Below are 60176 nucleotides of genomic sequence, written 5' to 3' on the forward strand. Positions count from 1 at the left end.
ATAGTCTTATCATGATAGAAATGAACAGGAAAGTAATTGTGAGGAATAACTTTATGAGTCAGCGTGACTGTCCACTTGTTGCCTAGATTAAACATTATTTCTGAGTATGTCTGTGAGGGTGTTGTTTCCAGAGGAGATTAGTATTTGGATCTTTGGTCACAATAAATTAAAATAAAGGTCTAAGCAGAACGACGAGGCAGAGGAAGAGAGAAGGTGTTCCTTTTGCTTCCTGCCTACCTGCTTGTGTAGGGTATAGGTTTTCTCCTGCCCTTAGACCAGTAGGACTTACACCATTGATTACCCTGGTTCTCAAGCTGTAGAACTGGGACTAAACTGCACCACCAGCTTTCCTCCTCCAGTTTATAAAACGCAGGGCATGAACTAGTCAAACACTGTAATCACGTGAGCTAATTACTGGTAATCAGTCACTTTCACATATATGAGGGATATATCTATAATATTGGTTCTGTTTCTCAGGAGAACCCTGACTAATAGAGTATGAAGCATTTCTAAAACATGTAAATGGCATAGGTGAAATGTGATCATGGTAATGGTAATATCTCTTGTGAAAGTGCAATTTCAAAACATGTGTGCCTAAATATAGCTTAGGGCATTTAAGGGTTCAAGAAGAATGTTGTAGAGGTAAAAATGCCCAAAGTCATCCTCAATTCAGTACAAGCAAGTAAGAAAAGGAGAAGCCAGAGAAGAGACAGAGAGATTTGACTGAGTCAGTCAGTCTGAGCGCAGCTGTCTTTAACAGGAGAGATAGTTAAATAAATGAATGAAGAGACGCCCATAGTTTAACTCACTTTTTCATTGGTCTTAAGATGTTGTTGTCATGACACTGCTGGTATTTTTTTAGATTATTAACACCAATCAAGCCTCTCATTATGCTGTATGAAATGTTGTAAACATGTCCCTTATGGAAATACTTCCCATGTGCTCCTCCTGCTCCTGATCTCTCAGCTTTGTTTCTGGGTGACAGTGATGGCCCAAGAATAAGATAAGCAAGGTTAGTGATTTTTTTCAGGAATTATGATAGAGCTGTGAGTGTAAACTTGGAAATCTTGTGGGACTAGTGAATATAACAGAAGCTACAGAGCAGGGCAGCGTGCTAGGATTTATGTGAATAGCCTGCCCAAATCCTACATCATTACACTTACAGGAGTTAGACAATGAAGCTTCAAAGAACTCTGTGACTTCCTGTTTTCTTTCCCAAAGTACCTCTCTCATCCCTGAGCAGTGCTGGGCTTAGCTCTTTTCTCTACAGGTCTCTGCAAACTGGTCTAAAAGCCTGGGCTTGTGGTCCATGGACACTCCATAAGTTCCTTCTCTAGGGCTTTCTTTGCTAGGATTTTTCAGGAAGTCATTTCTGGAACAAGGATTGTGCCTAAAGGTCAGAACTCATTTAGTATATCCTGATTAGAAAATGAAAATGCATAAGTGCAAGGCAATAGGGACACTGCAGTGGTAGCCTAGACTTATACTTTCATTAGTACTCTTATGCACACCCCAGCTTTCATCCACAACTGTGAGTTTCATGAAATCAGGTAGGTACTTTTTTATTTTGTTACTTATTTCCTCAGATCTATTGGAAAGTATTGCATATGAAGAGGGATATATATATATAATTTTAACTGAATTGAGCTTTGTATGATAAATTATGCTTCTATTATACCGTTCTTACTGCAAACATTATTACTGTGTCACGTAATGAAATTCAGCTAGTCTCCTGCATTATTAACATACTAGCGGACAGGTGCATGAAATTCGTGCATGTGTGTGTGTGTTTGTGTGTCTGCATGTGTGCGTGTGTGTGTGTGTGTGTGTGTGTGTGTGTGTCCCTCAGCCCAGCCTGCACCCTCTCTAATCTGGGACATCCCTCTCACAATCCAGGACTGCTGGCTCCCAACTGCTCCCTGGCCTGCCTGCCTTATTGCCCCTAACCACTCTCCTGCCAGCCTGATCAATGCCTAACTGCTCCCCTGCTGGCCTGATTGTCCCCAACTGCCCTCCCCTGCTAGCTTGGTTGCCCCCCAATGCTTTCCCCTGCATGCCTGGTCACCCCTAACTTCCCTCCTTTGCCAGCCTGGTCACCCCTAACTGCCCTCCCCTGCAGGCCTGGTCTCCCCCAACTGCCCTCTGCCAGTCTGGTCACCCCTAACTTCCCTCCCCTGCAGGCCTGATCATCCACAACTGCCCTCCCCTGCAGGCCATCTTTGACCACATGGGGGCGGCCATTTTGTGTCTTGGAATGATGGTCAATTTGCATATTACTATTTTATTACATAGGATTTATGATTCTCCTTTAACAATTTATTTTTTAAAAAAAGAATTTAATACTTATTTGAACTAAGAAATAAGTAAAAACATTAATATTACATTTCCCTGACTTCACATAAGAGGATAACAGATACATAGTACATTCTCCCATTCCTCCTACATGACCTCACCTTCCAAAATATATAAAATATATGCTATATATTATATTTAACATATTATATTACATGTATAAACACATACACACATAATAAAAAGTGATTTCTTTTTTTTAATATATTTTATTAATTTTTTACAGAGAGGAAGGGAGAGAGATAGTTAGAAACATCGATGAGAGAGAAACATCGATCAGCTGCCTCCTGCACATCTCCTACTGGGGATGTGCCCACAACCCAGGTACATGCCGTTGACCGGAATCGAACCTGGGACCTTTCAGTCCGCAGGCCAGCGCTCTATCCACTGAGCCAAACCGGTTCCGGCTGCTGCAGGTTTTTATTTTACTTAATTTTTTAAATTTTTATTTATTTATTTTTTTTATTGCTTAAAGTATTACAAAGAGTATTATATATGTCTCCTTTTTTCCCCCCCGCCCTTGACAATCCCCTGGCCTCCCCTACCCCCCAGTGTCTTATGTCCATTGGTTATGCTTATATGCATGCATACAAGTCCTTTGGTTGATCTCTTACCTAACCCCCTCCTGCCCTCTCATCCTCCCCGGCCTTCCTCCTGTAGTTTGACAGTCTGTTTGAGGCAGCTCTGCCTCTGTATCTATTTTTGTTCATAAGTTTATAATGGTCTTTATTATCCAGAAATGAGTGACATCATGTGGTATTTTTCCTTCATTGACTGGCTTATTTCACTTAGCATAATGCTCTCTAGTTCCATCTATTTTTTATGTGAGAAAGAAAGAGAGGGAGAGAGAGAGAGAGAGAGAGAGAGAGAGAGAGAGAGAGAGAGAATAACATGAAAGCACAGAGTGAAAAAGGCAGTCACAATCTACAGTATACTAGACACTTGGAAGAAGAGAAGAGTATTGGAGTGTTTTGCTATTTTTATGATCCTTTTTTGAAGGTAGATCTCAATTGACAGCAACATACAGTCTCATGGTTGGAAGACCAAGAACAATTTGAGGTTTTTGTAGCAGCTAGAAAGTGTCAGAAGAACATCTTCAAAAGAGAGATCCAGAGGGAGAAATCCCAAGTTGCACATAAGAACTCTGGTCAAATCTCTGAACTAGACATACTGGAGATAGATGACAAGCAGCCCAATTAGGGTTAATTGCAGTGGAGGATTTAGAATCTGAGTTCAATCAAGTTAACATACTGAAACTCAATAAACAAACAAACAAACAAACATATTCTTTAGAAAATGAAACAGAATCCTGAGTCTCTTCACTTCTTTCACAATTTCCCTGAGGGAGTTTTAGATGCAATCTAAAATTATTCAACATACAAAAAAGTAAAGGACATGATCCATATTCAATAGAAAAGGCGATCAATGGAGTCCAACTCTGAAATAAGCCAGATGTTGTATTTAGTAAACAAGGACTTCATAGCAGCTATTATTTCTGGGGTGAAAGATGTAGAAGAAAATATACTTATAATCATCACCAAATTGTCAGAAATCAAATAGAAATAGTTTTTGTTTTTAATTCAAATACTAAAACTACAATCAGTCAGAAAACAAATCCAGGTTTGGCTTATAAAATATTTGGAATCACAACACAAAGACTAACTAAAATTAAAAGTAGGTTGATAGAAATGATCCAATTTGAAAATTATGGACATGTCCTCAATAATCTGTAAGAAATATCAAAGTAATAACAAAGACTTAAGCCATAGCACAACTAGCAAAATACAGCAATAATAAAACATAAAGGTTGCATGGAGAGGAATTTAGACCCGCTAACACTGTCTACTAATGCCATGTTCATCATACATGAAGGGAGACTGATAAGGAATGAGATTGAAGGAGGACACAAGTGTATTCCAGCTAGTGGTCCAGATACTGAAAACAGCCCAGAGGCCACATGCAGTTAGAACTGGCCACAGAGACTGTGGTCCAGATCAGGTTCTGATGAACAGCAAGATCAGAGATAGATATTGTATCAGCGTAGATCTCATTTAATATCTACCCCTGTTTTATGTCTCCAGCATGATCCAACCAGGGGTAGGATCATTTTCTATTTTCTATTCCTCTGAAGGGCACACATCCATTGCATAGGACACTAACACAGCTTATACATTTCTGTGATCAGGAGAGAAATATTTATTATATCGTGCAGGACCCTTAAAAAGGTACTTTACATTGAATGACAGTTTCACACAACAATCTTAAGAGTTGGGTACAGTTTAAAAATTACAATTTGTGTTTTATAAAAAGAAACAAAAATGTATTCATTATTACACACCATGTAAGAGAAGATATTTAAAATCAAACACTCTAAACATAAATTTTTTACTCTGGGTACATATATAACATTTGTTGTTTTTTTCCTCAACTGTCTGATGACACTGCTGTATGCTGTGCAACAAACAGGCATGCACTCAAATACTCCTTAGTTTTTGGTGGGTGGGGTGATTATGGATTATCCTAAGGTCATGCGTGGTTTCAGACAGGTTTTGCCATACCTCTCAAAATCAGTGATAAAGGAAAATATGGAGAAATATCAGGGCAGAGATGTTACACCAATATTGCTCTGTCTTTAAGAGGGATTCGATGTCTGTCACTGAGAATACAGAAAAGGGTAACTGGGTAAATAAGATTCTCTTCTAACTTAATCCAGAAAGAGTTGCAAATCCCAAGAACAGGTAAATGTCTAAAGAAGAGAGACAACAAGGAAGAGAAGGTTTGAATGTAGAGATCAGCCCAGGTGAAGGAGAGGAGCCCCAGGACAAGGGTCACTACACAGAAGTGAGTGAGGGAGGGAGAATGTTCAGGAGCTCGGTGGGCACAGAGTCATGGGAGCTGGGCAGTTCCAAGGATTGAAATAGGGATAAACAGTCTGAAAAAAGTGACATTTAGAGAACTTGTAGATGAGTGACCCATGGTTTGTGACATTAAAAAATGAGACAGTGCTTGCTTCATAGTCTAGGAAAATGCCAACTCGGCGGGGAGGAACAGCCATGGAAAGAGTCAAGACCTTGGGGTCAGAGGTGGAAGAGTCCTCAAAGGCATTGTACTCACATTCATTCTGTAACCTTACAACCCAGTAGCCATTTTCAGGTCTGAATCTGGAGTAAGCATTTGGATAATTTGTGCCTCGTCTAACACCAAACTTTTTATTACAGGAACGTTTTCTACAGTATACCCCCAGGATCCAGGCAGTCTTCTTGGACACATCTATTTCCCAGTAGTGTTTTCCTGATGAGAAATATCGGGAGCCTAAGACACCATAATTATAATACTTTATAGGCCAAATTGGCACAGATGCCAACTGTCTGTGATCCTCTGAAAGGTTGAGATTCAAATTTAAGTTGAATGGGTTAAATGTCATGTCCACTGCAGAGAAAAAAAAAAAAGATGATGATTAGCTACAGATACAGGTGTTGGTTTATCTGATGACTTGTAGAGGGAACTTGGAAGCTGATTAGGAAGAACTTGTATTGATGATTGGACAAGTGGGGTAAAGCTTTGGAGTAATCCTAATATATAATAACCCTGGGTCGTAACGACCAGTAATGACTGAGGCTCGACCAACCGGAAGTCAGTCCTGCAAGTCTGCTGCAGGCATGGTGCCCCAGTACTGCCTGCTGAGGGGGCTGTGAATCAGGGACAGAGAGAGGCCTGAAGAGTGAAGCAGGGACTGATCCATTAACTATGTGGCAGCTTATGATCAGCACTTGCCTCTCTTTCTCTCCTAGTCTGTCCAGCAGCCTTGCCTCCATTTCTCTCCAAGCCTCCACCAGGGCTGCTGATCAGCCCCACCTTTCTGATCAGGCCCCATTGATAGGTTCGGAGACGCTGACTGGCATAGAAACTGACCAATCAGAACCAAATCTGGACGAAGTATGAGGAACCAATGGCTACCTAGGAGGTGGAGCTTTTGACACTGACTGGCATAGAAACTGACCAATCAGAACCAAATTGGCCAGCAGGGGAGGGCAGTTGGGGGCAAGATCGGGCTGACCAGGTAGGACTGTTGGATGAGATCAGGCTGGCAGGGGAGGGCAGTTGGGGGCGATATCAGGCAGAGAGAGGCAGTTAAAGGTGATCAGGCAGGCAGGCAGGTGAACGGTTAGAAGCCAGTGGTCCCAGATTGTGAGAGTGATCGAGCCTAAACTGGCAGTCGGACATCCCCCAAAGGATACCCCATTGGAGAGGGTGCAGGCTGGGCTGAGGGAACCCCCCCCCCATGCACGAATTTCATGCACCAGGCCACTAGTGTATTATACATACATATTGGGAAGTGAGGGAAACACCTAGGGCTAAGATCATCAGATCTCATTGAAACCACAAACTTCTGAAAGGGGATCAGAACACAGTGATTTGAAGACCTAGTAACTTCTTACCCCAGTAGCGCTGGACATGTGTTAGCTCTGAAAAGATAAAAGATTTAATAATGTTGATTAGAAGCAAATGATTAAACACTGATAGCTTGTCTCTAGAGTAGGGGAAGGGGAGAAGACTGTGAGGCTAAGAGAATGAACCAGAATCTAGCCATTCTCCCTTAACCACATCTCCATCAGCAACATCCCTTCTCTGAACACCCTCCTTTTTATCCTCATGTGAGACTATACCAGCCCCCGACCCACACCCCAGTTTAGTCCCTGACACCATAAACATCCTACATCCACACTCCTGCCTGGCTCTCCTCACCTTTAAACATGTGCAGCATTCCACTCAGATCTGGAGCATGGAATCCATGCTTCAGTTTTTTGGAAATAGTTTTTGGCTTCTTCAATGTCCACACCTCGCTCCTAGGTATGACAAAAAAAAAATGTTGATCCTACATCTTATACCTTTTTGTCCTTCTAATACCACTTTTTTCCTCTCCTTTCATGCCATTAATGCACTTGAACCTGCTTCTCTGAGAAGCCTGAGGAGAGGAGAAGGAAGTCTCCTACTTCTAGAGCCAGAAAAAATGTGCTCATGTCTACTTTCCCAGTTACCCTCTGTTTGACCTTGGGAAGGTCTTCACCTTAAAGCAGTGGTTCTCAACCTTCTGGCCCTTTAAATACAGTTCCTCATGTTGTGACCCAACCATAAGATTATTTTCGTTGCTACTTCATAACTGTAATGTTGTTACTGTTATGAATCGTAATGTAAATATCTGATATACAGGATGGTCTTAGGCGACCCCTGTGAAAGGGTTGTTCGACCTCCAAAGAGGTCGCAATCCACAGGTTGAGAACCGCTGCCTTAAAGTAAGAGTTTCTTCTTCTAAAAAATATAATACATATATTATATGCCCTTGATACCTCATGGGAAGAATAGGAATTAGATGAAATAATGTATAAGAAAAGCCTTTGCTACCTCTAAAATGGTATATAATATTTGTCATTTTCCACATCACAATGAGTCTCCCATAAAAGGGCCCCAGATGTGGGTTCCAGGCAGATCAGGGGTGAGGCTGCAGATCCTGAATGGGATACAGGTCTCCTTTTGGAAAGCCTTGGAGCCTGTGCCCTAGTCTAAAGCCTGAACTCCAGTGGTGTGGCCCACAAATAACACTGAGATTGCAGGTATTCTGGGAAAAGTTAAAAACACTTGGCAAAGGAAAAGTTGTCTACTGGGCAAAAATGGTTAGACTCTCATGTGTTTGTAAAGAACTTGAAGCTGCCAGATGAATTGGCGTCTTCAAACACAAAGGCTACACTTTCCTATTTAAGCTTTTAAAGTGTGTGGATAAGAGACATTAATTATTGGCACAAAGGTCAAAGCCACAAACCACAAGGCTAAGGTCTGTTTTTGGAATTCGAAAGAGAACCTTGTAGAATGGCCTGGTCTCCTCTATTCCTGTTAAGCAAAGTAAATACAAAGGTGCTGCTCCATAACCTATTTTAGAGCTCGATAAGGCCCTGCATATGATAAAGACAAGCATCTGTGAAATACAGGAACCAGAGCAAGGACAGAGAATGAGTTGAATGTAGTAATAAGAGTCCAATAGTGAAGTCCCTTATCCCTATTATCCTTACTGGCTCTAATTGTGAACTTCAATCATTTAATTCACTGCCATAGAATCTGGTTCATTCTCAATACATATGGGACACTTAAATCCTCAGTAATTTAAAATAATACTACATCTAACTTTTCTTGCTTTGGGAGAGTTTTCATTCTGGTTGATGACCAAATAACTCTCATGACCACAAACCTTTCTTCATAAATGCACCACTTCTGATCACCCATACGCACCATTTCATGATTCCACTCGTATCCTAGGGAGAAGAAAAAAAAAAGATGAATCAAGGAGTGTAAATATTAGGGCAAGATTAATGAAAGAAAGGATAAAAAATGATAGAAAAATAAAGTTATTTGAAAATATTAACAAAGTTGACAAACCTTTAGTTAGACATTCCAAGAATAAAAAGAGAGAGGAGGAAATTTACTAAAATAAGGAATTAAAAAGGAGACATTACTATTGACTTTATAGAAATTAAATATTATAAAGGTTAGGGACTATTGCATGCCAATAAATTAGGTAACCTAGATTAAATGTACAAGTTCTTAGGAACACAGAAGTTACCAATACTGATTCATGGAAAAACAGAAAATCTGAATAGACCTGAAACATGTAGAGATTGGATTGAAAAATCTGAATAGACATGAAACATGTAGAAATTGGAGTGGATTTCCAGCAAAGAAAAATCCAATCCCAGATGGTTTTAATGGAGAATTCTACTAAAAGTTTAAAAAAGAAATACAGAGTGTCCCGACTAACGAGTTTTTTGAGATAGGAGCCGTCTCTTGGCCGATTTTTTGCTTTGAGTTGCGAGCTAAAATTCAGGTTACGAGCCAGCTTCAGATACCCCACCGCTAGTTGGCACAGCAAACGTCACAGTGAACGCCACAGCATCAGCCCAGCATCACGTGTATCACTCGTTCACTTCTTGATTTGACATACGAGTAATTTGAGTTACGAGCTCCGTCATGGAATGAATTAAACTCATAAGTCAAGGCCCCACTGTATTACAAATAATTCATAAATTATTCTCAAAAAATAGAAGAGGAGGGACACTTCCCAACTCACTCTATGAGGCCAGTACTATTCTGATGCTAAAACCAGACAAAGACATCACATGAAAGGTAAACTATAGGCCAATATCCTTTATGAATATAGAAACAAACTGTTAAACAAATTAGAAGACTGAATCCAGAAAAATAGAAAAGATTATATATCATGGTCAAGTTGTTTTTTTTTTTATTCCAGAGATGCAAAATTGGTTGAATATAAAAGCAATCAATATAAAACATCATATTAATGGAACAAAAGATAAAAAACACATAGCCATTTTAAAAGACAGAAAAAAAATCATTTGCCAAAATCCAAGGCCTTTCATGATAAAAACAAAACAGTAATAACAATAAACTAGGAATAGAAGGGGACTTCCTCAGCCTGATAAAGGCACCGAAGACAAACCCACAGCGAGCAAACATCATACTGAATGACAAAAATGAAAAACTGAGTACTTTCCCCCCTGAGATCAGGAACAAGATGGGATGTCTGCTGTCACTACTTGTGTTAACATGGTACTAAAGATTCCAATCCAGTCTATTAGACAAGGAAGGAAGTAAAAAGCATCTATATTGGAAAGGAAGTAAAATTCTCTTTATTAGAAGAATGTATGATGTTATGTACAAAAAACCTCTTCCAGTTTTTTATTTTATTTTAACTCACACACAGGTGTTGTTGATTCCAAACTTTACATATCTAATCATTGTCTATTGTGTCTCGTCATGTATCCAGAATAACACATTCCACAACAAAAAAGAAGCATAGCAGCAACTCAGAATATCTAAAACAGAATCTCTATTCACCAAACCATATTGTTTTCTTTCTTATGCCCTCTTATCAAAATGGTAGCAATACACATTCAGTCCCTTTCACAAATACTAAAACATCTTACCAATCCGTCATTTCCATATCCTTAACTTATTTTGGTTGTCTGCATTTCCACATCATTACCACTATGGATGGATTTGTTTTTGAACAATATGTATCAATATATAGGGTGTCCCCAAAATGTATACATACTTTGAATAATTATTAATTATTCAATGGGTTAAATCTGAAAAGAAAGAAACATCAATTGAGCTATCAGAAAAAAAGTGTGTATACATTTTTTGGGGACTTCCTGTATTTGGCTTTACTCTTAATGCCACCAGCCAGGTTTACAACCAAAGGAATGTTTTGTTCTCTGTATTAGCAGAGAGTTAAAAAAAAAATGTGTCCAGAGAGATGTCACTTTATTCACAGATGCATCTGACAGATGAAATCCTGGCCTTTTTGTGTTTCATGATTCTCTTTTCTTCCCTATCTGTTGACTTTATTCTCAGGTGCTCTACAAGGTCAAAGGAACCTTTTAGTATCAACACCAGGATTAGAGCCCATGGGCACAGATGAGAAGGCAATTCAGACTGTGTTTTAAGAATCTCAGATTGGGTCACCCTTTTTACCTGCAGCAGCTCCATGGCTGACCATTCACTGCGACGTTCCAGATCTGAGATGAGCTCTTTTAGCAACTGGCTCTGCTGAACCAGTTCATTCTCAGCCTTAGCTAAGTCAAGCAGGGTCTTCATCTCCTCTTCCTCCAATTTCTGCAGTTCTCTTTGCTCTTCACTGTCCAGGATGCTTCTAAGCTGATTAAATTCCGTGTGTATCCTTTGTTTCTCAGCCTGTATCTGATTCTGCAAGGGGAAACAAGAGCGAGAAGTAATGAGTCTCTCATCCTGAGAGCCTCCTGTGAAAGGGATTAGGAGACAGAAAAAAAATTTTTTTTTTCACGTAATTCTAACCAGAAAAGGAGTAGAAACAGGGTAGTAATTTTGAGGAAAGCTGTTTTTCCTTTTCAGTACAAACCAAAAAGGCCTCAGACTCTTTTATCTAGGGCAACCCTAGAACAAATATGAAACTGGAGTGAGGTTTAGGTTGTAGACAGTTGTCCTGGACATTCATGCCTTCCCACACTCTCACATTTGAACCTTGAATCTTGTCTTCCTTCCACTGGAGGTGTCAGGGCCTCACTGGAAAACAGGAATGGAAGACAGAATCCTTCAGCCTTCCTCACCATTGAGACTGTTTTTGAACTCAATTCCAAATATCTGTGTGTACAATTTGTAATTGTAATATATTTACTTGTAACATCTACTCTCCTGCCCTCACCCCCAACAGAGACAGGACAAGGAAGAGAACTAATCAAATGTCTTCTGGACTCATTCAATGTCAAGGAATGAAGAGAAAGGGGGCTTCCTTGTGATTGGCGTGGAAGTTCCCATCAAGATTCCTAAGTCAGAAATTCCCCAGGAAGAGTCTCCTCCTACCTTCCAGGAAGTTCTCTCTTCCCTGATGTCACTGCCCAACTTCTCAGCTTCCTGATGCTCCTTCCTTAGCCTGTCCAGAGCTGCCTGGAGCTTTTCCTGTGAGAGAGAGGAATCATACCAGAGTCAAGCCATGGTCTTTCTTAGCACCTGGAAAGAAAATAAATGAGGAATAAATAAGGCTGATCTCAGAAGAGACTGGGTTACTGATTAGAATCTGGTGATTGTAATCTATGACCTGGGAGAAAATCTGAGGAGGTGAATGTTTTCTTTATTCCTGGGGGATGAAAGTCACTACCTCCTCACCAAGAGTAGCCTGATTTTCTTTCTTTATAGAGTAAACATTGATTTTGTTATGGCCAAGGAAAGTCCTATCCTCTTATTAAAACTCTTTCTACATCCCATTCCCAATGTTTAACAGCAACCATCCTGCTGGAAGGAGCAATGAGAGCTAAACTTGCGAAAGAAATTCTCCATCCACCTGAAGAAGGAGAAAAGAGGAAAACCTTTCACTCTTGGCCAAAGTCTGTACTTAGGCTCATCCTTTATGTAAATGGAAGAAATACACAGTGGTGTCCCTCAGGCTTGGGAAGCCAAGCATACAGTAAGAGACACACGGAAGGAAAGTACAGGAGTCAGTACTAAGATGTGTGGTGAGTAAAGAAGGATGGAAAGGTGAGATTTCCCAGCACGTAGTATCTTTCACCTCATCTCCTTCCATCCTGGGCCTTACCTGGCATTCCTTGACTACCTCCTCCATGAGGAATATCTGATGACCACAGTGCTCCCGGGACCACTCACAGAGCTGACAAATAGCCTTCCTATCCTCTTTACAAAAGAGTCGGAGTCTCTCTCCATGGTGCAAACAGAGATCTTTCTTCTGCCCTTCCTCTGGGCTTAACTTGACCTCTTTGACCCTCTCTACTATGTTGGCTAGATGCTGATTAAGCCATAGGTTTCCAAACGAGTATCTGACACCACACACAGGACAGCTGCTTTCCCCTCCTGGGCCGATCTCTGACGCCTTGTTGTCAGTGATGCAGGCTTGGCAGAAGCTGTGGCCACAGGTTAGACTCAGGGGTTCTGTCAAAAGTTCCAGGCAGATGGCACAAGTCACCTTCTCTTTCATGTTCACCAGGAATTTTAAAGCCATGGCAGCTGCTCCCCTGGTTTCTTCCTGAGGGTCTTCTTGTTTAAAGATTCCTAGATGGATGGGCAGATCAAAGGGATATGGTATAAGAATGGCACAAGTAAAAGGGATGCTAATGGTGCATCCTTAAAAGATTGGCCAAGGCTGAAAAACTGAAAGACATAAAAAAAAGAGAGGGGAAAAGTGAATTCAGTGACTTGGGTAAGCCACCAAGGCCTCAGAGCTTTTGCTTTTCTTTCAGCCTGAAATGATCCTCCCTTGACATTTGCATGACTTTCTCATACTTCACTGAACTCCCTTCTTGCAAGTCTAATATGACTAACTTTTCTACAGCACAATCACCAAAACATCATTTGGTGTATTAGTTGACATCTTTTTCTTATTACCACTATATAATATATGATATCCTTCCTTAAATATCCTACTCCTAAAGTTTAACCCACACATGGACCAGATACTTTGTCTGGGAACACAATGCTAGATAAATATATAAAGAACCTCATTTCTCTATAGGCGATTAAACTTTTTTTAAAAAAATCAGTGTTTTATCTTTTCTTTCCTTTAATTAGCAGTTCACCGATAGGTGAGCTTTGGGACCATAGAAATGGTTTCCAGTCTGTCTCACACAAAGCCCTCTCATTTACTCCCCGGCGACACTGATAGAAACAGCAAGGACCACTGTAAGGAAGTAATCTTATTACTAACAATTATTAACCAGTTACAATTACACTTCACTTTGACCTATTTATTCCTCGTGTAAAAATCCTTAAAATATAAGAATACTCCCTTTTTTCTGATCTGTACATGAAATCAATTGACTCACAAAGATTATTCAATTTAGTAAGTGAATTGGAGTGAATATAATGTCCTCAGGGTCCCCTTTCAAGGTCTGGTAGGTATGATAAACACTACCACTCAGAAGTACACGTTTTGGGGAAATTAAATAGGCAATCATCAAAAAATCGCCTTTGAATAGGTAAGGATTAGGCTGAAAGATAAAAGATGAGAAAGGAATATGGAATGATAAAGAGGAAAAATATTTTAGGGAGAAGAATGCCCTATTGATGGGGGACACAGCCTCTTCTACTAATTTTTAGAACACCACTGTGGCTGGGTGTGTAGAGAGCTCCTAGGCCTTTTGTAATACAGCAGCCTAAAGCGTCTAGAAATGTGACACTTCCTAAATGATATAACAGTGACAGTCTCCTGTTTACAAAAGACCTGTCATGGAGTGTATAAAGTACTCGCTAGATCTCTAGAGTTCACCTGAGGCAGTCATGCCAATGTGCTGTGCCTCCTATCTTATAGGCCTTTGCTAAGCTAAGTAAACCTGGCTGGTTATGTCCTGTTGTCACATGAGTAGGAATAGCAAACCAAACCTGAAAGCATAGCTGGTGGTCAATCAGAAGACATGCCACAGAGCAGTAGTATGGTGACACTGACTCTTACAGCCTGGACTAAATATGGACAAGGGGCTGTAAGGTGAGGGGAGAAGACCTCAGTGGCTATGAATGTCTTGATATGTCTTCTAATGGACTGAAATTGTGTCCCTCACACAAATATGTTTGCCTGTGTGAATGTAGCCTTATTTTGCATTGAGGTTTTTGCAGATGTAATCAAGTTAAGATGAGGTCATCCTGGAAGAGGGTAGGCTCTAAATCCAATGACCAGAGTTAATATAAGAAGAAAGGGTCACAGACACATAAGAAAGAAGGCCATGTAACAATGGTGGCGGAAGTTGGAGTAAAATAGAATCAAGGCAGGGACTGTTGAGATGTCTGGAAACCACCAGAAACTAAGAGAGAGACAGGGGACAGATTCTCCTCAGAGGCTCCTGGAGAATTCAACTCTACCACTACTTTGACTTTGGACTTCTGTTGTCCTAAACTGTGAAAGAATAAGTCCCTGCTGTTTTAACCCATCCAATTTGTGGTAATTTGTTACAGCAGCATTAGGTTATTAATATAGTTGAAGGATTTGGTAGTGAAAGATCTGAGGTATGTAACAAACTATAAATCTTCCCCTTCTCCTTGCTCTAAAAAGAAAGGATGGGGATATAATGAAAACTGTATAGATACCTGTAGGCCTAGGAATCTGCCCACGTCTATAATGATTCATGACGTGAACCTGATGAGGAATAAGACTTCCATGAACGGGCGTTGATAGGAGCAATCCAGCCAAAGGTACAGATACTAAAAATTGTCTAAAGTCCATATACTATTAGCCCCTTTCTGTGGTGGCAATTGATTAGATCAGGCTCTGGTGACTAACAAAAACAGGGGTTTACATAAAATGATCATTTCTACCCGTGCTTACAATGGAAGATCTGAGCCAACCACAGGTGTGCACTTCTCTGTTATCTTTTATTCTGTTCACTATCCAACCGATGCTGAAAAACACCAAGAACCTAAGGAGGAGAGAGGAACAGAGCATGTTTTCTCCCACAGGGTTGTGGACCTCACATCAGGGTGGGACTACAAGGAGTTGATGTCAAAACACCTGCCATCATAATGATCACAGAAAGAGAGAGGTACAGAGAAGGCAGAGCCCCACACATGGGCGGGCAGTGATTCCACCAATGTTTAAGAGTGACCCAAGAGCTGAGCGGCAGCCAGGGAGTTAGAGAAAGGACCACAAGTTGCATCTGCCTGATGGAACTGTCAGGTCAGCTGGTTACACTAAGTGTCAGACATCTGTATCCCACAATTGAGTATTCTCTTCACACCTGGACTTATAATAAGGCAAAATCTATGCCTCTCTGCAGGTTAGATAATAAAATGAAAGTGTCTCCTTGGAAGTGAAGTGCAAAAAGGATTTCCTTTGAAGTTTTCAGACAATATCCTAGATCAGCCGTGGGCAAACTACAGCCCGCGGGCCGGATCCGGCCCGTTTGAAATGAATAAAACTAAAAAAAAAAAAAAAAAAAAAAAAAAAAAAATGACCATACCCTTTTATGTAATGATGTTTACTTTGAATTTATATTAGAACACACAAACACTCCATCCATGCTTTTGTTCCGGCCCTCCGGTCCAGTTTAAGAACCCATTGTGGCCCTCGAGTCAAAAAGTTTGCCCACCCCTGCTAGATACTTCCCTTGGTGTCCTGGGTCATGAGCTGGCAATGGGGAAAGTAGGACCTGTTTTTGGCATCCAGAGACCTGGTGAATTCAGAAACACTGCAACTGCCCCCTCCCCATTCATCTAGGCTAGGAGTCTCTAATTCAGCCAACCCTTAGAGTCCAAGGCTAAATCTCCTCCACATTAATGACCCTTCTCCCCAAGAGCTCTAGCAAAGTTTTCAGCATGTCACTACAAATCCTTCACCCTAATTCAACATTTTAAAACATTTCCCCATAATCATAGTCATTCTAGTGGCATCACTCGATATCTAGTGGCATCTAGTAGCTGCTATGACATCAGCTCCTTCTTTTTTTATTTAAAGCCTCACCTGAGGATTTGTTCATTGATTGAGAGAAAGAAGGAGAGAGAGAGGGAGCGAGAGAAAGAGAGAGAGAGAGAGATCAGTTGCTTCCTGTATGCACCCCAAGTGGGCATCAAACCCACAACTCAGGTATGTGTCCTGACTGGGAATAGAACCCTCGATCTTTTGTTGTACATCACAACGCTCCAACCAACTGAGCCACACCAGCCAGAGCTAGTTATCTTCTTGTATATCGTATCGAATATTTATAATTTGTTATGATCTCTCCCCACTAGAATGTAAGCTCTTATATGTATTTAACATGTTTTGCATGTTCAATGGATATTCATTGCACTTTTTTATAGCAGCAGCCTGCTTTCATTCATATGAATTAAATTTAAAAAATAAATAAGTACATCTATTTTATCTCATGTGTTAGGCCTTGTTCTTGACCCTGGGAGATAATATCTGGGCAGAAATGGACCCTCTCCAGGGTAAGCATAGATTCCCAGGAAGGCAGTAACAGTTACTTCTGAAAAGTGAGAGTATAGGATAGAAGGGGCATGTGTCAGAAAATATGTGACATGTCAATGGTGTGCAAATTATTCCCAATGACCTTAGGATGACACATAATCGGTGTCGGAGCAAACTTTTTATTTTATTTTTTAAATATATATATTTGATAGCATTACAGATGTCTTCTATTCCCCTTCTCCCCCCTTAAACTTCTTAGCAAGACCATTGAAACTTTGGTTTCCTGGGCAATAGTCAACCCCTATTAATAAGCTCTGAACAAAGAAAAACAGTAAGCAGCAGAGGTAACAATCAACGCAAAGGTGTGTCTAAGAGCTCTAAGGCAGGTGAGTGTTAGGTCGGAGAGAGCCCAGGATCGGATACATGCAGACATGTGATGAGACAAGGGACTTCCCCTGGAATTTCTCACAGATCAACGTGCCAGACACAGATACTGGCTTCTCCACGACTCCCTGCAGCTGAAACTTCCTCAACTGAATACCTCAGCTCATGTCCCCGCCCCTCACCCAACAGCGGTATAAAAAAAGCGCCCCCTCCCTGTTGGCGTGAATCCACGTGCCCTGTCCTGGGGGTACGTGGGTCTCCTGGGGACGCAGAATAAACCTTTTCCTTTCCTTTCTTTTCTGATTCACTGGACTCTCTATTTCTTGGGCCGCCTCCTGAGCCACCTAACCTAACAGTGAAAACACCAGTCAGGGTCAATGAACTACTGAAGTAAGAGCAAGAGGTCCATTCAGGGAAGTGCAAGCAGAGCCCTGAGACTGAAGCTCGGGAGGACACAGGAGAAAAGGCGGCCTCAGAGGCAGGCAGCAGACCAATCATTAGCCTGCTGTCTTCAGACTGGCCAGCAGCTGAAGATGTGTCAGGAAGGCCACAGACAGCCCCTCGGTGTTGCAGGAGGGGCCTGAACGAATCAGGTTCAATATTACCCCTGGCCATGTCCCCAAGACTCCATTCTATCTGATGCCCCATACTAGGAGCTTGGGCTTTTGCACATTTGTAAAACAGGGACCTCTTTTACACACGGAGTGGAGTAGAAGAGACTTTCTGTAGAGAGAGAGAGAGGGAGAGGGAGAGGGAGAGAGAGAGAGAGAGAGAGAGAGAGAGAGAGAGAGAGAGAGAGAGTGGTTACAGTTCCCTTCAGCAAGATAGGTAATCAAAACTATAGAACAGGAAGAAGATGGGGATGAACTCAGCCTGGAAAAATAAGGGTCTCTCCAGGAAGCAAACAAGGCCTTCTGCCTCTTCACTACTCCTTTCTCTCAAGCTGTCCCTCTCCAGACGCTGCCCTGTGTCTGCACTCAGAGTAGGAAGCCTGCAGCTGGCTTTTCTTCCCTTCAGAGCACATCTGTGCCACAAAATACCTCACCTAACTTCACCTAGTACCTTCCTCTGCAAGTCTCCCACGCTGGGCCTGCCATGAACCTCCCCACACACCTTCAGGTCCCAGCGGAGATGTCTTGACTCCTGGTGTAAGTGGTGAGGAAAAGACGGGGCAGTTCTGGTCAGGGTTCATTCTCCAACCAGGGGCTCAGTCTGCATGAAGTAGTTCCTCCTGAGGAACTGGCTGAGAAGTGAAAGTGAAATTCTCGGGGCTGGCAGGAAAAGGAAAGGGGACGGAGCTTCTGGGCCAAATGGTGGCAGTCCTTCAGGGCGACTGCAGAGAGTAAAGCTTTAACCCCGTGTTTGCAGAAGGGTGGGGTGGGGAGGGAAGATTTGCCCCTGGGGACTTTTGGCAAAGTCGGAAAGTTTTGGTTGTCATGACTACGGGGAAGGCTACTGCCATCTAGTGGGTAGAAGTCAGGGATACAGCTAACCATTCTATAATGCACAGGGCAGCTCCCACAACAAAGACGTATCCAGGCCAACCTCCTACCAAATGTACTATGTGTTCAAAATAGAAAATGATGGTCACTTTTGGATACTCACCTTAGGGTATCAGGAGTTCCTCTGGTGGATTACTTGCGGCTGAGTTATATCCTGGGAGGCAGAAATGGCTAGAATGAAGGATAAGCAATTCGTTGTAATCTGCAACTGGTTCCATGAGATGGTACTTGGAGCTCCAGGTAAACAAGAGATACCACAAGAAGTGGGCAAGGGTCACACCATGGAGACTCGTTTTTACGGGCAGAGGGAGAACTGAAATTATCCGGAGGATGATAACAGCCACTACCGGCGTAAAGTGGCAGCTTTTGTTACCAAGTAAAGGTGTTTATTCCCTTGTAGACATCAAAGCCCAATCAATCACAAACAGGAGTTTGCAGCAAAGAAAGTAAAGGTTTATTTTGAAGGAAATGACACCAAACCCAGAGTCCCAGGTGAGCTATTTCCCTGAGACCTGGCTCCCTGATGGCCAGGTGATGGGTTATATAGGTGGAAAATCATTAATTATGGCAACTGAGGGAGTTGGAGTTGTGGGTTCTGCTGGCTGGTCAGGGCCAAGGTGGGGAGAAGTTGAGCACTGTATCAGGTCTTAATGTCAGCCATAGCGTCCGTCATCCTGTCTGGTGTCATGAGGGTGTGGTCGGTGGGGTGGTTCCTCTTTGCTGGGTCTGGAACTGAAACACAACTAAAGTCTAGTTTGACTGAAACTCTGTGTTCAATAGATTTGAGACTTTGTTCCAAATATTTTTTTTTAAAAAATATTTTGATTTTTACAGAGAGGAAGGGAGAGGGATAGAGAGCTAGAAACATCGATGAGAGAGAAACATCGATCAGCTGCCTCCTGCACACCTCCCACTGGGGATGTGCCCAAAACCAAGGTACACGCCCTTGACAGCAATCAAACCTGGGACCCTTGAGTCCACAGGCTGACACTCTATCCACTGAGCCAAACCGTATGGCCCAAAGATTTTTTGATGCTGACAAGAACCTCATTGTCCTGAAGTCTTAATAACTAAGGGAATGCAAGGGAGATGGTGAGTCAGGGTGCTAAATGGGGCCGGTTTAAACCAAAAGGAAAGGAGAAAAGGTCATATTAAAGAAATAAAATTTTTGCTTCACTTTCCTAGATCCCTCTGGTTTATTCCCATTATTCCCCATAGCCCAACACTCTCCCAAAGCTGAACCAAGCCATGGCAAGGATGTAGAGCAACTGAAGTCAGATGTAAAATGGTACTATCATTTTAGAAAATAGTTTGGCAGCTTCAAAAACCTTACCCATATACCTACCATACAGCCTAGCTATTTTGTTGCTAGGCTATTAGACAAGAAATGAGAGCATGTGTTTACTATTTGAGTTTTACAAGAAATGTTCACAACAGCGATATTTGTAGTAGCCAAAAGCTGGAAACCACCCACATTTGCATCAACAGGTAAATGGGTAAGTGTTTACATACAATATAATTGTATTGATATAAAGACCCATTGATACAATAGAATACTACATGGCAATAATAATGGAATTGGCTCTTGAGAATACAAGCAACAATCTGGAGCATGACAGAAACAAGACAATAAAACTGAATGATTCTATTTCTATAAACCTTTAGACTCTAAAGTGGTTCTCAACCTTCCTAATGTGGCGACCCTTTAATACAGTTCCTCATGTTGTGGTGACCCCCAACCACAAAATTATTTTCGTTGGTACTTCATAACTGTAATTTTGCTACTGTTATGAATCGTAATGTAAATATCTGATATGCAGGATGTATTTTCATTGTTCGCGACCCACAGGTTGAGAACCACTGCAGAATGCACACTGTGACAAAGCAGCCAGTGGTTGCTAGGGGATGGGGGTGACGTGGGCAGAGACAGAAGAGATTACAAAGGGGCAGGAGGAAGCATTTGAAGAAGGTGGATATCTTGATTGTCTTGATGGTGATGTTTCAGAAGTCAAAACATCAAATTGTAGACTTTAAATATGTGCAATTTACATGTCAATTATATCACAATAAAAATGTTTAAAGAGCCATTCACTCCAAAATGTTTTCAAAAGTAGACTAGAATGTAAATGCCAGCTCTAGCAAGAACAGGCTTGTTGAAAAATGTTAGGATTAAGTATACTACTTGCCTAAGACTCCGGCAACAGCATTGCCCTCACTCAGTCTTTTCCTTATGAACTTTAGGCTACGGGATGGAATAAAGAGCCCAGAAAAAATCTGAGATCCTGGATCTTCTGGAATGAGGAAGAGGAGTTGCTTAAGGTTCCAGGCCATGAGGCCACTTGGCATCCACCAAAATCTGCATTTTCCTTCCCTGGAAATTTGCTTGTACATGCTGGCATGTGGCTAGACATCTTACAATTTTTTTTTTATAGTTCAGTGGGACTACATGGTTATTCTCAGGAACAGAAAGTTATGAGCAGAATTTATGAATTCCACATAAGAACTAAGGATTTAAGAAGCAAACTGCTCCCAGTTTTCTTTGCCCTTCTGCTGTCTTGATGTTGATGGCAATACTGTCTTCGGGGATGGCAGAGCCACAGATGGAGCGTGCCCCATGCATCTCATGTGTCATAGTGCCACTCACCCCCTAGTTACATTCATGTTTTTTACATAAGAAATAAATAAGTTTATTTGATCCATTTTGTTTTTGGATTTAGTTTCCATAACAGTTTAGCCTACTGCATCACTCCAAAAATGTCATGGCTAGGAGGCCCCTGACCAGACACCCTCCCCCTGCCCCGCCCTGCCCGAGATAGCCAGGGCTGCAAACTCATTCTAATTTCTCCCCACATCTCACCTACAGCATCCCAGCAAGCACTTTGATTTTCCTATTAACTAAGGTCATTCACTAGGTACCTCCATAGGGAGAGGACAGCTGGGCTAACTCCTTTCACCTGGAACTTACTACGCAGGAAAATAAAGGAAAAGGGCACAATTACAGACTCTTTTACCATCATCTCTTATCCCCCAACTTCCATCAGCCACATGGGCACTGGTTTGCCTGTCTCCTTTCATATTTCTTCCGATTAAAGTCCAGATAAGAATGAGAGTGTGCATTTGGCCTCTGGTCTCCCACAAATTTAACCTCCCAAATGAAACCTTACCCTAGTTAGCCAGTACTGGGATTTTACTGTGACCTATACTTCATCTCATACAGATGCTAATTAACTAGAGCTGAGCCAGGAGGATGAACTAATAATTCCTCAAACCACAATGGAATTGCAAATGTCCAACAGCCTGAGGGCTAAAGGCAGGGACCAGACTATGCACAATCTAGATAGAGTCTATCCTCTGGCCATGATCCCTTTCTATGATCTTCCAAATTATATATGTCTAGATATATTCAGATTCTCTTCTCTCTGCTAGTACCTTCTACACAAATGCCCCAGAGAGGTAGAGGATCCATGTAGATATACTAGTAACATCTTCCTTACTCTAGAGCCCCCTTATGGGGAGAAATTGCACTACAGGATAAGCTGTCCAATCAACCTGTAATGTGAGCCACATATATAACTTAAAAATTTCTAGTATCTACACCAAACAAGTAAAGTTAAACAAGTGAAGTAAATATATATTTTATTTAATCCAATATATCCAAAATATTATGATCATACTCTACAATATAAAAATAATTAATACAATCTTTTATATTATTTTGGACCAATGGTGCACATTTTACACTTATAGCATGTCTCAAGTCACACTAGTCACATTTGAATTGCCAGTGGCCCTTGGCTACTGACTGGACACCAGCTCTAGTCAACTCCTTGATATTCCTTCCCACCCTCACTCCACCTCATAATTGCTTTTACAGTTGGCTTCAAAAGCATATAGCACCTCTCTACCAGAGTCATAGCTGTTCACTCACTGGCTGTTCCTATTGAGCATAAAGGAAAGGGGATGTGGAGAAACGGAAAGAAATCATTCTCTTCCTAAAATAATCTATATTGGATGGATCATTTTCCTCTTCCCTTTTTGTACTTCAATGCATTTGACAGATTTTGTTTTAATTTTTCAATCACTACTCCTAACATTTTAAGATCCATGGAGGTTGTAGTAAAAACTGGTCAGAATTTCTTTCTTTAATTTTAAAGCCTCCAAAATTGACATAATAGACTTTAGCACGCTTATATGTATTTACACAAAATACATCAATTTCTTTGCTCATTTATTGCATTTTATAAAACCTGTGATATTATAAGAATGTAAAGTTACAGGTCGATTTCTTTCATAAATAGAGATAAAAATAAAATCTAAGACATGTATTAGCAAAACAAATTCAGTATTGCACATGAAAAATGATAGTGTCTTATTTCAGGAATTTGTATTAGATTTAAACATTGAAACAAATCAATGTACTCCAATAACAGAATAAAAATGACACGATTATCTCAATCATTAGTGACAATATCTGTTGAAATTCAATTTTCCATTCAGAACGAAACTTATAGCAAATTAAGAGAACGTCCCAAATTTGATCCTATGCATTGACAAAAAAAAAATTATCATGATTAATAGTAAAAGGCTGACAATTACCTCTCACTATCTCTAGAGCTGTAATTACTTAACGAAGGATGTTCATTGTCACCACCAGTGCATTCTAGCCCTGAGTAAATGTTCAAAGAAAAAGGAAAAAGGAAGGAGACTGCAGAAAACAGAAGGTCAGAAAGGAGACTGAGGTGTGGATAAGCCTCAAGGCTACTGCTCAGGTGTGGGTGAGGGCAGCAGAATGTTTAAGAACTTGGGCGACGCAGGGTCATTGGGACTACACAGTTGCAAGGATTAAAATATGGGCAAAGAGTGGTAGGAAAGTAATATTTAGTGAAGGTGTAGATGGGAAAGCCGTGGTTTGTGACATTAAAAAAGGAGACAGTGCCGGCCTCATAGTCTATGAAAACCCCAACCCTGCGAGGGGGCACCGTCATGGAGAGGAGCAGGGAACTGGAAGAGTCCTCATAGGCCCTATATTCATGTTTATGGTGCAACCCAATCACCCAGTAGCCATTTTGAGGTTGATATCTGGAGTAAACATTGCGATTGTTCAAAAACTGGTTGACAGAGAATGGAGATCCCACGGCATCACTGCACACGCCCAGGATCCAGTCGGTCTTCTTGACCACATCCACTTCCCAGTAATGTTTTCCAGAGGAGAAATACTGTGAGCCCAGGACGCCACAGTCATAGTGCTCTTCCAGATGAGACCCAGACAGAGTGGCGCCCACAAATCTCACCTGTCTCCGGTTTTTAGACAGGACAAGATTTAAATTAGCTGTGTGTGGATTCAGAGTCACGTCCACTGTGGGAAAATGTACATCATCAGCAGATGACAAGGGGTACGGGGGTCTTATGACACTGAGAAGAGGAGACACAGAAGTGGGTGGGAGGAATTGGAACTATGTGGAGCGGGTATGGGCGGAAGTATCACCAGCTTATACCGGTGTGTGTTGGGGAGGGGGGGAGAGGGGGAGGGGGGGAGGGGGAGGGGGATGTGGGATTTGTTTGGGAAGATTCGCATGTAAAAGAGGATCAGAACAATGGCAGCTTAAAAAGGCCATGGTTCTACTTACCCCAGTAGCTTTGGACATCTGTCAGCTCTGTAATGACAAAAAGTCAATCATGTGTAGAACCAACAGACTCTGGTCTGGTGTTTCTTTCCTTACCTGACTCTCTCTTAGCTTCTATTTCCAAATAGTAACTCTAACCTCTATTCTTTTTGTCTGTTACCACTACAATCATCCCACATCCAAATTCTGTCTCCTCAATCTCCTCACCTCTGAACACTCGTAGCATCTTTTTCAGATCTGGGGCCCGAAATGCACTCTTCAGCTTGGTGGGAAGATCTTCTGGTTTTTTCAGAGCCCAGTACTCACTCCTAGGGAACAGACACTATGAATCTCCTATATGGCTGACCTTGGGTTCCTCCAGCACCACTGTCCTTCATCTCCTAGGCCAGTGATGGCGAACCTATGACATGCGTGTCATAGGTGACACGCAAACTCATTTTTTTGGTTGATTTTTCTTTGTTAAATGGCATTTAAATATATAAAATAAATATCAAAAATATAAGTCTTTGCTTTACTATGGTTGCAAATATCAAAACATTTCTTTATGTGACACAGCACCAGAGTTAAGGTTTTTCAAAATGCTGACACGCCGAGCTCAAAAGGTTCGCCATCACTGTTCTAGGCCCATGGGTAAACCTCAACACTTTCCTGAAGAAAATTAGCATCATTCCCCCAAAAGCCCTGACGCTGGGGCCAGAAAACCAGAATAAGAAACTAGCTCACTAGTTTCTCACTTTCTAAATTTTGATAAGATTTAACCCCTCAAAGCCTCTTTTCTGTTTGTCTGTTTGTTGCTTTGCGAGGGACAAGGCTCCATATTTCACATGGACCTGGTGTGGGGAACTTTAGATGTCACCTTTGAGAATGAGATGCTAGAGTATGGGATAGAGAGTATGTGTTTTTATCTCAGGCCAAAATCACTTTTCTCAAGACCTCAGGTCTATGTTTTTATTGAAATTGAAAAAAAAAAAAAAGGAAGTGTGAGGAGAAATAGGTAGCAAGATATGAACTATTCCAAAGCCAAGGGAGAAAAGGAAATTCAAGGAAGATGTGCCAAAAGCTGAACTTTGGGATAAGACAATGTAGAGAGGAAACTTGCCTCTGATAAAATACAGGGGCAATGAAAAGCCCTGTGTATTCTGATACAGCCATAAACTACTAGAATCAGGGCTGGAAACAGGCACGGAGATTTGTGGAAAAGGAGTTCCATCACAGGGCATTAGGAGAATCAATGATACTCTAACCCTTTATCCTTAAGGGCACTGATGTTCCCAATTTGTGACCTCCCATTACCCACATTATCCTACCATAGAAACCAAGCCATTCCCTTTATTTTGGAGGACCCCCAAATTTTCATGATGAGTAACTCAAGACACCAGTCCTAAATCTTCTCTGCCTTGTGATTCTTTTCCTTTCCCACTGACCACAAGGTAACTCTATGGATGGCTGCAGAAATCTTTTGTCACTCCAAAGGAACTACCTCGTGTTCTTCTGGACATACCTTTCCGTGACATCACTCACATCCTAGGGAGAAAAGAGACAGGTTAAGTCTAGGAGTCATAAGCTCTGTCCTCCAGTACAGCCTCACCCAAGTTCCTCATCCCATCCCTACCATCCCATTATATGATGGGAATATTGATGACCGATATAGAGACCACAAGGCAGAGATAAGAACTTGCAAGCACACTGTCCCTGAGACCCTATATAGGGCCGTCAGGAAATATGATTCATTCATTGGTACCTTTATTTTTACAACTGTGTGTGTGTGTGTGTGTGTGTGTGTGTGTAATGTTACATATGTACATCACCTATCTATATTTGCCAGACATTGTGCCTTGCCCTAGAGAATATCCCATGCTGAAGCCATAATTTCTGTCCTCTACACTCTGGTTGCTGAGGATACAGGCCTTAAATGTGTTTCTTTTGTAATATTATTTTTAATTTTATTTACTGAATTTTTTTTTGAGAGAGAAAGAGAGAGAGAGAATGATTTGTTATTCCACTTATTTATGCATTCATTGGTTGCTTCTTGTATGTGGCCTGACCAGTGATCAAACCCACAACCTTGGTGCCTCAAGACAATGCTCTAACCAACCCGACGAGGGCAAATGTGGTTGTTTCTTAAACCTCATCTCCTCTAACTGTCTATGCTCTTTTTGTTGAATTAATCTATTTTTCTTGAGTTCAACACATACATGTGGATTCCCATCTCTGTACTTCTCAGATCTCTCTTACACAGGCAGTCCTCCGGTTACATAGGACTCGACGTATGTCGTTTTGTGGTTATGTTGCCATCTCCCATTTACAGTATTTATATATAAAAAAAAGTTCCATCATTTGGATGTATGTACATATGTGCTTTATGTTTTATTATTTATTTACCACAAGTAAAGGTCAGGAATTGTTATCTTTCTTTAAAATCTTTTTTTTTTTACTGTTTCACTTCATTACTGCCGTGTATGTGCTCCATGTGAGTGATGTAGGTGCTTATGTAGGTGGGTTCTGACTTATGGCAAAAATCAATTTACGTTGCACCATAGGAATGGATCTCCGACGTAACCTGAGGACCTACTGTATACCCCAGCAAATGAGCCATAGGCATCACCAACTCAAGCCATAGGCATCACCAACTCAAGATTTTTAAAAGAAAATTTACTTTTTCTGCAAACATGAGGTCTCCTCTACTATTGTCCACCTTCCTTAGTGATACCACCATCCATGCAATCATCCAATTTAGGTAAATTATTGTCCTAAAAACCTCCTCATATTCACACTGATGTCTCATCTTAGACTAAGCCAGTCCATTTCACACCATTAACTTGTTAGCCACCTGCTTTTCAAGGTCATCGTTGCCACTACCTGCCTCATTTGAGTAGAATTACTTCATGGCCTATTTGGTTTCTCTAACTCCTGCTTTATAAACTTCAGTGACTGAAGAAAAGGTCAATGGTTTGATCTATGTAACTATTTTGATTGCATTTAACAGGAACATAGCTCAAATTGGCTCAAATATGGAAAGTGGTAGAGGTGGTGGATGTGCCCACTTATACCAAATATCTAGGATTGCATCAATTTTAAGGCATGATCCAACCAAGTGCCACTGCACGCCTCTTGTGTTAGCTTTATTCTCATCATTTACATTTTGAAACTTGAAAGCTGCCCAAATCTTAATGGGCAATAATGCCACACAGACATGGAAAAGAGAAGGGAAAATGTGTCTGTGATGGGCAAATTCTAGAAAAATGGACTGTAAGAGAAAACTCAAATTAAAATGTCCATGGCACCTGGCTGGCGTGGCTCAGTGGTTGAGTGTCGACTAATGAATCAGAAAGTCACTGTTTGATTCCCTGGCTTGTGGGCAGGATCCCAGGTGGGGGGCATGCAGGAGGCAGCTGATTCTCCCTTCTGATTGATGTTTCTATCTCTCTCTCCCTCTCCCTTCCTCTCTCTGAAATCAATAAAAGCATTTCTTTTAAAAATGTCCATTGGGTAGCCATACTAATGAGTGTGAGAGCCTAGACAGATACCTGGACTAGCAATATAAATTGATGATTCCTCTATACTTCTGAAGCAATGTTACAATTTGAGGAGTCTGTGCAGGGGCTAGAACTGGGGGGCGAGGGGTGAGGAGAAGAAAACATTAGGGTAACCCAACATCAAAAATGAAGAAGTTAAATCGGAAGCAGTCAATGAAGAAAAGCTTCAACAGGTAGAAAGTAACTACCTTTTGACCTTAATACTTGGGTCTAACAACAGATAAAGAAATGATTATCATACTGGCAAAGGGAGAGAAAGAGGAAAATAAGTCAAACAAAAAAATAAGGAAGGGCCTGAAGGTTCCAGAATGTCACAAGGTGCTCTCTGCAACTTCATGGTCATACCATTCACTCTATGCAAAAAACAACTCTTCAGGTTTTAACCTCAGTCAAGCTCCACCATCAAAACGCTCTATATTGGACACCTTGCACCCTCCCGAGACACACACACACACACACACACACACACACACACCCCAGAGCTCAGTCTTCTTGTGTCTTAAAAGACCAGTTCAAACTCCTATTACAACATGGTAAATGATTCTGCCCTAGGGAAGAGAGTGAAAGCACAGAAGGGTAGGTGATTATATAAGAATCTCTGTGTCCTTGAGCTTGGTATGTTTATCTGCTATGAAAGTGAGTGAAAGCACATGACAAATTATAATAGAGTATTATCAACAACAGGTGCCTAATGGCCAGTGATTCCCAACAGGGGGAGGTGGGAGATGTTCCCCCCAAGGGACATTTGGCAATGTCAGGAGGGTTTTTTGATTGTCACAGCTGGGTGTGGGCACTTCTGGTGCCTACAGGGCAGAGGGCAGGGATGCTGCTACATCCTACAATGTACAGGGCAGCCCCTCATAGCAACTTTTCTAGTCCATTGTGTCAATAATGTCAAGACTGATTAATGCTCCAATAGAACATCACTGGACACAGTAGATTTCCCCCACAGTATCAACTGAAATTTTGGACCACTTTTTATATATCATAAATACAAGTGAGATATCTCATTAAGAGACATGACTTCTACACAGTTGAATAGGGAAGAGGCACCCCAGGGTCAAAGGAATTTTATTTTTGCCTCCATCAGGATATCAGTCCCGTGTCAGAACGGTAGGAAAATTAGTCTCTCTTTGCCTGACTCTCAGGTTGGGGATCCCTCATGAGTCTTACCTGCAGCAGCTCCACTGTGGATCCCTGACACCGACGCTCCAGATCTGAGATGAGCTCCTTCAGTGCCTGGCTCTGGTGGGCCAGCTCATCCTCTGCCTCTTCCATAATATTCAGCCCCTTCCTCTCTTCCTCCTCCAGTTTTTTCAGTTGCCGCTGCTCCTCTTTGTCCAGGATGCTTCTCAACTGATTAAACTGTGTTTGGATCCTGTGTCTCTCAGGTTCCATCTGATTCTTCAAGGACATGGAAGAGAGTCTGTTAGTCTGTGGAGCTGAGGGTCTCCTCTCTAAGGGGTGGGCAGTCAGGCTCAGCACTGCTTCCCTGGCCACGTCTCACTGGTAGAGGAGGAGTGAAGGGGGAAAGTCCTGCAGAACCTGGTCTTTCTTTAATTCTCCCCTCCACTCTTCCAGAACATTAGGCTCCAGTGGACTCATCGAGGCCTCCTAGATGTAAACTGCGATTCCTGGGTGAGGTTTAGATTTCAAGCAGCCTCCCCGGTCTCGCGTGCCTCTCCATTAGCCTCCCCATTCAATTCTGAGTGAGGAGGTAGGACTGATCGGCCTGTACTTAACCTGTCCTTTCAAGTTTCAGAGCTTGAAACTGTAGAACAAAGTCCAGAATCAGGAATTAGAAGCTGCTAATGGCCATGGTTCCTCCCCTATTGACTGTGGTGAAAAACCTGGATTCCCTTTTGGTATCTTCATTTTCTAACTCCCCCTTTTCTCTCCCCGGCCCTGCACCAGGAACAATAGCTTTGTTTGGAAGGGTTGCAGAGAAGGACTAGGCAAAGGGAAGCTCTTCTAGCCCAATCAGGGACAGGACCAGCTTTCCTTGCCCTCAACCCCCAGGACACCTTCAGGAAGTCTCTCTTACCTTCCAGGATGTCCTCTTCTCTATGATCACAGCTTTTAGTTTCTCAGCTTCTTGCTGCTCTTGCCTCAGCCTCTTCAGAGACTCCTGGAACTTCTCCTGGAAGAAACATATCACGTCAAGCAGGGTCCAGCATTAAATGGTCTCGGTGACTAGACACGAATGAATGGTACAGAGCATGCTGACCTCAGAAGAAACTAGTCAGGCCCTGGATTGAAAATCTGAGAGAGCCAAGTTATACATGGGGGATCGACACCAGTAGGAACAGGGCAATTCTCTTTCATCCCAGGGAAAGAACCTGACCATGAAGTCCTTCAAGCGTTTATTCTCATTGCCCCCATGTCCCCCCACGCTCAATGCACCCAACCTCCCCTTTTGCCCCCAGCAGCATCCACTTCTCAAAAAGACATGTAGAGCTGATTCTGAGCAGCAAGAAACTGGTAGAGTCTCTACTTGGCCAGGGGGAATTTTCTAGGTTCATTCCTCTAGCTCAGTGGTTGGCAATCTGCGGCTCGCGAGCCACACGCGGCTTTTTGGCCCCTTGAGTGTGGCTCTTCCACAAAATACCGACTTCTGTGCATGGGCCACAAAGTTTCAATAGCACTGTACATGTGTGCCCACATGTGGTATTTTGTGGAAGAGCCACACTCAAGGGGCCAAAGAGCTGCATGTGGCTCATGAGCCACAGTTTGCCGACCACTGCTCTAGCTAAATGGGAAGACTACAAAAATTAAATTAGCATAAAATTAAAATTTCCTGCCAAGAACTTTGTTCTTCCCTACTTTCCCTCCATGGGCTCCCACCTGGTACTCCTGGGCAACCTCCTCCATGAGGAACGTGTGGTGACCATGGTGCTCTTGAGACCGCTCGCAAAGCCAGCAAATCAGCTTTCCATCCTCCTTACAGAAGAGCTGGAGTTTCTCTTTATGGTGCGCACAAAGAATCACCTTCAGCGGCTCCCCTGAGCCCAAGACCACCTCTCTGAGCCTCTCCGCTATGTTGGCCAGGTGCCGGTTAGGCCGCAGGTTCCTGAGCTGGTAGCTGGTCTGGCACACAGGACAGCTGCTTTCTTCTTCTTGGCCGATCTGCGATTCCTTGCTGTTCTCTGTGATGCAGGCTTGGCAGAAGCTGTGGCCACAGTCTATGCTCAGGGGTTCCTTCAGGAGCTCCAGGCAGATGGGGCAGGTCACTTCGTCTTGTATGTCCAGTAGTACTGCTGAAGTCATTGTAGCCATTCTCCTGGCTCCTTCTGCCCAGGCCTGGCTCCTAAGGTACTTACAGAATCCTGGGTAGATGGGCAAACAAAAAAGGGTCAGAGTGAGAAAATTAGGGAGAAAAGAAAGGATGCTGACTAGCCTGGAATAAGAGGTCTGACACCTGGGGTAACAAGGGCTCCTCATGCTAACTTCAAACACATTCTTTACCCGACTGCATGTTAGACTTCCATTTGCAACCTCGTTAGAGTAAAGATCATGATTTCCTTTTACCTCTTCTGGACGGATGGGCACACTGAGGCCCCGGAGAGGAGTAGCCCGTGTGAGCCACCATCTGTTTGACCTTTTCTCAGTCCACCAAAACCCCTCTCAGTGTTAAAGTACCAAAAATAAAACGCTGCTGCCTAAGGATTTTTGCACTTGCTATTATTGCTGCAAGGAAGACCCTTTGCCTGATACCTGTATGTCTCTGACTTCATTCAACTCTCTCCTTACATGTTCCCTTATCAGAGGAGTCTGCTCTGTTGAGCCTAGCTGGCTCAGACACCCATACAATCGCTCCTGAGATACTTCCTTGCAGGATTTTTCTTCTGATCACCACCTAATATATACCTTTAATAGTTTGAACTCCCCACCAGAATATAAACTCCATGGGATCAGAGACCTTTTTTTTGTTTGTTTTTTATTTTGTTACTGTATCTTCCCACCTGACACACTGTCCACCCTACAGGTCCTCAACTCTCGATGAGTTAATACCTAGAACCTCCTAACCCCTCCATAGGATAGACTTTCTCATGGGCCTTTTCACCTCTTTGCCATCACTCTAACATTGCTTTCCAGTATCTAATCCCCAAGATCAAAGGAATCACTTATTATGAAGATACTTCTACTGGTTTCCCCCAATTACATTTGACATACAATATTATATTAGTTTCAGGTGTACACCACCCCAGTTATTAGACATTACATAATTTACTAAGTGATCATCACGATAAGTCTCGTGCCCACCTGACATCATGCAGAGTTATTAGAATTTTATTGACTATATTCCTTATGCTGTACTTTATATCTCCATGACTATTCTGTAACTACCAATTTGTACTTCTTAAGACACTTCTGCTTTCTATAAGCCCTTTTATCACTCCCCTAAGACCCTAAAGAAGCAACAATGACCACAAAAACAGGAGAGCATGTTTTTACAACTCATACTTTTATAACCAGTTGGGACTTAGAAATCACATTCCCAAGTTTTCTTTATTACTCATAGAAAAACTCTGAATAAATAAGAGTATTGTTGGCTCTTTGAAAAAAAAAAAAAGAGAGAAATAAAGCACACATCCTGTAAGTTGTAGAGTTGTGTAACCTAACACATCCAGAGTCCTAGTTCAAAGCTCCTAAATCTCATAATTTGAACATGACAGTTAAGCGGTAAAGGTGGTAAAAGTCAGGCACAGTTCTGGTGCTTTAGGAATGTGAAAACAGAAACTCATTCACTTTGCTGATTAGCAATAGCAATCTATACTAATAAAAAGGTAATATGCTAATTAGACTGGTTGACCAGCCATCTTCCAGACACCTGGCTTCCTTCTGGACAAAGTTATGGTGGTGGGGGCCAAGGCAGAGGCAGTTAGGGGTGATTAGGCCGGCAGGGGAGGGCAGCTGGAGGTGAGATCAGGCTGGGGGTGAGGTCCAGGACCTGCAAGAGCACCAGAGGACACTAGGTGGTTCTGATTGGTTGGTTCCTATGCCAATCAGCATCTCCAGGCCTAATCAGAGAGGCGGGGCTGAACAGCAGCCCCCACAAAGGCCAAGAGAGAAAGATAGGCCTGGCTTTTGGTGAAGCCCGGAAAGAAAGACGGAGAGAAAGAGAGAGGCACCTAGTGTCCTCTGGTGCTCTTGCAGGTCCTGGACCTATTCATTCACTTTTCTGATTAGTAATAGCAATCTATACTAATAAAAAGGTAATATGCTAATTAGACTGGTTGACCAGCCATCTTCCAGACACCTGGCTTCCTTCTGGACAAAGTTATGGTGGTGGGGGCCAAGGCAGAGGCAGTTAGGGGTTATTAGGCTGGCAGGGGAGGGCAGCTGGGGGTGAGATCAGGCTGGCAGGGGTTTAGGGACAATCAGGCCAGCAGGGGAGGGCAGTTGGGGATAGACCATGCCGGCAGGGGAGGGTAGTTGGGGGTGACCAGGCCAGCAGGGGAGAGCAGTTGGGTACAATCAGGCAGGCAGGCAGGCAGAGGCAGTTAGGGGCAATCAGGCAGGCAGGCAGAGGCAGTTAGGGGCAACCAGGCAGGCAGACAGAGAGGTTAGGGGTGATCAGGCAGGCAGGTGAGCAGTTAGGAGTCAGCAGTCCCAGATTGCGAGAGGGATGTCCGACTGTCGGTTTAGGCCGGATCCCACAGGCCCAATCTGGCAGTTGGGCATCAAGTTAGACATCTCCCAAGGGGTCCCAGATTGGAGAGGGTGAAGGCTGGGCTGAGGGAACCCCCACCCCCTGTGCACGAATTTCATGCACCGGGTTTCTAGTACTAATATAATAGTATTTATTGAAAGTCTGCTATGTACTGGGAAATAACCTAACTATTATACATGTAATAATTCAATAATTCTTTATAACAACCCTGAGTGTCATTTCAACCCCATTTCACAGTTGTATAAACTGAGGCTCAGAGAGGCTAGGCAGCTAATCCAAAGGGTAGATCCGGAATTTGAATGAAGAACCAGGCTACTACTCTCTATTTCTCTTCTCCATAAAGGGTACTTAATAAAATTGTTAACAAGTTAATGAAAGTAAGTAACTAATTGGTATTACAGAGTATCTATCATCTAAGATACTCAGGTTTAACCAAAGTAATCATGCCTATGGAAACTGGGCATTAGTTGGTTTATTATTTTCCTTACATACTTACATAATCTCATTTAGAACACTAGACTATGAGGGTCTATACCTTTATGAAGAATATGAGGGCACATCCCACAGCTTAACACTGCACCTAACAAAGACATGAGCAATTAACTTCGTAATAGGATTAAAATTATAACTTACCACTGAATTTATAGATAAATTTGATGTTGGCCTTGGGGCATCACAAAAGAAACAAATTATTATTTTATGAAATTGTTAATGTTAAAAAATAATTGACTTTGAAAAGATCAATAAAATACATAAGCTTCCAGGCAAGCTAACTGAGAAAAAAGAGAGGACACAAATTACTTGTATTAGCAATGAAAGAAGGGACATCACTCATCAGTACAAATTCTATGGAAACTAGAACTATGACAAAGGACTCATTCCCTGAAAGACACATTTTACCAAAACTCACACAGAAGAAATAGACAATCTTAATAAGCCTATTTCTGTTAAAGAAAATGAATCAGTTATTAGTAACCTTCAAAACCAGAAAGCAACAGGCCCAAATGGGTTAACCTGTACATTTTGTGAAAGATTTAAAAAAGAAATAATACGAGTTATCTACAATGTCTTTCAGAGGATAGAAGCAGAAAAAGTATTTCCCAGCTTATTCATTCTATGAGGCCAACACAACCCTAATACCAATAGCCTAAATCCTGATATATAAAAGCCCAGGGTTGTAACAACTGATCATGACCAAAGACTGACCAACCTGGAAGTCCTTCCATCAGCACTGGGTTGCCATGGTGACCCAGTGCCTACTGCCCAGGGGGCTAAGACCTAGAGAGAGAGGCAGGGTCTGATCCGCAGCCTCAGTGGCAGCTGTTGATCAGTACTTGCCTCTCTCTTTCTCTCAGTCTTTCTTTCCGGGCTTCACCAAAAGCCAGGCCTATCTTTCTCTCTCGGCCTTTGTGGGGGCTGCTGTTCAGCCCCGCCTCTCTGATTAGGCCTGGAGATGCTGATTGGCATAGGAACTGACCAATCAGAACCAAATGTGGATGCTGTGAAGAACCAATGACTATCTAGGAGGTGGAGCTTTTGATGCTGACTGGCATAGGAACCAACCAATCAGAATCAAATGTGGGTACTATGAAGAAACAATGGCTGCCTAGGAGGCAGAGCTTTTGACATTGATTGGCATAGAAACCGACCAATCAGAACCAAATGCGGGTGCTGTGGGAAGCCAATGGCTGCCTAGGAGGCAGAGCTTTTGATGTTTACTGGCATAGAAACTGACTAATCAGAACCAAATTGGCCAGCAGAGGAGGGCAGTTGGAGGTGAGATCAGGCCAGCAGGGGAGGGCCTTTGGAAGCGAAATCAGGAGGGCAGGGGAAGGCAGTTGGGGGCAAGATCAGGCCGGCAGGAGAGGGCAGTTGGGGGTAATCAGGCTAGCAGGCAGAGGCAGTTAGGGGTGATTAGGCAGGCAGGCAGGCAGGCAGATGAGTGGTTAGGAGCCAGCGATCCCAGATTGTGAGAGGGATGTCTGACTGCTGGTGTAGGCCTGATTTCTGTGGGATCGGGCCTACACCAGCAGTCGGACTTCCCCTAAGGGGTCCCCAATTGGAGAGGGTGCAGGCTGGGCTGAGGGAACCCTCCCTCCATGCACGAATTTCATGTACCGGGTGTCTAGTATAAATATAGATGTAACTCTTTAAACTCCACAATAACAAACAACCCAATTAAAAAAGGAGCCAAAGATGTTAACAGACCCTTCACCAAAGATATACAGATGGCAAATAAGCATATGAAATGGTCTCAGCAAATAAGCATCATGTCATCAGAGAAATGCAAATGGAAACAAACACATTGCAAGAAAACTTCAGACCAACATTTCTCATTAAAATAGCTACAAAAATCCTCAATAAAATATGAGCCAATCAAATCCAACAATGTATAAAGAGAATTATACACTATGACCAAGAGGGATTTATCCAAGGTGTGCAAGGCTGGTTCAAATAAATTACTTAATGTTAAAAAAAATGAAAGAAAAATCTGCCCTAGCCGGTTTGGCTCAGTGGATAGGGAGTCAGCCAGCAGACTGAAGGGTCACAGGTTCGATCCTGGTCAAGTGCACATGCCAGGGTTGCGGCCTCAATCCCCAGTAGGGGGCATGCAGGAGGCAGCTGATCAATGATTCTCTCTCATCATTGATGTTTCTATCTCTCTTTTCCTCTCCCTCTCTGAAATCAATAAAAAATATATTTAATTAAAAAAAAAACCACAAAAATCAGTTGATGTAGAAAGAGTGTTTGACCATTCCAATGCCCAAATATAATCAAATCTCAGATAAAAAGGAATAGTTCATCACCACCACACAAGTATTACAGGAAATGTTGAAGGGTATTCTTTAAGAAGAGGAAGAAGGAGGAGGAGGAGGAGGAGGAGGAGGAGGAGGAGGAGGAGGAGAAGAAGAAGAAGAAGAAGAAGAAGAAGAAGAAGAAGAAGAGAAGAAGAAGGCAACAAATCATGTCTATCAACAATTGAATCTAAAAATAAAAATAAATGAACAAGAAATCTAATGAACAAAATAAGCTGGTAAATAAAATGGAGTAAGAGGCATGCGAAGCATAGAACAGACTGATGAATCTCAAGATGTAGGGGGAAAAGTGGGAAGAGATTAACCAAAGATCTTACCTATGGAGGCAGACAGTAGGGTGGTGAAAGCCTGGGGCAGGGTGGAGGGGGGCAATGGGGGGAAAAAAGGGGGACATCTATAATACTCTCAACAATAAAGATTTAAAAGAAAAGAACTAGAGATCTTCTTTAGCTTGATAAAGCACACGTACAAAAAACCTACAGTTATACTGGCAATGAACAAGTGGAATTTGAAATTAAAAACACAATACATTACGTTTACATTAGGACTTTGGATGATGATGATGTGTCAGTGTAGGTGCAGCAGTTGTAACAAATATATGACTCTGGTATGAGATGGTGATATACATGTGTGGGGGCAGAGGGTATATAGTAAATCTCTGTACTTTTCCCTCAATTTTGCTGGGAACATAAAATTGCTCTTAAAAAAGTAATGTCTTAAAATGTTGTTGCTACTATACTTACCTTTTAAAAATATATACTTTTATTGACTTTAGAGAGGAAGAGAGAGAAAGATAGAAACATCAATGATTAGAATCATTGATCGGCTGCCTCCTGCACACCCCCTACTGAGGATCGAGCCGGCAACCCAGGCATGTGCCCTGACCAAGAATCAAATCATGGTCATCGCTCAACCACCAAATCACTATTTTAAGTGAAGATCCACTACATCTCCCCAATATAAACATATACACATACATTTATTTCAGGCAAAACTGTGCTTGGTAAAGTAGTCCTTAGTATCTGCTTCATCAATGCAATGCAATAATCACCAAAAAACTGGAAATAATCCATAAAACCATTAAGGGGTAAATAAACAAACAAATATGGTATATCCATACAATGGCATATTACAAAACAATAATATGGAACTACTGATATAACAAGAACCATGTCAAAAAACATTTTCCAAAGTGAACAAACTAGACCAGCAAAGATAAGTTACTGTATAATTCCACTTATATAAAATCCTAGAAAAGACAAAACTATGCTATTGGAAAGCAGATTAGTGGATTCTAAGGCCAGGGATGTGAAAAGGGAATGAACTATGAAGAGACACAAGTAAATTTTGGAGATGATGGAAATACCCTTTATAAATCATGATTATGTTGGTGGTTACACAACTATATATATGTCGAAACTCATGGAATTGTAATCTTAAAAATGATAACTTACTAAATGTAAATTATAATTCATTAGAGCTGACAAAAACAAAAGAAGAAATGCAATGAGAAAAAATGAAAGTGTGGCTTTCTGCGCTTTTAGGCATAAATTAACTGTGTTGTCAATTATGGTAGCTACATGTGGCTATGGAGCACTTGAACGGTGGCTAATTGGAAATGAAATGTAAATATAGAATACATACTGGATTCAAAGACTTAGTAAGATAATACAACCTAAAATATCTCAAGTTTTTTATATTAATTCCATGTCTTAATAATATTTTGGTACATTCAGTTAAATGTATTAAAATCAATTTTACCTGTTCTTACTATTCAATGAGACCACTAGAAAAATTAAAATTATATATGTGGCCCCCTTATAGTTCTGTTTCTTTACCATCTAATGCACTACTTTGGATAGTCAAGAGAGGATTTTTGAGGAAAAAAGATGTAAGAGTTGTTAAAGGGTATAATAAAGTTGAGAGGGGAGAAAAGAAGAAATTGTGAAGGAGGGGATCAATTGGCTAATACATAGTTAGCAAGGGTTTGAGTAACCCTGTCCCACATACCAGCAGGCCCTTGACCACCAGCTGCAGATGAGCGCAGTCCACTGGAGCTGTGGAAGGCCAGCTGAGTCTCAGCCTAAGGCCAGCTCTCAAGGGCTGTGTGGATGGGCTGAGATTCCAGTCCGGTTGTGTGAGAAGAGCAGAACCGGCAGCTTGAGGTAGTAGATGCCTGAGGATCAAATTAGCAAATGAAAGAGGCCAAATTCAGGACGATGTGGGAACAGTTAAATATAAAACAAAAGCCTGGAAAAGGTCAAGTGGTTGGCTAACTAGCAACACTGGAGTCCGATGGATCTCTTTAGTGCAGAAACTCTAGGCTTTCACCCCGACCAGTACAGTCTCTATACTTTATGATCTTCAGGGTTATTCGTATGCACATTAAGACTTTAGAAGCAGTGCCTCAGGCAAGGAAGCCTCTTCCCAAGTAGATGCAATTTAGGGTGCAAAATAGCTAGAAAGGGGCAAAGGTGGGGCTGAGGATGGGGAGAGAGGAAGGCTAGAGAATGGACTGATATTTAGATCTGAACCATCCATTAAGCTAGAGCAGGTCACAATTTGACATCAAAATAGCTTCCATAATAAAGTCAGTGACTGGGCAGGAGCTATTAAAGGTTAGACCAAGATGGTGATGGTGGTGGGACTCAGAAAATTAGAAATCAGATCGGCAGGGTTGGCCCTGTCCTCCCCTCCCCCCCCACCCCACCCCCGCAACTAGAAGCTCTAGTGAAAGTGAAGTAAAAATCTAAACAGGAGGCATATGCAATTGTAAAGTAAGTTAAGTAAGTTGGGCTTCTTGTACTTAGGGAATAGCAGTCTTTTTATCTTTGTGTAGAATTATATTCCACTCTCTTCTGTTACCTGGAATTGATTATCTAACAAGTGGCACTCCACAAGCATTTGAATTGAAACATAATCAGCTTCAAATACATATTTTTAAAACTTCACTTCAAAAGAATCGCTATCCCGTGCATTTCAAAAACTTTTTATTAACTTTGAAAATTCTTAAAATATTGTCCTGCACAGTTTTCCATCTTTCTGAGGTCATCCAGTAAGTGAGTTTTTTTTAAGATAAATTATAAAATTTTTATGTTTGATTTTTCCTGCATCTGTGAAATTCCACTTATAATTTTTAACTTGTTTAGATGTCAGTAGACATATTTTCCTTTATCATAGTGCACTTTGCCATATTTTATTCCCTACATCACTTCAAAACTTGTGCATTTCTTTTAAAGGTAGGCATTGCATTTGTCAATAAAAACTCAATAATTTGAGCAACAGTAATAGTAAATCCATTTGGCGTATCTAAACTTCTGCCTCACTTAATCCTCACCAAAACTTTAGGATATGAATATTACACTGTCCATTTTATAGATGTAAGAAATGAAGCTCAGTTACAGGAGGGGGGTACCCAGCCAGCATTTAAGTGTCTGAGCCAGAGGTGAAACAGGGTGCAGGGCCCATCGTCCATGCTCTGAAAACACACATTGCCGTCTGGGTTGAATGACTGGTTAAACGTTCATCTGCTCATGTGCAGTGAGGATGAAAAAGAAAGATACAGTTATCTAAATCATGAGCTCCCTAAGGGAAGGGACTCATCTCTTTCACTGCCCTGTCACCCCTTTCCTGGCCATAAGTAACAATAAGCGGCCCAGTCACAGAGCAGCGGGCGGATACCTGCCTGTGGCGGGCGCAGGGAGGGAAGAAGCAGCCAGAGAAGCTCCAGGTGTGAGCAGCACCAGGGGGTCACGGCTCCCCAGAGCAGACCAAGGACTTTTAAATAGACTCTGAAGAACAGAGGGCGCTCACTCTTTCGGTGTTCTTACCTCCCCTCCCCCCAGCACCCCAGCACAACTAGCATGTGGCCCCACCCCTTTCAGAGACAGGCAGGCCTCCTCCCCCTCCTGCCCGCAGGTCCGGCTGAGCGCGGCCGGCTCAGCTCCCAACTCCCTCAGGGCGAGGTCTGGGCCTCCAGGGTGGAGGACAAACAGTGCTCGCTTCCCGGAGCCGAGACAGGGAATGGGGGAGGGGCTGCTGACCTCTGAGTCCACGCCCGGCTCGCTTTGCTGTCATTGCCCACCAGCCCTTCCAGAGCTGCCTCGCCACATTCTTCAGCTTCCACAATCAGGGTTTAATCATCACTATCTTTAGAGTCTACTCCTAGCTCCAAAGGTCCCTCTTCTGTGCTCCCTTCCCAAACTAGAGTCAACTCAAAACGGCAGAGGTGCCCCTCACTCTTCCTCCACTCACGAGCCCTCCAACCCAACCTGGAAGGCAAGTCAAACTCTCAGGACTAGTGGGGAAAGCGGTGGCCGGCCAGAAAATGGATTTGCTTACTGACCTGGAATCCGTAGCCTGGATCTGGGCCAGAGATTTGCTGCTGCTCCCACCTCCAGCAAAGCAGAAAGACTCAGGGGCAAAGAGGCGGGGCGGGGGGGAAGGGGGGAGGGGGAGATGCCACTGATAGGGTTGGTCGGCCTAGCAAAGCCCTAGGTCCTGCACTCAGGGGTGTGGTCACCACTGTCCCAACCTGCCCTATGGTGTTCGCTTACAGAATGGCAAATTCTGAGGCCGTAGAGAACAACTGAAGGCTAGAGACGAGACTTCTAGAATGTCTTCACTTTTTGGCTTTCTGACATCATGTCAGTGTTCAATAACACTAATACACCTGTATTCCATATGAATATGTTAACTAAAGTAGCTAAGTGAATAGAAATATCTAAAGTTATAGGAGTGAGTCAAGACAACCGCTTGGCATCCTGATGGCATCTTTTGCAAAATTATAATGAAAATGTATCAACTTAAAATTACAGATTATATTTTTAAATTATATTTCCTTTACATTTAACCTATATAACTGAGAGACTGTAAATGTTTGTGTTTGGATCCTATGAATACATGTAAAGCTTATGAAGTCCAGGAATTGTGACTACTGGGTTTCAATGGCACAGCAACTCTAAGAGGCAGGCCAAACTTCTGCCCCAAGGATACAGAGGTGATGAGCCTGACCTGGTCTGAAAATGTGGGTTGGGGAAGGGGGACCTACAGAGAGGAGGGTGTTTGGATAAGTCAGAACAGAGGATTGGGCAAGGCGTCTTCTTTCACTGAACATAACATTTTCAAGGTTAATTCATGTTGTATAATGTATGAGTACTTCACTCTTTTGATGGCTGAATAATATAACAGTGTATGTATTTTCCATGTTTTTATGGAATATATATATATATATATATATATATATATATATATATATATATATATATACACACACACACACACACACACACACACACATACATACCACATAATATTGATATGGACATAGGTAGGCAAATAGTTGTGTGTGTTTTTTTTTAAAAAAAACCAAAAAACAAACAACTTCTTATTAATAAAGAAAGAGGGTGGCCATCAATAGGATATGGTACCTGGAAGCTCAAAAATTGTTTTTCATCTGATGTCTTCTGATTTTTTTTTTCCTAGGGCTAAAGTTTAAAATCATAAGGGGATTGAGGGCTGTGAGGCTTGGAAAAAGTCAAGTGGGATGGGGAGAAACTGTTTCAGCTTCTTCCTCTCCCTACTCTTTCAGTTTTTAAAAATCTGTCAAATTAAATGGGTAAAGCCATGATTTATTTGGGCATACTCAGGGACAGCAGAGGATAATTAGAAACAGATAACAGATAATAACCTTCCTATTAACACATCCTATTAGTAAAGAATTACATTTTAAAAATGGACAGCAAGCCCTGGCTGGGTAGCTCAGTTGGTTAGAGCAATGTCCCCATATGCCAAGGTTGCAGTTTTAATCTCCAGTCAGGGCACATACAAAATCACCCCTTTCTTTAAGGAACGTGGTTTAGACAAGGAATAAAGGAGCAAACATGAAAAATTTTTTGATAAAACGAGAATAACTATTCTCAGTACCCAAGAGGATGGATCTTTTATTTTGGGCAGAGTATGGGAGTGGACAGAGTTGAGGTGTGAACTGGGTTTTTAAGGATGAGTTGACCTTTGACTAAAGTCCAGGCTGAGTTGCTCTTCTGAGTGTCAGAGAACATTAGTCTAAGCTAATCTGTGGTGTGAATAATTAATGATTAGTGAGCAAGCTACCAAATTACATAGCCATGTTTATATTTCTTTAAACATTTATTAAAGAATATATAAATTAACATCCATTAGATATAAGTAAAATTTTGACTTCTCATTTTAATGATGAATATAATTTTTAAATACAAAACATATTTGGATGGGAAAGAGTGCTCTGTTCCTATACAATTATCTACATTTTGTTGAAAGGATGTGTCCACCTATATATGTTGCTGTGTGTTAGCATCTCTGAACTTGGGTACGTACACATCTGTGATTATGGACATGTGTAACTGGTAATAAAAATACTATCATTTCATGGAACTATCAATTTTTAGACATGAGAGTTCTCAGGGGTTCCCACTGTAAGAAAGATATTGCACTGGTAATCAAAATTGCATGCAAGGGATTAGGTAAGTCATTAGAGAGAAAATGCAAGTGAATACTGGGAAAAGTCCTATTTGGATGGTAGATTCCAAGTAAGTTATCACATTTCCCTCAGTTAGTTTTTCTTGAGATGCTAGGGATCAGAAGGGATTTGAATAATAGGTAGAAGAAAGTGAGGTGGGTATTAGAATAGATTGCTAAACAAATAAATCAAAGGTGGATTTTAGTAGAACATTTATTTTATTTTGTATTCACTTATTTGTATTCTATATTCCACCCGAAACATTTCTGCAAACCAATAAAAACTCTTTGTAAACATTATTGTTAGTGACTGATTAATATTTGATAGAAAGTATATATAATATAGCGTTATTTATTTACTAGAGGCCCAGTGCACAACATTTGTGCACTGGAGTGGGGGGGGGGGTCCCTCAGCCCGGCCTGTACCCTTTCACAGTCCAGGACCCCTTGGGGGATGTCCTCCTGCCGGGAGCAGGCCTAAGCCGGCAGGCAGACATCCCCTGAGGGGTCCTTAGTGCTGCCGAGGAGGCAGGAGAGGCTCCTGCCACTGCTGCTGCACTCGTTAGCTGTCAGCTGGCTTCTGGCAGAGCAGCACTCCCCCTGTGGGAGTGCACTGACCACTACGGGGCAACTCCTGATTGAACATCTGCCACCTGGTGGTCAGTGTGCATTATAGCAACCAGTCATTCCCCCATTAGGTTGATTGACATATTAGCCTTTTATTATATAGGATTGTCATTCATGCAGAATATAAAAGCTATTTTCCTTTTTTTATGCTATTGTAAATAATTCTGGAGTTAATGACTTTTTTTTTCATAAATCTTTGTGAAACACCACTCCCATCTGGGGACCAAGAATTTGAGTATAACATTCATTTAAATAAATTAGGACATGGGTGAGAATGACACAAGATAACTGAATGATGTAGAGATGAGGATATGGTGAATATGAAATATGAAAAAATAAATATGAAAAGGGATTAAGTTGAGCTCAAATTGGAAACCTTTAGTTACATCTCTTGACAAGATTTGAAAACATCTGTTTAGCCCCTTCCAAAATTGGTTTGGTCCTCACTCCATAAATAATAGGATTGAGCATTGGTGGGATGACCACATAGAGATTGGCCAGAAGGATGTGGACATAGCTTGGGATGAGTCTCCCACCAAACCTATAGGCAAAGACAGAAAAGAGGGCAGGAATATAGAAGAGTAGAATGACACAGACATGGGAGCCGCAAGTGCTCAGGGCCTTGGACCGGGCATCTTGGGAAGGGAGTTGAAAGACAGCTCGAAGGATGCAGATGTAGGAAACAGCGATAAGGATGATGTCCAGGCCAGTGGAGAGTAGAGCAGCTGCCAGCCCATACCAGACATTGATGGAGATATCAGAACAGGACAGACGGGCAATGCCCATGTGCTCACAAAATGTGTGTGCAATGATGTTGATCCGGCAATAGTGCAGGCGCTTGAGGAGAAAGATGGATGGAAACATGATGATGAAGCTGCGGGTCAGGGTGGCAGCAGTGATCTTCCCAATGACCGTGCTTGTGAGGATGGTGGCATACCGCAGAGGGGAGCAGATGGCAACGTAGCGGTCAAAGGCCATGGCCAACAGGACTGCAGAGTCGGCCACAAAGAGGAAGTGGATGAAGAACATCTGGGTGAGGCAGCCATCAAAGGAAATGTGGCTAGAACCTAACCAGAAGTTGGCCAGAGCTTTGGGCATCGTGGCAGTGGAGAGCAAGACATCAGCACTGGCCAACATGGACAAAAATATGTACATAGGCTCATGCAGGCTTGGCTGGGAGAGAATAACACAAATTAAAACGCTGTTGCTTACCAGGGCGGCTACATACATGGCACAGAAGGGTATGGAGAGCCAGATGTGTAGATACTCCAGCCCAGGGATGCCAATGAGGAAGCAGCCTGCCATGCGTGTGTCTGAGTTGTTTGTAGCAGCTATGCTGTTAGTAGATAAGAGAGCCATGATTTTCTGTAGCACCCTCACCTGTGCCACAGGGGAGAAATAGCTTCAGACTTTGTAAACATTAGCAGAGTGCACATAAAAGCTTGCAAACAACCACAAGGTCTGCTCATACTCACAGGTCCTCCAACCATTGTGGGCTTTGCACACAGGTATATTCCCTATAGACACTCACACATGAGTTGTGCACCAAGTGCACAGTTACAGACCCATAGATAGGCTCTCCATACAGCTGCAAGACTTTCTGGAAACACAAGGCTCGAAAACATTACCAGACTTAGCACAGTGCCACAGGTTCTGAAAAGAGCAGGACTAATTAGAAAGTAAAAAACAATCTCTTTAATCTCAATGGGTATATAAATTGTAATAAACTGTAAAAGCCTCAGGCTGCAGTCCCATGTCAGAGATCTGCTCTGTCAGACTGTGTGATTTTGGACAAGTCACTGTCTTCTGAAAAACAATCTTTTTGACTTTTCAAAAAATGAACATAATGCTCGTTTTGTTGATGTGTTAAATTAAAACTCATCTGAGGAAATGTTATTAAGCTGTGTGGTGCTTCCTGAGTCACCTCTGTGACTCTGAAGTGTGGGGCTGTCACCTAGAACATGAAAGAAGGTGTAGAGCAATGCTTCTGAAAGTGTGGTGTCCAGGCCAGCATCATCAGCAACACTGGGGAACTTACAAATTCTTGGACCCTCCTACCCTTGGGGTTGGAGACAGCATTCTATGTCTCCATGTTAAAGTTTATGAATCACTGATGTAAGAAGTTCTTTACTTTCTTTCCAGTCTATTCTACAATCTACATGTCTATGTCTTCTGCCAGGACAAATAATGTCTCAGCTCTAATTGGTTTCTGCATCATTCTCTGTGAAAATGTTCAGGCTTCAATGAAATCTAACCAGTGTTTTCCTCATCACTTAGCTAGGATGTGAAGGAAATGACAACCATACAAATAGACTCAATTACATGTTAGGCCCATTGACTCTTACTAAGTTCTATTGAATTATTCTCACAATGAATATATAACTTTACTACTGCCCAAATGAACATTCCTCCCTTTCAACTGAATTTCCCTCATACATAATGGAGACTTCAAGACTATCAGGAGACAACTGCTCATATTATTCCACTCTTGTAAATTTATCTTATCTCTGTACCCATCCTCCTCTCATTTCCTCCATTCTCAGAGAAACTAGTGTTGATGTCCCTTCTGCCTTTCAATATCTCCCTTGTTATAGTTATATTTTACTCTACCTAGGAACAAGAAAGCTCCCTGAGGTCATTTATTTATTTTTTATTTATAGAGTGCAAAGATAAAATAAGTCAATTGTATTTTTCTACACTAGCAGCAAATAACTATACAATCACATTTTAAAAGTTTGTAGTGCAATACAAACATAGATGCATATGAAATGTATGTTAAAAATATAATACACTTAGCTCAAATTTGCAAATCTCTACACTGAGAATTACAGAATATTGCTGGAAGAGATTTTTTTTAAATGTAAACAAATGGAGATATATACCATGTACACAAAATGGGAAGACCAATAGATTGTTAATCTATTGATTTTCTCAAAAATAAATTTATAGTTTTTTATTTAATTTGAAATTTTTAGCTTTGTTGAGGCATAAGTAATAAATAAAAATTATATCTATACAAAGTGTAAATATAACTTAATATATGAATACATTTTGACATGATTGCCACAATCAAGTTAATTAACACATCAATCACTTCACATACCTTTCTTTTTTGTGGCCTTAAATTATTTTTATTTTTCCTTTTTATTGAATTTATTGGAGTGACACTGGTTAACAAAATTATACAGGTTTAAGGTGAATAATTTTACAACACACCATCTGTACAGTGTATTGTGTGCTTACTACCCCAAGTCAAGTCTCTGTCCATCACCTTTTGTCCTCCCTATACTCTCCACTACTCCCTTCAGTCCCCCTCCCCTGGCAATCACTGCACTATGTGTCCAAGAGTTTTTTATTTATTTATTTTGTTTTCTTTTTTGCTCAATCCTTCCGCCCCCCCCCCCCCAGCTCCCACTGCCCCACAAACACAGCTGTAAGGCTGCTCTCTATAAATCTATCTCCATTTTGCTTGTTAGTTCATTTTGTTCATTAGATTCCATATATGAGAGAAATCATATGATATTTTTCTTTCTCTGACTGGCTTATTTCACTTAGCTTAATGCTCTTTAGGTCCACACGCACACACACATGTAAACATAAACACACATATCGTCAGATGCAGTCATGTATATGTTTATATATGCATGCATATGTGTATAAGTTTGTATGTATGTAAATCTTCACGAATAATTTCACCACCTATTCTCTGAGTTCTTTTTCTTTCCTACCTCCTCAGGGGCTTTGTTTCATCAATTATCTCCCCTCTTCTTTACCCCCAGTTTGTCCTAATTTCCTAGATAGTTATCTTTATTATTTATGAACATTCAAATATTTTTAACCTTGAAAACAAACGAAAAGTTAACGGCAAAAATAAAAAAATATTGTATTCTGCTAACCTGTCTCACTACTTCCTGTCTATCTCTCTTCTTTCCTTCAGAATCATGTTTTTCATGAAACTCTAGATTTGGCTTTGATTTTTCTACTCAGCTCTAGTCTTCTCTTGTCCCTGACCTTCCTTTCTGGTCCTCATTAAGGGCTCCTCTGTCCCTGCTGGATGGCTCACCAAGGCGCTTCCTATTTCTCTGTTTCTAGGCTCCCTCACTCTTCGCTATCCCTGGCTGATCTTTCCACCTGCCTTGGCTTCATTTACCCTCATGTACTAATACCTCCCAAATCTATATTTGCTACCTATATTGCTTTTTAAGCTTCAGATCCATTTACTGAAAGACCTCCCAACTGATTTCCTCACCTGCAGTCCTTCCAGTCTCTAAACCAGTCTCCACATACAGAGTTGGGCAAAAGTAGGTTCACAGTTGTTAGTATGGAATCTAACACAATAATTAAGAAACAATAATACAAACATAAACTCTGTATTTCACATACTCACAACTGCAAACCTACTTTTGCTCCACCCTGTATAAATTATATTTCCAAAGCTAATTCGGAGCGTACTACTTACCTGACAATAGAGAATAATTCCCATTGCCTAATAAAGTGCATACATTCTCTGCTTTGTCTACCAATACTGGACAAATGCGTGTCTCTGAATTTGCTCTTCTTCTCTGTGATCTTTTATTTATTTTAATTTTTAAAAATATATCTGTATTGATTTCAGAGAGTAAGGGAGAGAGAGAGAGAGAGATAGAAACATTAATGATGAGAAAGAATCATTAATTGGCTGCCTCCTGCATGACCCCTACTAAGGATTGAGCCCACAACCCGGGCATGTGCCCTTGACCAGAATTGAACCCAGGACCTTTCAGTCTGCAGGCCAATGCTCTATCCACTGAGCCAAACCGACTAGGGCTGTGGTCTTTTATACAATCCACTTCCTTTATCTTCATCTTTCTTTTTAATGTAGCCAGTTTATATTTCTCACTCAGGAAGACATTCCTCATTTCCCAAGGCTGGGTTATGCTTATATTGACTTGCAGTTATCTATTTCTCTCTCTAGCATTTACCACACTTGGAATATTTTCAGTCCCAATATATGATGAGCTCCTTAAGAGTCAGCACTGTGTCTTGTTCACTGGTGTGTGGAATAGAGATGATATGTAGTGAATGTTTTAAAAAATCATAGAATAGGAAAGTCCCCACCCACTCAGCCACGTAAAGTTCACACTGTCAAGGACACATACTCAGATAAAAATCACAGGTTTATAGTAACATTCTCATTCAGCTGTAGTCTGTGCCATTTGCTGTGCTCACTCTTCCCACAGCATCACTCATCATGCTCATCTTCCTCCACTGCACATTCTCACCTTTGTCGGTCACATCAGCACCTGCATAAACTTTTCTCTTCTGATTTCAGTTCTCCTAAATCATCCACCTCCAAGACAGTCTTTGTTCACAGCACCTCCCTACCATTTATCATGTGATTTCTGTTTTTACTCCAATTAGGCACCCATTGAAGTCGCCATACCCCACACTAGACAACAATCCGAAGAGCTCCACTTACAGTTGTCTCTCTGGCAGCCCCTCTTTCAGATCTTCCATTCATATGCTCAGTTCCCTTACCCACTGGTTCATGCTTCTATCATCTTTGGAAAAATTACCAGAAAAACTATCCCTTCTAGTCCAGTGAATTCATTTTCCCATCTGTCTTTCAATTATTTACATAACTTCACCATCCAGAAACCTTGTTCTTTATAAGTTGTCTCCCAAATGCAGTAGAATAACTGTTCTTTCTGTTGTTCCTCAGTGTCTGAGGATAGAACCTCTATGTCATTTATGATTCTTACATCCTCCTTAGGAGCCAAGTATGACGTGCACTGACCACCAGGGGGAAGATGCTCTTTCAATCACCTACTCATCAATCTCCCCATCCTCACCAGGGAAGTAACCCTCCAAACTGCCCTTCTCCCATCCCACTCTTCAGGAAAACACAGTTCAATCCAGACAACCTAGATAATTCTTTAGCCCTCCACCCCTCCTTGAACATTGCTATAGAGCTGCCCATTCATCTGGTACTTATTTCCTATCAATTCCTCCACATCTATAATCTCTCCATCCTGAAAATTTCTGACCTAGACTTACCTCCTTGGTTCCACCTTCTCAGACTCACAGTGTCTCAGTTCAATATTTCACACACAGCTTAACTTCCTTAATATATAGAATTGAATCTCAGGTCTTGCTTCATACGATGTTTATTCCCTCCTGTCCTTTGGGAGCAGAGATTCCCCTCCCTCTTTTTATCTTTCCTTCCTTCAGCTACAAATTCCTCCCCCACCACTTAGGCAAATCTGCCTTTGTTCAAATGGGAATTTAAGGCACATAGGGATATGTTTTGGCAAAGAGCCAGATGGAACAGATATATTGTTAGACACTCTGAGCATCTAAGGGGGGTAGTCAGCACCAACTCAGAGGCTCTTAGCCTAAAAGTTTTCATTGAACTTGCTTTTGCATTTCCCATTTCAATATGACCCTCCATACATTCACTCCTACTCTTTCTCCCCATTGTCCTTCCTATAGCATTTTTCTTTCAGGCTTCTTTCACTTATCACCTGTCTAGAGTTTAGTTTTAAATCCCTAGTTCTTTTTTCTTTTTCTTTTTTTTACCTCATTGCTTTCTCTTTATCCTTTCACTAATCCTAAGATCTATCATATTTATATGTCATCCTAACAGAAAGGATATATGGAAATTATCACCCCAGTCTTATTCAAAAATTTGATAAGCCTGGATTTACCTGTTCTTTGGGTCAGAATTTCAGGTCAATGTCCCCTTACTATGACCAGTAATTATAATACAGCAGTGGGTACAGAGTGCTGTGGGAGTCCAGAGACCAGAAGAATAATTCTTCCTGGTATTTGTTGGGGAGGCTTTATAGACAGTCCCACTGCAGTTGGGATTAAAACAATTGTGTGTGTGTGTGTGTGTGTGTGTGTGTGTGAGAGAGAGAGAGAGAGAGAGAGAGAGAGAGAGAGAGAGAGAGAGAGAGAGAGAGAGAGGATATTGTGAGAGCCAACTGAGGCAATGAATGTGAAAGGATTTCACAAATAAGATAAATAGTGGTGGTAATGCTTTGGGATAAGATGGAAACTAGATTACTAGAACCAGAGCAGAAACCAAGAAACTAAAGACTAGTATTCAGAAGATAGAAAATTGTGTCAATCAGTCTCAGGTTCTTCTAAAATTAGAATGACTCCCCTCTCTGAGCCAGACCTTACTTAATTTTGGGGGTCTGTTTGTTAATTGAGAAAAGGTTTCCTTTCTGAAATAGCTTTCAGTATATTCCTTAGGCTTTTCAACCATGGTCACTACCAAATGTCCATTTGCTATTCCAGAGTTCCACTCAGGAAATCTCTTTACTTTTAGTTGTCATGTCTATGTAGGCTCCTCTTGACTATGGCAGTTTAGTTTTCAATCCATTGTTCTATTACTTCAATTTTTAAAATGGCTTTTTGTGTGTTTTTATTTTAAAATGTTAAATTTTTTCTTTCATATTGTCGGAATGGGTGAGATTGGTGTCGTGTGCTCAATGTGATTTTTTCCCCATGAAATTCCAACTCTGACTTGTTGAAATCGGAGAAAGTTTCATGTAAGGAGCTCAGAGATCTGAGCACTCACTCACACAGCCAGGCAAAAGTATAAATATAATTTTAGGGAAACAGAAGTTTATTTTACCCATTTTTATCTGCCACAGTTGATATACCAAGGTAATTGGTGTACAACCATCTTTAAAGCTCTGGTCTATTTTGCTCTGAAGCATTCTGGACTTGGTCTGGTTCAGTAAAATGGAAAGAGTAGTTAGCATCACAAAATTATAATGTATCTTCAGCTCTTTCTGCAGATGCAAAACTTGCTTTGTTTTATGTATTTGTTACACAGTTAGAAAGACAATCCACAAATGAAAAAACTATGTAAAACACTGAGATCTATAGTATTTTGGGGGAGGAGTGGCAATACATGGACAAAATCAATAAAATGAAAGGAGAATAAGGAAGTGATAATATTAAGAATAACTTAGGTTTTTGCCATAAGCAGCTGGGTGTTAACCATACATTTCCAGTCACATGGTAAGCATTCAATGAATATGCAATGGCCTAAGGAAGTGATTTATGCAAAGATTTAATTTTATACATCTTGTTCAGAAATCACTGAGTTTCTTTGGTTCAAAAAGTATCTCAATGCAATGACAAGTAGAGACTAGAAAGCCCCATTCAGTGAAATAGAATACTATATAATAAAACCCTAGTATGCCAATTGACCAAACAGTGGAACAACTGGTCACTATGACGTGCACTGACCACCAGGGGGCAGATGCTCAAGGCAGGAGCTGCCCCCTGGTGATCAGTGTGCTCCCACAGGGGGAGCACTGCTCAGCCAGAAGCTGGGCTGGCAAGTGTAGCGGTGGTGGCGGGAGCCTCTCCTGCCTCTGAGGCAGTGCTAAGAACCCCTTGGAGGATGTCCCAGACTGCGAGAGGGCACAGGCTGGGCTGAGGGACCACCCCCTCCAGTGCATGAGTGTTGTGCACCGGGCCTCTAGTATGATATAATAATCCAGAAAAACCCTCACCTGATGGAGGAGTTGGGGCTGGGGAACTGAATGCATCAAAATTGGAGGTCATTGAAAGCCTGATACTCATATCTGCCCAACAACCATATCATATGGAACTCATCAGTGTCCCTAAACAATCAACTGTCTTATCTCCAAATATTCACATAACTATCTCATGGGATCAGAATTTAAAGGGCCACCAGCACACCATTCTTCCAAGTCATAACCTGGAGCCTAGCTACAGTGTCTATAAATGACTCATCGACATAGGTCATACCCTGAAGAATCCCTGGTTTCTCTCCTGAGTCTAAAACTCTGAATCATATCCCATGTGCATGTGATTGAGATTTAAAAAATGTTAATGTAAACTTTTATTATAAATACTAATGATATTGACTGGGGAGTAGAGTCCCTGGAATCCCCCTAGGTTTTAGGTCCCTCATTTTTCAGTCTCTTCATCCCCTGAGAAAACCAATAAAAGATAAAAAGGCTATGCTCTGCAGGTGTGTCTCTTCCCCAGCTAGAATTAAATGTCTTTCTCCCTGTGCCTCACCTGCTCTGTACCCTTTCCTTCTTTCTTTTTCTATGTCTCCCCCCGCCGCCCCCCCCACACCCCAGTTGTGTTATGTTCCCTTCTGTATCTCTGTTCTCATCCTGGAGTTATCCTCTTCCAGCCATCTACTGGCTTTCTAACCCAGCACCAACATCAAAACTAGTTGTCTGTGAGTATTATCTGAATGTGGTAATGGTGATAGTGGGAGAAGTCTTGGGAAAGCAGAATGAGAAAGAACAGGCAGTGTTAAAGGACCTTCTGGTCGGCAGAATAATATAGCCCCTCAAAGATATACACAACCAAATCTCTGGAACCTGTGCATGTTATTTATATGGCAAAGAAAATTTATGCAGATAATCAGCTGATTTAAAATAAGGGTATTATACTGAATTATCTGGGTGATTCCAGTATAATCACAAGGGTCTTTAAAAGCAGAAGAAGGAAATAGAAAAGTTTAGAGTCAGAGAGATATGAAGTCACATTTCTAAAAAGTTTAGAGGAAGACTAAATCTATTGTTATTACCTTTGAAGATGGAAGAAGAGTCAATAAGCCAAGGGAATATATATATATATATATATATATATATATATATATATATATATATTCAGCAGTGACTGACTTGAAATATCAGTTTTCTACTGAGACTGTATTACTGGTTATTCTATGTGAAATCTTGCCTTCTTCCATGCTGGAAGAAACACATGGAGACAGAAATTATATTCTCAAGAAGAGTTCTTAATCATTAATGCAGGGTTGGCCACATATCTGGGAAAAAGACTTCAAGAGAATAGTAAAAAGTAATCAAAGTTTAATACAAACATCTGATTGCTTGGTAAATATATGTATAACCCATGAACACAGATGATAGTGTGGTGAAGGCCTGGGAGGTAGGTTTGGGGTGGAGGGATTAAAGTGGGATATCTGTAATACTTTCAAAAGTAAAGATATATTTAAAAAAAGAACTGTGATTGCACAAGCAGGGCAATAGAGACATGGTTTAGTAAAACTGGAGAAAGTTTCCTGGAGACATTAGCACTTGTCAGGGTCAGAGCAATGAGTAGAATTTAGTCATAGTGAGAAAAGACAAGATTGCATCTATGGAAAAGGCAGCAATACCAGCAATGGGGTGTAGGAATGATGGAGAAATACGGGGAGTCCTCTATGAATACATTTTAGGGAAGAATGTGAGACACATTCATATAGGTAGAACCACTCTATATAGGGAAAGTATTGACTGTAAAACAGGAAATAAAAATAATTGTTGGCACAGCTGGTGCAATTACATGCTTTTAAGCAATGTGAGTGTTTTGGTAATTTTATATTTTAAAGAGATCAATATGGTAGCATGAGAAGAGAAGGGTTTGCAATATATTAAAAGAACCAAAATTCTTTTTTAAAAAGTGTTGTTATTGATTCTTGAGAGAGGAAGGGAGAGGGAGAGAGAAACATTGATTGGCGGCCTCCTGCAGGCCCCCTACTGGGGATCAAGCCCACAACCCTGGCATGTGCCCTGACCAGGAATGGAACTGATTTCTTCTTGGTGCATGGGATGATGCTCAAACAATTAAGCCACACCAGCCAGGATAGAACCAAAACTCTTATTCTATGGTTCTAATTAGTGAGTAAGATGATGTGAGTAGATGAGGAAGTAGAGAAGAAAAAGAAGTAGGCCGATCAAACAGGGATTTCAAATAAGGATCATAAGAGCTGGAAGATGAGAGATAGGGGCTGAAGGAGGAAGGGTTACCACCAACTCTCAGATCACTATGTTCCAGCAGTGGGAGAACAATGTGATGACATATGGGGTAGCTGATCAGGAAGTTGGCAGGTAGAAGAAGATAATGAGCCTTGGAACACTATTTCTGAGTTGAAAAGAATATTTAGATAGAGATTGTCTTCCAGATATTGAAGAGGTGGGAGTAAATTCTGAGCAGTAGTAGATTGACTCACCAGAGTCCTAGTGATACATTGGCATTAAAAAATGCAAATTTGATAATTAACACATGGCCCCTTATTTATTTAAATGGATATTCTTGAGATTTGTGTCAAGTAGGATATTTAATACATCTTTGAGAAACCTCAAACGAAGTTATTTGGTGAGAGCAAGACAACCTTGGAATTTTAATTGACAACAAAGGACCAATATGCTCCTAGGTCATAGTTCTATTGGGACATGGTTCCAATATAGTAATAATGCAGTTATGGTAAGGTAATATTTATACATGGGTAATAATTAAGGTTTTTGGGAAGCTTTTAGTAAGTGCCATAGAGGTTGTGAGAAGTAGATTGCATTTTTTCTTCTAGTGTTAGTTAAGAGATAGGACAGAGGTAGCCCAGTGATGGAAAAGACTTAAAAAAGGATTTTGTGAACAGACAGTCCCCAGAATTAAACATGGTATTTTGTCCTCAGGGAATGACAATCAACATGATGACCACATTGAATTTGACAGCTTTTAATCCAGATTCCTTCATTTTGGTGGGGATCCCAGGGCTGGAGCAGTTTCACATCTGGATTGGAATTCCTTTCTGTACCATCTACCTTGTGGCCCTTGCAGGTAATGGCATTCTTCTCTACCTCATCGCTATGGACCGCAGCCTCCATGAACCCATGTTCTTCTTCCTCTCCATGTTGGCCTCTACGGACCTCATATTGTGCAACACATGTGTCCCCAAAATGCTTGGCATATTATGGTTGAAAGATCAGAAAATCACATTTTCTGGCTGCCTCACCCAGTTGTTCTTTCTCCACTTCAGCTTCTTTCTGGACTCAGCCATATTATTGGGTATGGCATTTGATCGCTACCTGGCCATTTGCTCCCCCTTGAGGTACAGCAGTGTCTTGACACCTAGAACAATTGTCAAGATCTCGGTAGGCATTGTTGGTCGGAGCTTTAGTATCATTTTGCCTGTTGTTTTCCTGGTGAAGCGTTTGCCCTTCTGCAGGACACGTATCATCCCTCACACATACTGTGAGCACATAGCGGTGGCACGGCTCTCCTGTGCTAGTATCTCCATCAATATCTGGTATGGCTTCACTATGCCTCTAATGGCGATTATGTCAGACCTGATCCTCATTGGTATTTCTTACACTCTCATTCTTCGTGCTGTTTTTCACCTTCCGTCTAGAGATGCCCGCCAGAAAGCTCTCAGCACCTGTGGGTCTCATGTCAGTGTCATTCTCATATTCTACACATCAGCCTTGTTCTCTGCCCTTACACATCGCTTCGGCCACAACATCTCTCTCGCCTTTCACATCATGTTTGCTAATCTCTATGTAGCAATCCCTCCTGCACTCAATCCCATCATTTATGGTGTAAAAACAAAGCAGATCAGGGACAAAGTTGTCCTTCTACTCTTTCCTAAAGGGAACAGTGACCTGGGGATGAGGGCATAGAAAATAAGATTGTGGAAAGTCAAGTAATTATATTTATTTAATATAATTTATTTGTCAGACAGAGAAAAACAAATACCATATGATTTCACTTATGTGTGAAATATAAAGAACAAAATAAATAAACAAAACAGAAACAGACTCATAGATGCAGAGAACAAACTGATATTTGCCTGATAGGAGAGGGGCTGGGGGCTTGGTGAAAAATATGGGATTAAGAAGTACAAATAGGTAGTTAAAAAATAGTCATGGGGATGCTAAAACCAGCATAGGGAACACAGTCAGTAATATTGTAATAATTATGCATGATGTTAGATGGCTGCTAAAATTATGGGTGGGGATCACTTTGTAAATTACATAATTGCATAACCATTATGCTGTACACTTGAAACTAATATAAAGTAATATTGAATGTTGACTGTAATTGAAAAATAAAATAGAAAACCACAATGACAACACAAAATAGAATTTCTTATGTAAATCACTAGCAGAAAGCCCCCCAATAATGGATCCAATGGTTATAAATTTCAAGACTTCATTTCTCTTGGAGAAAATAATTGATAGAATTAAATAAAGAGAGGTAAGGATTATTCAAGTCTCAAGAAAATGATAGGCATCAGAAGGAAGTATCCTAATTTTCTACCATCAAAAACATAAATGCACAAAATTTTTACTCTTTCTTTGGTCCCTTTATCCTGTTTCAATTTTCTCTTCTTAAAATAAAAGAAAAGCTAGTACTTAACTCATAGTCTTGTGAGGTTAAATTTGTCTAACACACAGTCAACTCATAAATTAAATAATTATTAGTATGGTGAAAAGTCTAAATAAATCCCACTCCCAATTCTTTCTCTGTCCTACATAGTTAATTTTCTATTTGATAACTTCTCTTGACTATTCCATTTTCAAAATCTACATGAAAAAAATACCACCTGTTTCTCTTCCTTTCTTCATGATCAACACATTCTCTCTAACTCTCTATATTAACTAAATGGTACAAAAGTCACCTAGTTTCTCATGTCAAAAATCTGTTTGTTTATTTATTTTCTTTAATTATTTCAAGCTTAATTTACTATTGATTATGCCTTCTTAATATCCTTAAATTCATTCATGTTTCACATTTAAATGTGATCACTACTTTCTCTCTGTCCTGGCTTTTTCTCAGCAGCCTCCTTTAAGAATTTGCTATCTTCACTTTTATCTCTCCCATCTAATTTTTCACTCAAAAACTGGAATGCTATTACTCTAAACTTCAACTAGGTCATGTCAGTCCTTTACTTAAAATCATTGAACACCATTGAACAGTTACTCATTTTGCTAAGAATAAAACCCCAATATTCTAACATATCTTCAAAGACCTTTACCACATGATTGGTGCTAAATATTTATTGCTTGCACTGACCTTACATTATACTAAGTGAAAAAAGCCGTCACAAAAGGCTGACATATTGTACGGTTCCATTTTTGTCAAAAGTTCAAGAATAGGCACATCCATACTGACAGAAAGTTAATTAGCATTGCCAGGTGATTGGGGGAAGGTTAAATAAAGAGTGACTACCTAGCCCAGCCAGCATGGCTCAACAGTGGTTGAGTGTCGACCTATGAACCTGGAGGTCATGGTTCAATTCGCACATGCCCAAGTTGTGGGCTCTATCCCCAGTGTGGGGCATGCAGGACACAGCCGATCAATTATTGTCTCTCATCATTGATGTTTCTATATCTCTCTCTCCTTCTCCATTCCTCTCTGAAATAAATAAAAATATATTTTTACAAAAGAGTGCATGATGAGTATGGGGTTTGTTTTAAGGGTGATGAAAATGTTCTGGAATTAGATAGTGGCATTAGTTGTACAACATTGTAAATGTACTAAGAGCCAGTAAATGACACATGGTAACATTGTTGAAATGGTGAATTTTATGTTATGTGAATCTTACCTTAATAAAGAAGTTTAAAAATATGCTCAATATATACAAATTATATATGAAGAGCCTATAGTAATAAGTGTGCCTGATTCCAAAGTCTCTGTTCTTATCCACTCATAATCCTACCTCCCAGTGAGGCAAGGTTTCTCTATATTGACTTCAGTCCTTCACATCTGAGTTAAACCAGCGCTGAAATTTTCAGGCTCACCCTAATCCCAGTATGTCAGGTCTAATAAGAGCTGCAATCAGTGATGTGCTGGAGCTTTTCATACTAACTCATAAGAGCAAAGTGTTAAATTTTTAGGAATTTTGCCAGGAAGTCACTTGAAATCAGTCATAGTGGAAGTGTCTACACTTTGTGACTCAGCAAATCTCCAAATCAAACCCCCAAAAGTTAGTTATTAAGCATTCACCAGCACACCACTGGCTTTTGAAGGTCACTCACCAGCCTGGGTGTGGCCCTGGCCATGATGTCTTAACTTAGAACTTGAGCTTCAGCCACTACTGGGCTCTTCTCTTCTGATCTGTGACTTTTACGTCCCCTGATCATTTTTTCCCCAATGACCCTTCATATACCTAAGCCTGATAATATTGTTGGGATGGGGGAGGAACACATTACTGTGATTTAAATAGGCTCCTTTAGGTGTGTGTATTTATGTGGCTACCGGGAATAGAGTGGAAAGGAGAGACAAGGATGGGCATAGGGACGGCAGCCACCCAAGACTTACAGGGTTGAGAAGACCATTTATATTGGAAGTTTGTAATGACCCCATGTTGGGTCTTAAATATTCATGTTATCAATTTTATCCTGAATGTACACAAGTATTCTGGATCAGGGACAGATTATCATTATTCACATAAAAAGCAAATAATAATTGTGTGGTCCCTCACACCCAATTCTAAGCCCCAGGGCTATACAATGAAGTCCAGATCAAATGTCATATGAATACAAAGTCAAGAAATTAGGAGAACTGTATTTTCTCTGATTATAAAATCCAGAGAGACTGCTCCTGCTCTCTCTACCTTTCCTTCTTCTGAGAAAGTTTCTTTGGCGACTGAGGGGAAATAAATCTCTCTGGGGGAAAAGATAAGACCATTGTCTTTATCTCTAAAACCCAGCCATGTCTCCATGCTTCTGGAGTTTAGTTAATCTCTCTGGAGTCCTCTCACTATCTATAGTTATCTCATTCACTATAGTTATACATTAATTTCCCAAAACGTGGTTTTATCCCAGGATTCCAAGATTTTAACAAAATTTATTCAGAAAGTCCAACTTTGGAAAAACACAAAAATGTATTTTCTCTACATCCCACAATAGGCCAGAAATCTGAGCAGACAGCTGGCAAGAAAGAAGTTCCATGGTTATGGAGCAAGGTAAAATTTCTTTGAAAATTTCCGTAGGGGATTTTGAAGGATTGAGTACCTGCACCTGAATTATGCCTGTCTGTGTCATCCTCTCTCTAAAGTGGGTGATGCAACCTAACCGGTTTGGCTCAGTGGATTGAGCATCGGCCTGTGGACTAAAGGGTCCCAGGTTTGATCTGTCTTGGTTGGGGGCAAATCCCCAGTAGGGGGTGTGCAGGAGGCAGCTGATTGATGTTTCTCTCTCATCAATGTTTCTAACTCTCTATCCCTCTCCCTTCCTCTCTCTCTAAAAAAAAAAATAAATCAATAAAATATATTTTAAAAATAAATAAATAAAATGTGTGATGCACATCTGATAGGCTGCTTCACTGTAGGTAGATGAACCTGGTGGGAGAAGGAAGAAGGAGGGAGCTAGAAGGACTTTGCCGTAGACAAAGGACAGGTTTTTGTTTTGTTTGTCCTTAACCTTTGACCATAAGGAGGGTGAAAGCTCATACCAGAGAACATAATGACATTAATGACAGTGACACAACACATTTGTACAGAATTTTATAGTTTCCAAAGTGCTTTAGCATCTGTTCTCTTATTGGATCTTCACACAACAATCCTGTAAGATAGATGTTAAAAAGTTTAAAAAGTGGAGGGCTGTATAGGACACCCAGCATCCAAGGCAGATTATATCTCCAAATGCTTTACTTAATTATCTTGTTCTTTTTTTATCTTCCAAAATCATGTACTTACAGCAGTAAATGTAATTTCATTTGTGTGCCCGGTGCTATCTTGCATGATCAGGTATGCACATTTGTATAACAAGACTGTTCAAGTCTCTTGTGAATAAGATGAGCTAGAAGGGAGGGAGCCTCCGTGTTTCCCCAATTTGTACACAATGTTGCTGTTCACTCATTCTAATTTATATTCATCATAGCTGTTGGGGAGGACCCAGAGATCTAAAATTTGAATTGCAGATGAAGGAGCAGTGTTTTTTAAATT

General features: G+C 41.2%; 3 protein-coding genes across 4 annotated transcripts; 1 reads left to right on the forward strand and 2 right to left on the reverse strand.

The window, feature by feature from the left end:
- Positions 1 to 4521: 4521 nt before the first annotated feature.
- LOC308524040 (tripartite motif-containing protein 6-like) lies at positions 4522 to 31158 on the reverse strand (the record flags this gene model as incomplete). Of its 2 annotated transcripts, XM_081098193.1 has the most annotated exons (13): positions 30692 to 31129; positions 29892 to 29987; positions 29021 to 29251; positions 25813 to 25835; positions 24519 to 24619; positions 24315 to 24341; positions 12491 to 12960; positions 11761 to 11856; positions 10897 to 11127; positions 8635 to 8657; positions 7099 to 7199; positions 6792 to 6818; positions 4522 to 5781 (listed from the first exon to the last, which is right to left on the reverse strand). In XM_081098193.1, the coding sequence occupies exons 1-13, from the start codon at positions 31121 to 31123 to the stop codon at positions 5216 to 5218; spliced, it is 2424 nt and encodes an 807-aa protein (XP_080954319.1). In that variant the 5' UTR covers positions 31124 to 31129. The 2 variants fall into 2 exon arrangements, with proteins under 2 accessions (XP_080954319.1, XP_080954320.1); XM_081098194.1 differs by lacking the exons at positions 4522 to 5781; positions 6792 to 6818; positions 7099 to 7199; ... (2 more) ...; positions 11761 to 11856; positions 12491 to 12960 and adding an exon at positions 23481 to 24043 and having other exon boundaries at positions 30692 to 31158.
- Positions 31159 to 43837: 12679 nt separating this feature from the next.
- On the reverse strand, positions 43838 to 44839 carry OR52B6 (olfactory receptor family 52 subfamily B member 6; the record flags this gene model as incomplete). The annotated part of the gene is made up of 1 exon (XM_081100278.1): positions 43838 to 44839. The coding sequence occupies exon 1, from the start codon at positions 44816 to 44818 to the stop codon at positions 43838 to 43840; it is 981 nt and encodes a 326-aa protein (XP_080956404.1). The 5' UTR covers positions 44819 to 44839.
- A 10097-nt stretch (positions 44840 to 54936) lies between these two features.
- On the forward strand, positions 54937 to 55905 carry LOC308525460 (olfactory receptor 52H1-like; the record flags this gene model as incomplete). Its single annotated transcript, XM_081100279.1, has 1 exon — positions 54937 to 55905. One exon carries the CDS (start codon positions 54937 to 54939, stop codon positions 55903 to 55905), a length of 969 nt encoding a protein of 322 aa, XP_080956405.1.
- Positions 55906 to 60176: the final 4271 nt, after the last annotated feature.

This window comes from Myotis nattereri, assembly GCF_964212035.1.
Source record: "Myotis nattereri genome assembly, chromosome: 9".
NCBI classification, from domain to species: Eukaryota; Metazoa; Chordata; class Mammalia; order Chiroptera; family Vespertilionidae; genus Myotis; species Myotis nattereri.